This window comes from Porites lutea, chromosome 1 (assembly GCF_958299795.1).
Source record: "Porites lutea chromosome 1, jaPorLute2.1, whole genome shotgun sequence".
NCBI lineage: Eukaryota > Metazoa > Cnidaria > Anthozoa > Scleractinia > Poritidae > Porites > Porites lutea.
The window spans coordinates 25,615,797-25,687,885 of NC_133201.1; the positions used below are offsets into that span (position 1 = coordinate 25,615,797).

Here is a 72,089-nt window from a genome sequence, read left to right on the forward strand (position 1 = left end):
AAACCCTGGTGAAATTCCCTGTTAGGCCACATCTATAGCAATTAATCGGACTGTAAACATAAAGGCGTTGGCGCCTAAACTAGCGCGTACTGTTACGACCTTGAAGGCCTTGAATGGCTGCGTAATAGTCCGCCTTTTCGTGGGTAGATGACCTGGCTGCTCGACCGAGGGCCTCGACGTAAGCAGAAGCCTCCTTAGGTCATATACAGTTTCCGGCTTCTGAAGAGCGTTGCGAACAGAAGTAAGAGCAGCGGTGACAACGTCAACGCCTTGTTTCTCCTTCAAAGCTAAATGGTCCCGGACCGTATATGACCAAAACCGGCTCCCGGAGCTGAACGGTCTCAGACCGCAAACACAATAATATTTCGTTCCAAAGAAAAGAAAACCGGCTCCTGGAGCCGAACCAACAAAAATTCGTCCCAAACAAAGGACAGGCCCCCAAACGGTCCCGGGCGTATACACTAATGCTTGGTTTTAAACAAAAACCCGGGTCCCAGAGCCGAACGGTCTTGGACCGTATACCCCAAACTATTTTCTCCGAAACAAAACCGGCTCCCGGAGACGAGCGGTCCCGGACCGCAGACACAAACAAAAATATTTCCTTCCAGACAAAATCGGCTCCCAGAGCCGAATGGAACAAAAACAAGGCAAAACAAAAAGGACCAACCAAAATGAACTACGTGTACGAACAACAGTAACAAAAGGAGGCAAATGAAAAACCAAAATTATGCCCTAGGGACACGTGGAACGTTGAATATGCTAAACAAGGTAGTAGAAAAAACTTGCAAGAAAACCAAATAACCCAAACGTTGAAGAAAAGACACGAAACGCATTGTACAATGGTTAACTAAAGCTTAGAACGAGCAAAATGCACCAGAACCTAGAAATTAACTGATTAGCAGCCGCGGGTTGTGCGCCGGTTCTGCGAGAGGTTCTGCTGGACGGTCTGGGTTAGCAGGCGGTTCTGCCGAAACCGGTGGCAAAGGTGGTAATTCTCCCCCTGTTTCCACCATGTAGTCGAGGAAAGACGGTTTGGCGTTAGCTGAAAGTGCAAGGAATCGAAGGTGGGCGAGTTTTGGTTGACAAGCCGTTACAAGCGTACCCGGATAAGTCGTCTCGGCGGTCGGGCTGTGACACAGTGAAATTAAAGCCACGTGGTGCATTCTAATTATAAGGAGAGCCTGCAGTGCACTGATGCGTCCTTAAGCAAGGCGGAGTATTTTACTGGTCGCTTCACGATGCGTTAATTAATTATTGAATGAGAATATTGCAATAAAGGAAGTTCTGTTTGTTGCTACACCTCTCTTTGTCTCTCTCTTGCACCAGTAATACCATATCTTCTAGGTACAAGGCCATCCCCGCAATTTAGTATCTCGCGTTGTTCCAAAAAAGCCTCTCTTGATGTGAATTTATGTAGATTAGTCGAGTCCCCACGGCACTCCCTCTGGAACGCCATACTATCTTCATCCTCCCTTGCCTTGGTTATTTTTGCTATATAGTCCTTTTCATGCAACATATCCCGTTCCGTGACAAGCCTCATAAAAAGCCTCTAAGTCTCTCTAATCTCAGACACAATCAACAGACCCCCTATCACCTGCCTCTTCATTCTTTGCTTCGATAAATAATCTCTACCTCGGAGACCCTTCCATTGCTTGTATTCCACTGGTAATAGTCTTGTCCTAGTCCCAACAACAGTTCCTACTATCGCTTTTACTGTCTTCACCTCATCCACATACCATTTTTCTTTCTCCTTTAACTCCAACCTCTGCCCTTCATCCTTGCACTGTAGAAAGACGAAATTTTAACTCTTTTTGATCAAATTATTTTAAGGTTTAAACTTTATATAAACTTTATGTAGTGTAAAATAATTATAATTTACTTTTACCGGTATCACTTGTAATAACAATAATAATAATAATGATAATAATAATAATTACCTATAATAAAAGGCCTGAACTATGCGGTTTTTTGAACTATTGTTATGGTTATTGAACCACCATATACATGATATAGTCATTGAAGTATTGTAGCTCAGAGACTTTGGAACCTAAGTATTGCAGTTAGTTACTATTGCTTTCTAGCTAAAGCTGAAAAACAAACTGGAAGAACAATCGCAAATTGTTGTCTAGATTGAGCGATTAGGTAATGGTTGCAAAAGACAAATTCATTTGACAACTCAATTTAGTTGGATCGTCCTCTTCTTAAACCTATCTTTATTATTGGTTTAGAGAAACGGGATTTTGATAAATCTGTCACTTTAAAAGCATTTCCTGGTTTTAATTAGTCAGTAAAATAGTACAAACCATGGACTTGTGCTAATTACAAAAATGAACCTTGTTGATCGTTATGTAAATCTAAAATTAAACGTTAGCTTACCGGAGGGTGCGTGAAACTAATGGGAGTAGGTGGGTGCAAAACAGGGACACCCAACGACAATTTTCGGAAAATATCTGTTCGGAAGACGATTTGCGATCTAGAATTTTCGGAACCTTTGTTGTAAAATTACTCCCCTCTCCTAGGATTTTCGAACATCTACAAAATGCTATAATTGCCCATTTTTAACGGATTTTTACCCTTAAAAGGTCACCTAGAATTTTCGGGAGCCTTTTTTCTGGTTGAAATTTTCGAAAAGGTAAGTTTTGATCCCTATAATTTTCGGATCACTAGACTTTCAGCTAGGAAATCCGAACAGATGAAAAATTTCTAGGGGATAAAAATATGCCTATATCTACCGTTTAAATACTAAAATACGTTTAACAATACTATGTTTAAGTGGTTTGAAATGTCTTCTCGTTGGGTGCCCCTGACAAAATAGTGTCTAAAGCATAGTTCCATATTCTAAAGAAAATGACCGTTTTCCATGTACGCATGTAAAGTTACCAGTACATAGAGAGGTCAGTACTATAGCAATAACCTAGTACGATAAGAACTAAAATAGAGAATGATGAGGGTTTTTTTTGACTGATTGTTGTTGTCATGAGATACGAGATAAATTGAACAGCTTCCACCTGGGATATTTTCCAGTCTATCTAAGCTACAACTCTTGTAAGTTTGTGTTTTTTTTGTATTGTCTGCTGTTTATTATTATCAAGACTACAACACTAGTATGCGCAAGCAGCCACGTATATGTTTCCATACGGGTAACCTTCACTTCGCTGCTAGCATACAAGGTACATAAAGCAAGATGGTTATACCAGCTGTGCAACACGAACTGATGTGGATAGTACTCATTAAAAATTCTTTTGTTCTATTATTTACCAATTACGAATAACAAGAGTAGAAATATTACTTTGCTCAGCCTCAAATTAAGCGAAATAGCACAGTTAAACTTTTAGTTGCTTTTAGTTACTACTACACGGTCACGTGAAATATTATGATATTGGAGCAGGAGACTAGAAAGTGCTCATGAATACCGTTAGTGGTAAAGGTTTTGCCTATCATGGTTTGAAAACTAGTATACACGTCTTTTATACTCCACACGAGTAAAAGAGATAGAGACTAACCGAGAAATATCATTCGAGATGAGTTTTAACAAATATTTTGATGGCATTTCAACCTAAGGGATGATTACTTAATTTTTACCTATGCAAACGTACATGTCACTGTGTGACTTGATCCCTTTTACTGGCTACAACAAAACCAGAGAAAATATTAGTGACAGCAAGTTAATTTACAATAAAAATTACCAAGAGAAAGGGATACATTTAAGAGTTTTGCGAACTGCCCCTACGTGCCTAAATCGACTAACACTAGTCCATGTTTAATGAATAGATGATTGTACCTCATAAGTCTACAGAATTTTCCAACATCCCCGCCCTTTTTAACTTGAAAGGCAGCTGCTCTGTTTCCTGACCATATCCAAAAGGTTTTTAACAAAGGATAAGGTCTACACGTAACAGATTAAAACGACAAAGGAGATTCTTTGGAACGGTGGCAACAGTTTTCTTTTCGAAACGAATTAAAACAGTTATTGCAGTTTGAATAACAGCAGAATCAAGTCGACCACATTATGTCGTCTTTACTTGAGGGCTTACGACATTGCACATCACGCGCAATTTGTTCAAACTGTAACCGGCAGCCGCCGGGCACTTTTGCGGGCATGGAAATACTTCACAGTAATCCATGTGTCCAATTGTTATGTTTTTCTTTACGAACGGCAATGGGAAGTTTGTCTTTATCAGTTCGGTTCTTTTCACCGAAGAAGGAGACGAGAATGACACTCAGAGGAAGAAACTCAAAACAGATATAAATGAGAGACAGGTGAACTATAACAGCAAAATGAAAGAGACTAGAAAAAGGGGTCCAAAATTTCATGTTGATGAATATGTGTCGATTAAAATTGATCCAGTGGACAAAATTTCACCCCTTCATCCTAATGTTTGAATTGGCAAAATAACTGAAGTTGAAAAAGACTACGCCAAAATCGTGACCAAGTTTTTAAGGCTGAAAACTTATATTTCAACAAACAGGTTAAATAAATGTACAGCAAAAAACATTCAGCTGGAATTTGGTACAGAAATAACATTTTCTGCTGCATGCAGAAAGGCTGCAGAACAGTATGTTATGACATATAATTACTATGCAAAATTCACCAAAAAATAAATGACTAAAAACTAGTTGTGTTTGTGAAAATTCCTGGTGTCCACAGATTACCTTGAATAAATGCTTACTGTAAGGAGTGATGTTAACTACAAACTAGGTGGTCTATCCAGTGCAATTTCCAAATGTCTTTGAGAAAGAACTGTCAATAAACCTAATCCCCACACAGAGCACTTTTGCTATTGTCTATGAAGATGCAAGCTGTGTTCCTAAATAAGTGCTTAACCCTATTAATCACTAAAATGTGTGCAGTAACCCTAACCTTACATGAAAGCTAACCAATATGCGTAACAAATGCTTAACCCTAATCACTAACCCACGTGTGCTTAACCCAAATCACTAACCCAAGTGCTTAACCCTATAATCACTCAAATGTGTACAAAACCCCTAACTTTGCATGAAAGGTAAACATTTTAAATAAAGACTTGACCTAAAATGTTATTTCGAAAAACATTGAAATTTGAAAAATTGCTTAGGTTTAAAAATAAACTAGTATAAACAAAATTTTAAAAATAAACTAGGTTTAAAAAATAAACTAGGTTAAAAAAAAATAACCTAAAAACAAATTTGACCTGTAACATATACTTTTTATGGGAATACACAACTCTCGGTTTTTTACATAACGTTGTCTAAACGAGGGAGAATACATTTGACTACACATCTAAGGGAGTGACATAAAAAGAAGTTCCATTATATAATATTTCTAGCTGGCAAACATTTAGAAGATAATCACCATTTTCCATGCTCTCTATAGCCATTCTGAAGCAAAGCCCCAGGAACAGCAACTTTTCAGAAAAGAAATGTTGCAAAATCTGTTGGACTTAATATAATGAAATAAAGTTGATTATTCAAAAGTGCCAACAACTTCAATACCAACAAGAACATGTGATTAAACCAGACTTTGCCTTTTTCCCCAATGGATTCCAGTTTTCACACAATAAGATACATAATATTCAAGAACATGTACAGTGTAGCTCCCAAAAACGGATATTTTACTAATATGGTATGTCAATAAAGACCTTTAGGATCAGGTTTTTCATGCATGGGACACTGCAAACAGGTCTCAAATATGAGAACGTCAAGTGGTCTTCTGGTCACGTTTGCAAAATGCAGTTTAAGTTTGAATGGCAGGAAGGGCTTACAGCAGTAGGTCACTTACTGCAATGTTTTTGCCACTAACAATAATATTATTGTTTTGCCTTACATTTAAAAGCACGAAGCAGCTTTCTACACCACCCTCTGATGTGCTAGTTAGAGCTGGTGATAAACAATGAATGTCTGCCTAAAGTTTAAAATCCAGGCAAAGTGAAACTGCAAATGGGTGACTGCAGACTGCAGTTTACAGTTTGCAGTATCCCATGAAAAACTTATGCTAAAGGTATTTTTAATACCTATGGATGTTCTCCAACAGGAAATTATTTTGCTAACAATGAAAGACCTCAAGATTAAAGGATATTCAAAACAAGATTTAAATTTCAAGGATTTTCCATTGACTCAACTTAGATTCAAGAGCTTTTAAGAGGGTAGCTAAAATTCAAGAGCTTTTCATATCTTTATGAACTATCCATCATCTGTGGTATCACAAAACAATGTGAAAATGACATGATGACCTTCCTAACCTTTCTATAAAAAGAGTTGTTAGTTTAGTTCTATTAAACAATATTTAAGTAGGTGGCAATATTAGTTTCAAGTACTGTAGTGTTGAGATGTATGATAATATAAAAAAATACACTACTAAAAAAAGCAAAATATAAAACTAACTTGAGCATGCCTGTCATGGGAAGTAGCCTTTGAATATACATGTAACTGACGCTCTAATGAGTGTGCTGCCTCAAAGCCTTGATTTGAATACTCCCTCAAGCTGAGGTGCAGGTTTCTAAACAGCATGCTGGTATGTTCAATGGTGATGTGGCCATAATCACTAGTGCCCAGGTTACAAATAAACACTTCCCTTAAAAGGAATCCCAATTCTTTGCCCAAAAAGAAAAAAAAGGCATATTTCCATGGGTGTTAAACTGTCAAAATCAACATTGAAGACTGTGCAGTAACTGACGGCGGGTCTAAAATACAGGTAACTTTTCCACACGTCAGAGTACAGTTCACCATGATACAGACAAATGAATAGCATTAAAAGTGTTTGCAAGGCCTAAACTCTTAACAAAATGCTCTATTAGATAGAGGGGAATCTGTGTGGTTTGGCAATTCATCTATGAGGCAGTGACATGTACTTCTTACGTGTGGAATGTGACCTGTACTTTGTGAATATCTTAAACATTTTAGTAGAAATAAACATTTTACTTTTAAAATAATAATGTATGTACCTTACTCTATAATCAAACTTTAAGTATTGTTTAAAAGACCAGCATGAGTGTATTTCCAGGTTCTGATTATACATGACTGCAAATTTTCTGAACGGCTTCAATTAATCTCTGACATAGATCTTGTACTAATACTTAGATCTGTCTTTTTTTTAAATCTAAAAAATCGGATGTAAGGTTTAGCCGTACCTTAATCAGATAGACACTCATTAAGCATTCCTTTCTTTTGTTTTTTGTTTATGGATTATTAAAGAGTTTTTGAATGTCAGTTAAAGTGACTGGAAATTATTGTTGAATTTCTCGTCATGCAATGGCTTTCAATTGTTGGTGTCTGGTGAAAGATTTACAAGAAATGCCACTACAGAGCTCTGTATTAAACTTCTTGTCTAAATTTGTTATTGTAATAGTTTTAGACATTATGCATATTTTCCATTAAGAGGACTTCATTTTCAAATGGTACTTTACACTCTTACAAAAAGTGAATTACCTGACACATACTTGTATGTCAAAAATGTCAATTAAGTCTTGCTAATCTTCCTCAAAGACACTACTTCTAATAACTTCAGAAATGCCTTTCCAGTCAGTGTAAACCTGAAATCAAAATGAATAATTATACGAAAAGCCCAAATTACAATCTGAAATGAGGTGTTTTAAGTTAAGGGGAAACAGCATGCCTATCTCAGTTTTTTTATAAGAGCATGCAGTGACCTTCCCTTGTGACCTGTGTTTTGTAACTGCATGCACTTGTTAAAGTTAAGAATTTTGTTCAAAAAAAGCAAAATCAGCTTGACTATTTAAAAATGTGTCTGGATTTTGCCCCATATCTTATTTCTCAAAAAACTGTCCAATGTGTCTTCCAATTAAGTAAAAAAAGACTTGATTATTTGATTACCTTTAAAAATAATTAGTAGAACACTTCTGCTGCACAATCAGATAGCTGAAAAAAAAATCAGCATTGTCCACCTTCTGCCTTTTCTTTCCTCATTTCCCTTTAGCAACCAACCCACTTCTCTGACAGCTCCACATATCTTTCCTCGATTTCACGTAGCCTGTCCTGCCAGAATTCCAGTCTTCTTTGAACTTCTTTTCCAGTTGTAAGGAAAACAGGTTAGGTAGTCACATCACGAAGTGTAAGGGGGTATTCTTTTTTAAGGGAGGACTATTATGCAAGAACACAAACCACTGGGTTTGCTGTACATGCTAAGGAACATTCACTCAGTTGGGATGCAGTAATCTGATGCAATAATGATGTACCCTTGATACACAATGGTCACGTCATGGGGTTGTATTAATACTAACAGACTGCTAGCTAAGCCTATCACAACTTCCAGTGTAGATGGATGTAAATGCAGTCATTAATTCAAACTGTCTGGTTTATCACAGTGAAAGGGAAAGAAAGGTTTTAAATAACAGTATAATGACTGTAACATGTACCTGAACCTGTGAGGGTAATAGTCTCCTGCTTTGAACCAAAGTCTCTGGTGAATGTGTCTGAAATAGCCATGTCCTGATACTACTAGAACAAATTATTAAAAATTCATTGAATAAACAGAAACCATTTTTTTCAGTGTATGTTTCTACATACTACATAAAAAAATATTATTGTGTGTTGCACTGGTTTAAGTGAAACATTCAAATCATGTAATATCCTGAGCCATACCTTGATTCTATCATTACAAAATGTGACTTTATTCAGGAGCGCCTCTTTAGCACTTTGTGGATCAGCAAAATATGACTTCAATTTGTCATGGGGCAAGCAGTTCCTGACAATCGTTTCAATGTTTGTGAGGAACTCACGTTCAGTAGAACCTTCAGGAAAAAAAGTACAGAAAGAAACAAACAGGATTTAAAAATTCACAACTTAATGATATCTCCATTACAAACCAGTATTACAGTTTTCATATTAAGGATCAAGGTATTGTACAAAAGTGAAACTCATGCAGCTGCTACAGCACAGAAGTAAAAGCCCTGAAGTGGATAAAGCGAATGAAAGCAATCATGACAAAAATGAAACAAGATAGAAGGTACCTGAAAATGAAGACACCTGGGTGTTGTGCTTTTCAACAGCAGTTTCTTGGCCCTACTTCATCTTCACAGTTATTCTGCGGCAAAAATTCTCAGGGCCATAATTTGCCAATTCGGCATTACATTCATCAAGTGATAACCCACTTTGTATGAAAACAAACCCAATGATGACAACAGCTGTTTAGTGTTTCTTTAAAAGTTCGCAGTGAAGGGCGTTGCAGAGATTAATAGATGATAAAATCTTCAAGAAGGAACTCTAAGTCATTAGGATGCCTTTGAAACTAGAAAAAAGAAGATTCATTATTTTGTTAGTTGTGGGGGATATCTTCTCTGAAGTGGTACTTAACAGTTTTATAGATTTCAAACTCAAGCATTTTACATGACATGTTTTCAGTCGACTTTTATGACAGTGCCTCTACAACACACCTACAGTAAAGGAAGACCTGGATATATTATTATCAAATGGGAAAATAATATGTGCTCTCTAGGAAAACAAGACAAGGATAATTGGCAACATTTTATAGACAGGGGCATTAAACACCATGTTTGTCTGAAAAAAGCTTTTTGTTTTCTTTTCCATGCAGTGAAACTTCCCCTTTTATAAAAGGCAAAGGCTTAATTTACAAAATATTATTGCTAAAATGAGGTCTATATAAAAAGTTAGTGTTTTATAGAAAACATACTTATCAAGCTATAAATTCTGGGATGAAGAGATTCACTCACTATACCAGGGAATTTAATTTTTTGAATAGAGGTTAACTGTATTGAGATAACCTTGTTTTGAATGCCTTTTATAATTAAGTTACTGTGAATTCAAAATGACAACTACAGTACGAATGCTGAAATTCATGAGTAATCAAGGGCTCTGCATGCCTCAACAAGTATCATCAGAGAATTCTTAGTAAACCAAAACTATAACTAAATTACCCTCCAATATATTGGCCTTGCTGGACATGCTAAAGTGTTCCAAACAAACTGTATGCAGACCAAGATCGCAATTACATCCCTAATAAAGCAACGATAATAATAGCCATTATTCATAGCTAGTTTTTACTAAGAAATTTTACCTAGCGAAACTGAAAATCTAATAGTACTATATTGGTAAGTTGGTCATTGTTAAGGTCAAAACCAGTGCATAGTAGAATTTTTTGACTCAGAGATTTTGAATATATCCACATACCCTCAATGCTTTGCAGATAATGCAACACTCTTACTTCAGTTCCTCGTTTCCCAAGGTGAAAGTTCGCTTTCCCTGTTTGTTCCAGCAAAAGATAGAGGGCCTTCAGGTCAAGTATAATTGTAGATATAATTTTTAAAAAAAAGGTCAAAAATTAATGTACATGCAGGCATTGGATTGAAAATATGGTACTAAAAAATGCCATATTAATTATTATCTGTAACTTACCTTTAAATCTCACAGCCTAATGCACTCCATCCACTGTGATTCCATTCTTCTTTAGTGCATCCTTTTGTCTGTTGATATTAACAATCAGCTTTTTTATTTTTTCCCTAATAATAATAAAAAGTAATGTTACCGGTAAACTGAAGTTATTACTAAAATGAAAAAAAAAAGGAAAATGAAATACTACTGCTAGTCTCGTCTGCGGCAGATAGTTCTTAAGACTTGAAAACATAAGGTCGGGTTTGAGTGGCCCACTAATAAATTAAGACCTTTGTGGTAAAATTTTCAAAAATGATCGTTTACTGGGGCCTTTAGGCCTCATATAATAAATTTGTTGTAAATCCACAAATTATTTCAGCTTGCATGTATAACTGGTCAACAACCAAAAATTACACAGTCAAAAAGGTACAATAAAATTTTCACTAACAAAACTAGTTATTTTGGAAACAAATAACTATTTAAAGGTCAAATGAACCAAAAAATTGACATATTTTCTTTTGTCGCTTTACCTTCACCAAACACTAAAAAGAACCATCCTAAGTGAGATTTGGGTAAAGATTTTTCTTCCCAAGCCTTTAAAGGAAGATAAAAGATCAAAATCCGAGCATTTCCGAAGACTTCACGAAAACGTTTCTGAAATGGCCACGTGATAGACTGGAGACTATGACGTCAATGTTGGTCTTTCAGGGCAGAAAAACGTTCTGCGCATCCCTTATCGCCTGTTTGTTTGTCTCGTTCTGTGAGAGTTCTGACTGAGACTGAATGAAATACACGAGGTGTGAACGTTTGCTCCTTGTAAAGGCTTTTTGTTTTTGTTGTCGTTGTTGTTTTTTTGTCACTTGAAAATTACTTTGGATTCAGAACAACCAATGTTAGAGTAAAAACAGATCATTCCGTCAGTCTGAGGAGGAATAAAACGTTTTGAACATTTCCAAAGAGGTTTGTATTTTTCTGACAATTGCGCATTCGATTTGTGAATTGATTTTGTGTCTAGTGCTTCGCCTTCTTTCGCCGGGTTGAATTAAAACCCGCTTGTATTCTGTTATTAGTTGTTACGGTTAGTTTTTTACATGCCCAGATTCATTTACCTTTGCAGAACCAGCTTTATCCTTGTCTAATGTCAAAGAACCGTAATGCTAACGCTTGCGAGTGAATAAACTTGAGCGCTTAAAACTTCCTCGGAACTATAGAAGGCTAGCAAGCTTATTCGACAAGAACAGACTACTTCGATCACTTTTCCGTTGCTCAAGTAATAATAGTCAGAGTATTTTGTTTTCTTTTTCATTTTTAGGTACGTAGTTTTGTTTTCTTTCTGTACGCAAATTTTCCTTTTCACTCGCTATGAAGTAGCTGAGAACGTCAACTGCCGGCAGTGGCTTCAAAACAGTTGACTCTTTGCCCGTAAACAATTGCTGGAGCTGGATTTGACTGAAGCGAGCAAAACAAACCCTTATGTGCAGTTTTCTGTACTTTCTAATGATTCAATTTGCTGAGTTTAATTTGCTTGAATGAAGACCCTCGCATGGACCAGTTTTTAAAAATAGCTAAATGGTGAATCATGGCTTGGGTGCGAAGCTTGCAACTGATCTTTTGAAATAAGATCTTTAGGTAGGTTATTTCGCACAGAAAATTCACTTCTTCATTGTCAGCAGGTATACGAGCCTTAAGCCTTATGTTTTTGGAGTGGAAATTTGTTGTTTTGCAACCTTATTGAAGCTTTTTTTAGTTCACTTAAGCTGAATTTTATGCATGATGGAATTGTTCTTTACTTGTCGCCTCTCTTTGCGAGCTTAAAGCGGCGTCTACGGTCCTTAAAGTGACCTCAGTCAGTAATTAAATCATATACATAACTGGAGAGAAGTCAACTTTGTTTGAAGGAAATCTTACTTGGTTTTTGAGAAGTGTTATGCATGTTCAACGTGACAACACAAAGCAAACTTTATCTGCGCGAAACGATCAAGTTTAAAAAAATGTAGTTGCTTTGAAACCAATTTTGGGGAAGATTTTGCTAGATAAAGATTAACTCTTTTTGTGCCCACATATCAACGCCAGAACTTCTACATTGAGGATTTTGTTTATAATTTAGTGTTCTGCGAAGCACAAGTGTCCGATCGAGCGTGGGTTTTAAAATATCAGCTCGAGTGCGACAAAGTTCAATGACTACACATTGTGGGCAAACGTGAATTTCTTTGGGCAAATCATTATACAAAGATATTTTGTTTTTGTGTCCACAGTGGAGCTCCGGACCTTATATATCCAGAAACTTCTCTATGTGAACACATTTTGTGAATACATCTTGAAAAAAATCGGACCTAGGCACGCACATTTCCAGTACAGCGCAAGGAAATTAATGCTGTCGTTTAAGGCCGTTTAACTATGATGTATTCTTCGAGAAAATTAAATAATAAGGTAATAACCACAGCTTGCAAGTTTTGAAGACAAATTGCTTGTTCTTTCCAGGTTTATGGCCGCACAAACCACCACAATTTGTGCGCCAAGTCGACTCGAAAAACACTGTTTTGAATTTCCCGCTTTTTTTCACCTGACCAACATTGACGTCACAAGCTGTTTTTACCGACAATTTTTCCGACCGCTCTACGAAGATAAGGGCCAAAAAATAACAATTTTTAATTGCGAATATCTCTGAGATGCTTGCTTCAATTGAGCTGAAACTTCATAGTATGTTTATTCGGTTCATATTAAACATATTTCACTAGAATTGAACTAAAATAAAAAATGTCGAATCTTTGGTTCATTTGACCTTTAACTAATGAATCAAAATAATTTAAATACAACATACCTGTATTCCTTACAATTAGCAATAGGTAAAGGGCACTGCAGTGATTTGCAGCTCTGATTAGACAGGAAAATAGAGATTACTTCATGGTTGGTGAGTGCGTACGATTTTTATTCACGAGTTGTGAAGAATCGAAAACGAACGAGTGAGCGCAGCGAACGAGTGAGTTTGCGATTCTTCACAACGAGTGAATAAAAATCGTACAAGCGAACCAACCATGAGGTAATTTGTTTATTATATATGTACTGAGATATTACAAAATAATGTTAACAACTATCAATTGCGCGGTGAAATCAACACAAAGACCACAACGAGTTGCGAATGATTTTATTCGAGCAAACTGAACGTACAAAACTTCCTACAACATTAAAGTTATTCAATGACTCTGAAGAAAGTGGAACAAAGTCTACTTTTAAACGATTCTTTAACTTTAAATAACAATGAAAATTTTCAGCTTTAAATATCGCCGTTCAAAACCGTACCTAAGATATAAAATTTGAAAAAGTTGACTGTTTTGTAAATCTAATTATAGTAATGCATGCATTCTAATCAGAGTCAGAGTCCAGTACTTTTAGCCTTTTGTACCTCTTTGGAGAAGACTTTACCTCAACTTCTTGGATTGCCAACTTCGGGGATTGATTGAGGCTGTTAATAGAAATGCTGAATTGACCTCCATGAATAACAGCGCCCGTGAAAAGCGACATCGCTTGTTGGTGATGATCTGCCGCCGAGCGACCCGCCGAGCTAGCTGAAGGATCAGTGGAGCATTCTCCAACTTGAGATGAATTAGTTTTCTCTAAGCTATGCACATTCCCGGACATCAGTTCACTTAAAGTACGAGACATTTTAACTTGCTGTTTTTCAGAAACTACAGAATAATTTGTCACACTTTGAAGATTTTTATGTCCCGACAGTTGAATAATATCTGTCGCTGGGATGTCGTTGTTTGTTAAAGTTTGGATCATTGTTTGGCGACCGCTATGGTTCTTTACATTGGGCCCCAGCCTGGCTTTTTCTGCCATTTTTTTCATTAACGAATTCAGCTTGTTCACGCCAACGGCTGACTTTTTAAACCATGGTTTAGAAGAATCTTGTTTTTTACAGTTATTTACTGCTAGATAAAATGGCGCGTTGTTGTCGTTTATTTCCGACAGTCTTTTCTCCGCGTAGAATTTGTAAACAGTGACGGGATCTCTTTCACTTCCCTGAACCGAAAACATTTTCGGTTTTATTTGCCTGACATCTCTGGGATTTTCTCCGGTTCGAGTCTTAGTTTGTCTCTCAGTATACTCTAAAAATTCCTCGCCATTTGTAGTTTGGCGTAGTTGCACATCGCCCCAACACATGTCTCTGTGTTCCTTACAACCACGGAGACCGAAATAGACTGTGTTGTTGAACCAAACTGTATTCAGTAGAGCCTCAGGAGTTGACTTTCCTAACAATCCTTTGTCATACAGCAGTTTTATGTCGTCTTCTGTGAGGGGAACTGAAGCGTTTGGTTTATCGCCTTTGCCTTTCTTCTTGAGATCTCTTTGTTTTGATTTTAATGCCGTTCGTGCTTTTTCAAACTCGACGTCTCTCATAATGCTGTAGCCGTAATTCTTCTTCTTTAAATACCGTTCAAAACTGGCCATCATAGCACGCAAGGAAGTGGGTTCGTAATCTTCGTTGTTTTCTTTCTTTCTTACTGTTATGATAAATTCGCTGATGAATGAACTCAGTTCGTGTGGGGGAATTTCTTCTACAGGCCTTGACTCATCTTTTAGCCTCAAAAACTCCTTAAGCAAAGCAACATTCTGTTCAGTTTTCTTCCTGGTGTTTTCGTTTTCTTGTCCTTCAATAAATTCCTCTACTGAAGTTATATCTGCAAACCTTGAATTGCTCGAAGAAGACGCCATGGTTTTCCTTTTGCCTAGTGACGCCGTCAGTGAAAGGCGGGAAAATCGATACGATTTTTGTCACTAGTGAAAACTTTCGTCTGCGGGTTGTGATTGGTCATACGGTATTTTTCACTAGTGAGAAAAATCGTACAACCAATCAGATTGCGTGTACTCTGCAACGCATCATTTTTATTTGACATATTCATTTTGCAGTAAATCTCAGTACATATATAATAAAACTAATTACCGCATTGAGCGGACATTGAGCGCCTGACCGCAATACAAAGCTCGTTCGTTACCATGGAAAAGGGGTCTCCTGGTGTGAGCAATAAAATCGGACCTCTAGCTTATGGTGAAAGTAAACTCGCTTGGTTGTTTACTTAGTTCGTGACAGATATCACGCAACGTAATTTTTGATAGCAAATAAACACATATACATATTAGCAACACTTTCAAACCAAAAATGACCCGGTACAATTCTCTAGAAGTCAGCGAAAAACTGTTTTGCAACGAAACCTGAGACGTATTATGAAACAACCGCTTTTTATCTTACATCACAATTGCATTTACAGCTCCTGTCGCATTTTTGTGTTGTATAAATGACAGGGACGGCTATTCACGTGGCTTACATTACAACTTCACGCCGATTTAAGTGTGTACCCCAAATTTTGGGGTTATTAAGTATTCATATATTCAGGCTATTGTTCTTGTCATTGTCGATTACCTTCCGAAGAAACCACGAGCGGAACTCCTTTGAGTTAGGTGCGATATCTTTCTTTTGTTTCAAATTTTGTTGCTTGATTAACTTTTTAATCCCCATTGTCATTTGATGAGTATTAAATTTCTCCATTAAATACTCGGACTTGCCTGTTAAAATTTGCGGCCTTTGCGGGAATGCTTACAGGTCTTAGAAAGCGAGGCGGCAAGTCTGGTTGCGGTAACATATTTTAGGTCACGCACCCTGTTACAAAGTTAACAAGCCTGATAAATTTGAAGTCGATTAAAGCTTATAAATACCTGATCTCCAGTGTTATTTATTTATTCAGTTCTACCTTGCCTCGAAAATAGTTTCGCGTTTAACGCATTTCTGCGGAAGGTATTTATTATACGCTGTGGCCTTATGGCCGGTAATCGGTCAAGGTGTTGAAAAAACTAAATGGCCGGCAGTCGTATATTATATTCTCGATAAATTTCACAAAATCGAAAGATTCTAGCTAATCTAAACTATCATATGTCGATTAAGACAAGTCAACATTAGCTGGAATTTTTCGCTTTTGTGAAATTTACTGAGAATATAGAACTGCCGGCCATTTAGTGTTTTGAAAACCTTGACCGGCAGTCGAGCAGAAACAAAACACAAAACACGGTTTCGTCTTCTGTGCCCAGCGTAAACCAAACACTAGACTTGAGATGTATAAAGCATTTCAGGATCGCTTGACTTGTCATAATCGACATATGATAGTTTAGATTAGCTAGAATCTTTCGACTTTGTGAAATTTACCGAGAATATGGGACTGCCGGCCATTTAGTGTTTCGGTATTATCAAACACTGCGCTCTGCAATCAAGAGCGAACGACTCAAACAAAGCAAGCGGTGAATGTATTTAAAGAATGACACAGATTTATAAGAGTGTATTTTCACTTTTTTTACGTTTTCGCTTGAGTTTCAGTTTAATTGTTAAAGACCTTAAACGAAACCTCGCGTTTTGGTTACGTGACTCCCGGGCCCGAAATATACAGCGCACAGCGAAACCTCATTCATTGGTCGGTTCACCGCAATATCTGCATGACAACTCGCGAGACCGGAAATATCTCAAATCAAACAAGAGCTGAAATCGATAGATCAAAACTTGCAGAGTTTATCATTCCTTGAAATAATTTTGTAGAAACGCTTGCATAGTTTGATTGCTCTGAAGAAACGAATAACTGTTATGATTGAATGAATGGATAACTCTTGGCCGGAAAACTTTAAGCCGATCCTAATAGGCGAGAAAAAATTCTTCAAGATCGACGAGTCGCTGCTCTTTGTTCTGGGAGTAAAGGTACACGTGAAAAAACAAGGATACAAAGATCTGGATCAGCTGCTTCAAAAGCACGGTAAGTCATAAGCTAAGATTTTTCAAAAAAATGTCTACAGCGATAAATAGAGCTGATGGGGTAAATCATAACAACTGAAATTGAAGTGTTTCCTACCGAGAAACGGATGCTTCACTATGAAATCTATATTAAATCTATAAATAAACAGCGATAGGTGAGAGACGAAAAAAAGTATACTGCTGCCATTCATCGTTATTTCATTGCTTATCCACTTAAGGGTATTTCAAACGTCTTCTGAAATTCGCCATTGTCAAAAAAAATATTTTTGTGACACCAAAATAATGCATGTATCCGAGGGTGAGGGGAGGGGATGAATATCTGTTCAAAAGTGGATCAAAATTTGGCACCCACATATCTTGCAAAGCTGCAATGTTGGCACTATTCACTTGCGTAAGTTCAAGGCAAGGAGAGGATGTCACAGCTGCAAGAAACCTGCGGTGTCTGTTAATAGACATACTGGTTAATTTTGCCACTACTGCACCTGAACTCCCAGAACCTGACCCACTTGCTTCATGTGATGAAAATCATTCAAGAACTACTGCAGTGTCAAGCACTCCAACATCCAGTCAATCCCCACCAGAACCTGCAATAACATCTAAGTCCAAAGGTATCTCAACTGAAACCCTTCTCCAAATACAGGAAAGCATTCAAAAACAACAAGAATCAAAAGGGCGGATGTATAAGTCAAGAGCTGTAGTTCGAAGGTTGAGCCAGCAGAAAGAAGAACTTGTACAGTTAGCAAAAACTATACATCATGGCAGCAAGCAGGATTTTCTCTCCGCACTTGCACACTCAGTGACTACATCTACATGTAGCTCTTCAAATTCACTGATACAAGATGAAGACTGGGATGGCTCACTTACACCGCAGGACATTTTAGCCTTAGCAAAGAAAGCACATGATCCTCAAAAACGAATGACTGTTTATGATACAATCATTGTGGAGTCTGCACCTTATCACTACCACTTGAGTGCGTCTGACGTGTTAGACATTCAGGACACTTCTAGTGCGACAGAAATTGTACGTGCATTGAGGAGAAAGTTACCAGGGTTTTGGATTCTGAAAGAAAGGTGAATGGAGTCAAAGCCAAGTACATGAAAGAATTTGAAATTCTTTGGAAACCTGAAAGGACTCATTCTGGATGGCAAATTAATCCTCAACGACTGCGAGAAACTTTACAGTATCTGTACTGGTGGCTACCTGAAAGTGAATGGTGGAAAATTTATGGCGATGGACGAAATTCTGGTGGCAAAGACTCTGTTGCACTGACACTTAACACTGTTAATGATGAGGCTATGTTTAATAGAGTAGCATACCACAGTCCTGAGGAGTATTGGCCAATCACCATCTTTTATGGGAAAGACACAAGACTGAATCTTGAACTAAACCTAGGAGATCCACACAGAGAAGGAAGTTTAAATAAGTGGATTCAAACAATGCAGGAGAATGGACACAAAATCTACCTGTCTTCTGTCCTAATAATTCTTTTTCACGGCCGTTCTATCTTTTGGAAGACGTTATTTTCTCTACCAAGCCTACTGGATTTTTGACGTTCGTGCTCATATTGAGTACTGGCCTGACTGGCGACTGTAGAAGAAGATAGGGGTCTACAGACGGACAAAAATGAGGGGACAACTGAGGGGCAACAAAGGGGTAACAAATTGTGGCGAACGTAAATGGGGCGAATTGCCTAAACCAACAAATTGAGTAAAGTGTTTAGACCGCCATAATTAGGGCGAATTGTCTTACTCTAACAAGTCGAGGGTAGTGCTTAGGGTTAAATCATTCGAGGGTAGTGCTTAGGGTTAAATCAGTCGAGCGGAGTGCTTAGGGTTAAATCAATCGAGGGCAGTGCTTAGGGTTAACTCCATTGAGGGCGGTGATTAGGGTTAAATAGAGTGGTCGCGCAAAAAGTAGTAGGGTGAATTGTACGTTAGGTTTCAATGTAGATGGATTAATCCCTCGAGTCGATTGTCTAGGTCATGACAGTGAGCACGTTTTCGCCCATTGATTTGCTGACTCAGCAGAATTTGTTTCTATTTTTAGATGATGACGTCATCTTTTAGATTAATCCCTCGAATCGAATGTCTTGGTCATGACAGTGAGCACGTTTTCACACATTGATTTTCTGACTCAGCAGAATTTGTTTCTATTTTAGTTGATGGCGTCATCTTTTTAGATTACAATAGCGTATAAAAAGGGGACAACTCTGGGATAATTCATTTTGATTACGATACGTTGTGCTGATCACAGCTATCACCATGCCGATTACTTATCCGAGACCGTGTCCAAAGTGTGGCAAGAAGTATAAGAACAGATTTGACTTTTGTCGTCATAAGAAATATTGTGGAACTAATTTGAAAGTTGCATGTTTACACTGTGACAAGTTGTTTTCGAGGAAGGACAAACTGACTGCCCACGTTAAAAAATTCCATTCTGAAGCAGCAAAACGGAAAGGTACCTCGATTAGGTAATGAGGAACAGACAGGCGGGGCTGTGACTACTCGTGGAATGACACACGAGACTGATGAAGGGGATCACACATCTGGTGTAAAAGTTACTAAAGGTAAAAAACGTGGGGCTGATCAAGGAGATAACAAATCTGATGTAAAAGTTTCTAAGGAAGAGGTAGCTGATAAATCAGAAGACTCCACTGACACATACGGTGGTGGTCCAGATCCACTCTATGTAGCTGAATTCAAGAAATTGGGTCCAGCCAAACGTTGGAAGAAAAATACCGTGGTGAACCAGAAGTTCATTCTCACGTTAGATCAAAAACGCGGACTTAAAGAAAATGAAGATTTGAATATTGGAGCAACACATGCCATAGCAGTTGGAATTGACAAGCTGGTCGAAGACCTCAAAATCCCAGATAACCATTGGATGACATTGCAAATAGGAAGCCGTGAACACAGAAAAGAGGGTTTAACTGGAGAGAGTTGGGGCGTACCAGTGGGTGATTTCACAGGGAGAGCCGCGTATGCACAAGCTTTGTTGCAGAAACTTTTCAATGTTTTAAACAGTGCGCAGTTCATTACTAATAATATAGGGTTTTCAGCCTCAGTCTTATTCACCCGACCTGAGATGAAAGGAGGTAAACGAGCAGGCGGTGGTCCAGGTCAGAAAATTTGGAGTCACTTAGTGAAAGAATCTAGATGTGTCTGTGAAATCAAAAACAAAGATTCCCTCTGTTGTGCAAGAGCCATTGTAGTGATGCGTGAATATGCCAAACGTCAAGCTGGTGAACACAACACTTTTGAAAATATTCATAAAGATCGTGGAAAAAATTCACAACAACTCAAAGAAGCTAAGAGGTTACATGACGAAGCAGGTGTAGCTGAAGGTCTTTGTGGTTTGGAGGAAATAGACAAATTCCAAGACTACCTTGGTCCGCAAGGCTACAGAATAATTGTGGTAGACGCTTGTAGAGGTGGCGTGATTTTTAAAGGTGACGCATTTAAAGAAACTAAGAAGATCATTGCTATAGTGAAATCTGTGCATGAAGATGAAAAAAGAGATTTGAAAGCTCACTATGATGGTCTGTATTCAATCCCAGGCTTCATGAATCGCAGCTACTTTTGTTATCGCTGCTGTAAGGGATACAATACAGAAAATAGCGCCCATCATAATTGTGAAGCGCGGAATTGCCCTGGTTGTTTAAGAAGAAAGACGGATGACGACGAAGGCTGTATAGATTTTACCTTTGGGGTAAAACCAGATAGAAGTTGTATCATTTGTAGACGTGAGTTTTATGGTGAAGTCTGTTTTCAAAATCACCTGATCAAAGAAGTTTATAAAGACCCATCTTTAAAAAGGATGACACAATTAATTGAAGATGAGTTGAACGAGGATCTTTCAGACAGAGTGAAAATGATAAGTGTTTGTGATCAATATCGTAAATGCAAAGATTGTGGTGTGACATATAAAGTAAAAGAAGACACATCCCACAAATGTCTTCATGCTATGTGTAAACATTGCTTAGAGTATGTCAACATTTACGAACATAAATGTTTCATCACATCTGAGGAGGAAAAATGTTTTAAACGCACCTTAAAAGAATTTCAAAAGCAGAAAAGAGAGAAAGAAAAACTCTACAGAATTGTATGGAGAAGAGGATGCAAAGGATGAGTTTAAACAGAAAGTAATTGATGATTTGATGAAACAACGTAAAAGAAAGGTTGACGAATTGAATGCTATCAACAATGGTAGTCCTATGGAAGAAATAATGGGAAGAAGAGAACAGCAACGATTAGACGATTTATGTGAAAGAGCGATACAGCAATTGCAAGAAAGGGGTGTAGCCTTGGAGGCTATTACACAGGACGTGGTAGATCGTGAAGTGAGAAGAAACCAAAAACAAGAAGAAGATTTAACGTCACAACGGGAGCCAAGCACAATCATGATCTTTGCTGATGTGGAATGTTTACTGGATAGCAGCAACACATTCGTACCTATTTTGATCTGTTATGCAAGACATGACGATGACACTATTTATCATCATTGGGGTACCAAGTGTATCCAAGCTTTCATTGAAACCATGATCGATTGGTCTAATCAAGATAAGAAGGAAGAAGACACCAAAGAGCTATGTATTTTCTTTCACAATTTGAAAGGTTTTGATGGCTGTTTTATGATAGATGCGCTTTACAAGATGAACTTGAAAGTGACTGAAATCATGGCAACGGGCACCAAAGCTTTACATTTCAAGCACAGAAATCTTGTGTTTAAAGACTCTCTCTCCTTCCTGAATATGCCGCTGACCAATTTCACAAAGACCTTTGGACTAACAGAGTTGAAAAAAGGCTGGTTTCCTCACAAGTTTTCCAAGTTGGAGAATTTAGAGTATGAAGGCACGATTCCAGACCTTAGTTATTACGACACCAAACATATGAAGGTAGACAAGAAAAAAGAATGTGAAACTTGGCATGCAAACGAAGTATTGAGAGGAGAGGTTTGGAACTTTCGCAATGAATTACTATCGTATTGCAAAAGCGATGTCCAACTCATGAAAGAAGGCTGTCTCAAATTTGCAGAGGACACCAAACGTGATGCTGGGTTCAACCCTCTTTTACAGTGTATCACAATTGCCTCCACGTGTCACTACTTTTGGCGAAATCATCAAATGCAACCCAAAACCATTGCCGTAGAACCTTTACATGGTTGGGGAGGTCTGAAAACGAGTCAGAGTAAAGTCGCATTTCAATGGCTGTATTACCAAGACAAACAACTGGGTGGAAATCGTATCAAACACGCACGCAATGGTGGAGAACAAGTGATCCAAGTAAAGAGGGGGAAAGTGAAAGTGGATGGTTATGATCCCATCACCAAAACCGTCTATGAATTTCACAGCTGTGAATTTCATGGCTGCAAGAGATGTAAGCCAAACGGTCGCCACAAAAAGACCTTTCATCACCCGGATCGCACCGTGGAGGAAATGTATCAAGCAACACTTAGAAAAACTGACTTGTTACACGCAGCAGGTTACACGGTGATAGAAATCTGGGAGTGCGACTTTAGAAAAGCAGTCAACAACAACAATGACCTGAAAGAGCTGATAAAGACCATGACGTGGGTTTCGCCACTTGATCCACGTGATGCATTTTATGGGGGTAGAACAGGGTTGGTAAAATGTTATCACAAAGCTGAGGACAACGAGCAGATTCTATATGAAGATTTCACGAGTTTGTATCCAACAATCAACAAGTATGGAACGTATCCTACTGGCCATCCTACTATTATAGTAAACCCTGAGAGTAACAACATTCACAATTACTTTGGTCTAGCTAAAGTTGACGTAATTGCCCCAGAAAAACTGCTACACCCAGTACTTCCAGTGAAGCTGAATGGTAAACTCATGTTTCCCTTGTGTGCGAAATGTGTAGAGGATCAATTGGATCGTCCCTGGTTTGAGCGGACCAATATGTGTGCTCACACAGACAAAGAGCGAACAATGACAGGTACATGGTGTACCCCGGAGTTGCAGAAAGCAGTGGAGAAGGGATATCGTATCCGAAAAATTCATGAAGTCTGGCATTTTCCTGAAGATCAACAAAAAGAGGGGTTATTTACTCCTTATGTCAACACCTGGTTAAAGTACAAGACAGAGGCGAGCGGTTGGCCAAGTCATTGTGATACAGAAGAGAAAAAAGACGAGTATGTGAGCGATTTTCAAGTAAGAGAAGGCATCAAGTTAGACAACGTAGCCAAAAACCCAGGACGAAAACAGCTGTCGAAACTTATGCTGAACAGGTAGTTATAAAATAAAAATGAGGACTAAGAATAACAATTAAAAAGACGTTTGATTGTTTCCCTCTTTGTATTTCCAGCTTCTGGGGCAAATTTGGTGAAAACGAACGTCGAACTCAAACCATTGCCATCCAAGACATTGACACTTGGTTCCGTGTGTTAAATGATGATACACTTATTGTGAAAGAAACTCGTATTTTCAATGATGATGTGATGGAAGTAAGCGTGATGAAGAAAGAAGATGCCTGTGAAAGCGGAGGGAAAACAAATATTTTCATAGCTAGTTTCACAACCGCTTTAGCTCGCTTGAAGCTGTATGACGAATTAGAAAAGTTAGGGGAACAAGTCTTGTATTATGATACCGACTCGATCATTTACACCTGGAAAGAAGGTCAGCCATTTGTGCCTACAGGCATTTTCTTAGGGCAAATGACAGACGAATTAGAAGGAGACACCATTGTAGAGTTTGGATCAGCAGGTCCAAAATCGTATAGTTATCAAATTGCAGGTGGAAAGTCAGAATGTAAGAATAAAGGTACAAAGAGTTCTTATGCAATCAACCAGGTATTGAACTGTGATTCCATGTTACATCACATCAAGCAGGAATTATGCAATCCATTAAGAATGAGAAGAGCTATGGCGATTGAAATCAAAGACCACTTTGTAAGAGATAATACGCACAAAACAGTAGGATTAACAGATTTAGTCAAAGTGTTTGGTGTAAACTGGGATAAGCGTGTAGTGGACAAATCAACAGGAAAATCATATCCCTTTGGATATGTGCGCATAGAAATGTAAGAAATAATGTAAATTAAGACAAGCATTTTTTTGATTCAATAAAAGCGTGTGTGAAGAAATTGTGTGGCTGATTACCTAACCCTTTACACAGACCTTCCATTCTAACAGTTTACACAGACCTTCCATTCTAGCCGTTTACCCAGTCCCTTGCCCCTATGCTCAGTCTCCACTCTAACCCTATCCCAAGGGAATAGGGTTTTGTAATGAATAAAAGTGTGGAACGATTGAGCGAGGTGATCACATCAGTCACGATGCAGTCAGTGTCCATGCAAGATTTAGAGCAATTTTCGTACTGGCAAGACAAACGTTTGTCCAGTTATCATTGCTATGATATTTACAACCCGGTTATCTTTGTAGACTTGACGGAATTAGCGGATCGTGTGGTAGGTAACAACGATTCTGTGGAGGAAATTCAATTGGATTTACGTATTCAACAACTACGTGCCGCTGCCTGGCGTGAAAGTTTGTTGATGTCTATGAGTGATGCTTTATTGCGAGCACTTCAACGTTGGATTACAAATCATGGGTACCCGATGAGATCACGTTGTTATATTTCATTGCAAGCAGTAGTTCCACTACCTCTACCTTTAACAAGATGTCTAGGGGTGCTCACAAATATTCCCATCTTTGCTTTCTTTCCATGGACTGTGTCATTATCACGATCATTTTCAGCCATGCTGGATTGGTTAAGCTATAAATGGCTGATGACCCAAATACAATCACGGTGCATGGAATTTAAATTAGTTATCACACTCATGCACGAGAACAATGGCCCTTGACGTCATGACGTCGATAGAGGTAACAACAATAGCGATTGACGTCATCAGACTAATCTCTGCACACAATAGTGGTTGACGTCATTGGGAGCGAACAAAAGACTTGCTCAAGCCTGCCTGACAACGTCATAGTGAAAGAATTCCATGCTTAAGTATACAGACAATCTCTGGGGATCACTTTGAGTATAAATCTTAGACAGTTTCTCTTTTTCCAATCATTGCATCTTGGCATCAACCTGTGTAACGTAGTCATAGCTTGAGAGTTAATATGGAAAGACAAGATCAAATGCGAGAGCAGAACGTGAATTTGCATCTGCATTTGCAACATTTAAGTGAGGGTGACGACTTCCTGAATGAGTGGATTTTTGTGGAATCAAGACCAATTGCACCAGGGGAGTATAATGTTTGCCCATGTGGTCAGATGGGACTAAAGGAACATTTTATGATAGAAAACAAGATCAACGGCAATCGCACGTTTGTAGGTTCGGAATGCATCGACAACATTGATCCCAAGGCAAAAGAAGTGAATTATTATATTCGTCGTCTTTTATAGCAGGGCTTGCAGGGGACCTACAGAGGCATGACGAGGAATGGTCTAGTGTTATTTTCAGTCGATTCATCCTCAGGATTTGTAAAGTATCTACCTACAGTCAAGCATTTAAATCCACCAGTAACAAGAAACATGGAGGGTCGATGGTACATCTCTATCTACTTTCCTAAAGAAAACACTATGGTTTATGGCAAAAAATACAAGATTCACTTGAAGACCGAGTATAAAGGAGGACGTTTACGTTTTACTGCTGTATAAATTTTCGCACCTATTGTAACCAGCTAGTGAGCAAGATCAATAAAAAACAAGTCATGATTTGATTTCACGGTGTGTTTTATTCACTGACTGTTTTCTAATTTACTACAAAGTTGGGTATATTTTGACTGCAAGTCTGCGAGCTCTTGCTGGAGTTGAGCCACTGTAGGTTTCTTGGGTTTTTTAGGGGCCTTGAGCTGCTGACGATCACCTTCCTGTTGCTTCCTCATAGTTTGATAACTGTCTTGATCTTGAGAGAGTTTCTTCTCTTCTTCTTGAATCATTTGATCCAAAATGACACTTTGCACTTGATCACAGGCAGCATTGACGATAGCTTGAGCTTCGGGGGAACTCATTTTTGGGTATGGTTTTATAGATTTCATTCTTTGCGGAAACGTACCATTCTTGAGATGTTTTTTGAACCCTTTGAGGGTATGCTCTCGATACTTGATTCTAGCTTTGATCGTCATCAGTTTTTGTCGATAACCCTTCAACCTGGTCTTGGCAGGCATAGTTTTTTCGGTGGGTTCATTACCAGTCTTGGTAGAAAGTGCTTCTACAGAACCACCCATAACAGACATGTTACCTCCAGGCAATCGAACGTACAACTGATAATGATAGACACAAATCCATTCTATTTAAAGCCTGAGGTGAGGTATAAGACAAAGGGGTGTGCTATTCTATCTATCATTTATCTCAAATCATCATGTGGATAGGAGGGTATGACGATTGGACTCCCGCATAACAGCGAGATTGGGATAGAGATCTAGAGGAAATGCAAGCTGAACGTGAGCAGAGAGAACGCCAGGCTAAGAACGAGGATAGACTCTCCTGGATGGAATTGGCTCTAGATTATCCAAAGTTTAAAGCCACTTATACCAAAATTGGAGACACAGATTTGTATGTGGTGGATCTAAAGCGACAGACACCTAGCAAACAAGGGGACCGCAACTTAGTGTTTGAAGTCGTCTACCCATTGTATCAAGGCCTGAATGCCATCCTTGAGAAGAGAAAAACACCCAAGACCTCTCTCATCAAAATAGAGACCTCCTCCAGGGAACACAGCAAAGTGAGCTATACGTGTGAATGTACCCCAGATCAATGGTCTTATAACACTATGGACAAAATCAGTGAAGAATTGGCGGACCAGTTAACCATGAAACAAAACCTGGATCAAGGACTGCTAATGAAGATTTCTTTCTATGAGGAGTAAAAAAGAATGCAGTAAAACTCTGCCAGTTAATTTCATTACGCGTTGAAAAAGTCTGCAACATATTTTGTAACGTGCGGAAAAAGTCTGCAGATAAAATTGGAATAAAATGTGTGTCACTATCGTAAAGTTCTAAGCAGTTTAAAGTCATCGTGGTTTCATCGGCCTACATCGACCTACATCGGCCTACACCGGCCTATACCGGCCTACATCGTCCTTTATCGGCCTACATCGTCCTATACCGGCCTACATCGACCTACATCGACCCGAATACTATAAATAGACAACGAGCACTCTTGTGTTACGATCATTGTGTGTTAAGTTTTCATTGCGTTAACATGCCCTACAAGTTCAGACGCATGTGTCCTATTTTTTATAGACAGGATTTGCTTTACTTAGCAGATCATTTACGTCAAGTGCATAAGTTATCGAGTGAGGAACGACAACCGCTATTAAAGGCAGCGTTATTTTCTCGTCAATTGCCTCCCTCCTTTTCACCAAGAGTTCATCCTCAAGGGCTGTATACACATCCAATTTTACAAGGACTGCCACAATATCCTATGAGCATGAACCCACAATTACAGCAACCCAGTGGGCATCAAGGTACTAAACAGCAACCACGAAAAGTAGCCAAGATCGAAGCAAGGCCGTGTTTACAGATGACACCCTATCCGGACTTTAAGTTTAATCACATGTTCTCGATGCTGGTAGTAGGCCCGAATCAATGCGGGAAAACATATTTTGTTGAACAGCTGCTAACAAAGAATTGTATCAAGTACCCTAGCAAGAAATCTACGCGTATTTACTGGTTTTATAACCAATGGCAACGTTGCTATGCAACTTTGCAAAGAACGCTGGGTGATGAGATAGAGTTTGCCCAAGGTTTACCAGACCTGAGCGAAGGTCTAAGGGAAATTGACCCCAAGTTTAACAACGTGTTGGTGTTTGATGACCTCATGAGCCAGGCCACAGATAGTCCACTACTTTCGCTGTTATTCACTCAAGGGAGACATCGCAATGCGAGTGTGATATTATTGCTGCAAAATATGTTTCCCAAAGGAAAATTCAACACTGATATCAGCAGGAATGCTCAGTATTTGGTCCTCTTTCGTAGCCCTAGTGATCGTAAGCAGATGGATATAATAGCAGAACGGATTTTTGCAAAAGACAAATCGAACTTTATGAGTGCCTATGTGAATGCAACCGAAAAGCCTTATGGGTATCTGTTGATAGACAATCAACCCAAAACTCCTTCAGACAAACAGGTAGTCGCAGAGGTGTTTGAAAACTGTCACAGTTATCCCAAGATAACCACGGGTACTACACCCGCAAAGAACAAACCGCAGTTAGAGGCGACAATTCAAAATCCAAGCGAATCTCCTCTACAATCTAAACATTCACGAAAGCGCAAAGTAGAGCGGCAGACACAAGGGGCTAAACGCAACAGACCAACAAAAATACAGAAGAAACATCCTGTGGCAAAACAAGTTAAAGAAACACAGCGAAAACAACAGGGAAAGACAGGCTATACATCTACATTAAAACTCTCACCGGACAGAGACAGCGGAAATGAGAAACGTGTGAACTTTAATGAGGAACCCATTCATTTAACGCAACGTCAGCTAAATGCGATGGCTAGAAGAGGAAGCAGCTTTGGTCCTAAGATGGTGTACGACTAACACTGCTTGCGAGAGTTTACTTGACAGTCACAGTGTTTTAACTTTTAAATGCTATTTTTCACTAAAGCTGTAGTAGGTTAGAGGACTTGTGTAATAAAGAGTTTTCAAAACGCAGCTACGTGTTCTGTCTTGATTTATTTTGCGCATTTAATAGGATTGGAATCTCTTATAGTTTTTGACTTCACAGAGGGTCACGCGCAGTTACAGCGAGTCCAAACTTTGCAATTTCAAACACACAAGGATTTATTAGCAGTTTAAAGGCTAGCTTTTTAAACGACACGTTTATTTTACAATGATTCACTCACAGGGCTACGTTATCGCTAATAACACCTTTTTATAGCACTATGGAGAACGAACATCGATCGTGAAACTATAATAGTTTTTGACTTCACAGGAGGTCACGCGCAATTACAGCGAGTCCAAACTTTGCAATTTTAAACACATAAGGATTTATTAGCAATCTAAAGGAAAGCTTTTTTAAAACGATACGTTTATTTTACAATGATTCACTCACAGAGGTTATTACCGGGCCTACGTTATGGCTGATAACACTTTTTATAGACAGCGAACATCGATCGTGAAATCAAGAATTGCGTGACGACAGTCTCTTACAGTATATCACACGTTGTTACAGTCAGTAGCATTTTTTCAGTATTTTAAAGTCTTTGGAACTAACTTCCAAACTACACACATTGCCTTGACAGAGACAACTTCCAGAATTAGCCGTCGATCTGTATTCTAACCTCTCAGATTTCAGTTTTATAGCGAAGGCTTATTTCGCTACATATTCCAGACTTTTCGTCACAGGATTTAAGTTCAATTTTACTCTAGTTTTCACTACAGGCAATGTGGCGAAGTGGTTATTGCATTGGGCTCTTAAGTCAAAGGAACGAGGATCAAAACCTCGCAATTGCGATTCTAAGTTCAACGGCATGATAGAGTATTTTCGCTACTACAGACAGTTAGCTTTTTATTTCAATTTAACTACATTTAAACATGATTACAATCACCAGGTAGCAAAGATTATTCGATCGAACTGCAACGCAGTTCTGATCTGAACACTTTACTAAACGATCGATCGATACAATGCAGGTTTGAAGGAAACCGTGTTGACTCACACGTTTGTGGAAATCTACTCACAGGGATCACTACAGTATATTTTTCTCGTGTTTTTTAGTTCAATTCGTTGAGGTTCACGCACCGGTAAACTTTTCATTTGAAGTCGAAAGTTGAATACTAATCAGTTTTACGGTTTAACTCAGAAAAATATGATGTAGTGGTCCCTGTGAGTAGATCTGTCCCTTTTTAATCATAAAATCATGGACAAAAGTCTTGGGACACTTTTGCATTTCTGGGGAGTTTTCCAAGTTACACAGGTCCAACCCCTCCCCTCACCCTGCAAACCATGTTGGACTCGTGTATCCAGAATTTTTTCCCGTTTTCAACTTTGTATCGGGTGGGGGAGGGAGAACTGCAAGAAAATTTCGAAAACGCTGCACTGTTTTAAAGAGGGAACCGAAAAATAGCAGAAAAATATGAATATTTCAGTACTGTCCCAAGGACTTTTGTCCAGGATTGTAGCAATGAACTCCGGGCAGGTGCGGGAAGGGAAAAGCAATACGGCCGGATCACCTTTCCTCCCAAGAAGAAAAGAATCTACTGCCAAAGCTTGGAGTATTGCTCACCGATAACGATGCCGTTGTAAAAGAGGGACAATGACGGTAAAAGCGAAACACTCGGGCGTTGATCAAAAAAGTACCGCAACAAAGGTCTCACAAAAACGAAAGGTGGAAAGACATAGACGTTATGTTCCATCTGTATCGTTTGTGCGAAAACATTAACTCCTGAAGAATACGGAGTAGGCTAAGGCGAGTAATGAGACAACAGGCTTCTATCCATTCCTCTGCGACAGTTGCTGTCAAAAGACATCAAGTTAAAAATCTGTGGTCCAAACCTCGCTTGAAACTCGGGCCTACGCCTCCTTCGACAATAAACAATCAATGGGAGGGCGCGTCAGCAATGTTTTCAATCGATGGGACATATTGCAAATGCAGAAGGACTCTGAAACGCTGACAAACGTCAACAAATAGCTAAAAATATAATTCCTATATGTTTGCATTGCTCGAAATCGCGCGTATTTACACGGCCCTAAAGCTTTTTGCTGACTTGCAAGGACCCATTTGATATGAAGATCTCCAAAAAAAGGGGATAAATCTCATAGTTTATTAGATATAATCGTGTAAAGTTCGCTCATCATTTTCACATAAATTATGACCTTTATACTTCTACATGAGAAATTTCTGCAATTTGATTGGCTTAGAGCAGTGTTATTTCAGCTTAATTTGAAATACCTACATGTGGAAATTACAAACCTTCTGTGGCTAGTAGTATAAACAAATAATAGCATGATTTGTACGTGATATTAGGCATAAATACTACTTGTGATATTTCAAAATTGTCTCAAATTTCGTATAACAATTTTGAAATATCACTCGTGGTATTTATGCCAAATATCACTACAAATCATGCTATTGCCTATACAAATTTAAAAACCGCTGAATTTCTCGCATCGGGTCTTTGCTATTTTGGTGAAACTCTGTTCAACGCAAGGCACTAATGCGCCCTATATGTAACCGATAGATTTTGACGACAAAAATGCCGGCAACAGCAGAATTTCGACTCAGACCCCAAAGAGGCGTGGCACTATAACCACGTGACATTTACTCCGATCGCCAAAAATTTTATGCTGTGTTGTAGATTGATGTATATGTTATGCATGCTATATGTTAGGATCAGAGTAAAGGTGGAGATACTAGAGAGCTTCAAAGTAGGATGGTACCCAAACAAAAAAACTGGGTCGAATCACCTTGGAAGTAATCTGGGTGTCTAAGCAGAAGCCTCCTAAGGTCATACACAGTTTCCGGCTTCTGAAGAACGTTGCGAACAGAAGTAAGAGCAGCGGTGACAACGTCAACGCCTCGTTTTTCCTTCAAAGCTAAACAGTCCCGGACCGTACATGACCAAAACCGGCTCCCGGAGCCGAACGGTCTCAGACCGCAAACACAATAATATTTCGTTCCAAAGAAAAGAAAACCGACTCCTGGAGGAGAACCAACAAAAATTCGACCCAAACAAAGAACAGGCCCCCAGAGCCAAACGGTCCCGGACGCATACACTAATACTTGGTTTTAAACAAAAACCCGGGTCCCGGAGCCGAAAGGTCCTGGACCGTATACCCCAAACAATTTTTTCCGAAAGAAAACCGCCTCCCGGAGAGGAGCGGTCCCGGCCCCTTTGGTGTATTCTAATTATAAGGAAAGCCTGCAGTGCACTGATGCGTCCCTAAGCATGGCGGAGTATTTTACTGGTCGCTTCACGATGCGTTAATTAATTATTTAATGAGAATATTGCAATAAAGGAAGTTCTGTTTGATGCTACACCTCTCTTTGTCTCTCTCTTGCACCAGTAATACCATATCTTCTAGGTACAAGGCCATCCCCGCAATTTAGTACCTCGCGTTGTTCCAAAGAAACCTCTCTTGATGTGAAATTATGTAGATTAGTCGAGTCCCACGGCACTTCCTCTGGAACGCCATACTATCTTCATCCTCCCTTGCCTTGGGTATTTTGGCTATCTAGTCCTTTTCGTGCAACATATCCCGTTCCGTCACAAGCCCCGCGTGAAAAGCCTCAAAGTCTCTCTAATCTCAGACACAATCAACAGGCCGCCTCTAACCTGCCTCTTCATTCTTTGCTTCTATAAATAATCTCTACCTCGAAGACTCTTCCATTGCTTGTATTCCACTTTTAATTATCTTGTCCTAGTCCAAACAACAGTTCCTACTATCGCTTTTACCCTCTTCACCTCATCCACATACCATGTTTCTTTCTCCTTAAACTCCAACCTCTGCCCCTTCATCCTTGCAGGCCACACAAGTGCCACATAATTCAAACCAGTCCTCTTTTTTCAAATCGCACAATTCATATCTTAACTTAGATATCCTAGCATCTAGTCAATCTCTCTGTAATAAATCCTTTCTTAAGGCAGAGGTAATCAATCGTTTTCGGTACACTTTTTCCAGCCACATTTGTGCAGAGCCGAAAAGGTATTTTGGGCGTTAGTCACTCAATGCTGACTTGCGTTAGCAAAGCTCGTGGAAAGAACGCTTTCCTAACGTTACTTTTTTTAAATAAAGATCTAGCGCAATCAAACAATCGCGTTGCCAACTTTGCAACGTTAGCAGTTCAAGTAACAAAGGAAAGAAGAGGTAAAAAATCTGCTTCCAATACAAGGCAATGTAATATAATTTCCATATTTTCATGGAAACCGTGTATCCAAGTGTACTTACTCAATGCTTTGAAGTGTGAAATTCAAAATGGCTAGCCCCTACAGAACTCCTGTGACAGAAAGCGTTATGGTCCCAAAGTGTAAGGTACCAGATTATTGTAGTAAGAAAAAAGCACCTTCAAACAACATAATGACACGTACAGCTCATCCAAATAGTACAATAATGGCGTCGACACGAGTGTGGAAATAGACTTCTGTCTCCGAAGCCCGCCGGCTATATATTTTGTGCTTTTGACTTCCCCTCCCTTGACCTATTTCCTTGATTGCCTTCTGAGCTTCTGATGAGACAAGGCTTTCAACATTTTGTTAACTTAAGGCGCTGATGAGCTCATCATATCTTATTATCTTAGAGTCCAAGATATGTTAATAGTAGTAGATATATAAAATGGTTGGGGTCCTGTATTTTACAGTTGTCCGCAGAGGATGAAACAGAGAATAAAGGTGCTCTGGCTGCAATGGAAATAGAAGAAAGAAGATGTAAGATACAAAAAGAACAGCAGGATTTGACACGATGTTAAGACAAATCACGAAGTCTGTTCTGATTAGTAAAATTAGGGAAGTTAATCTAATGAATTCAAAAAGTGAATGGGACTACTTCTGCATCCGAAGGACTGTTGTTACCCAATAGCCTCATTAATACTTGAGGTTATTTTTCATGCATTGCTAAGTAGTTTATGTTATTTTGAATACTGTGACGATCAACTGAAGAGGTCGTTATACGGAACTAGTTTTGTGAATCGCCATATAAATGTAATTGTGTGTTGAAACGTGGAAACAAATTAAGTTTTGTTTCTCTTGTTTACTAAAACGCTTCAAAGAGAAGGCCCAAAAAAATTAAAGATGCAGTCATCGAGGCCAAGCGGGTGGCTGCTCAGCTATAACTTATTATGACTGGGCAGCTAGACCGCTTGGCCAACCATAATTTGGCTGAAGCTAATGGGTAGCATGGAAACCATCCAGGCAAATAAAAATAAAACATAGAATTTGTTAATAATTTGTATACATGTACTTTCAATGAAAAGGAAAAGTTTATTTTTTAAGAAAATGTAATAAAAAATAACATGTTTATTAAACAGAAAAGAGTACAAAGCAGTTGCAACCTGGTTTTTAAAAAAATATTTATATACAGTCTATGAAAAAAATATACTTATACAGTCGATGGAAAAAAAATTAATTCTTCAGAAATTTTTCGTATTGGGTACAGTCTCTTGTAGCTCCATATCATCCTATCCATCTCCATCACCCTCCACTTCTTGAACTGACTTTCTTCACGTTGACTAGGTCAAAGTAGCATTCTTTCTCTAAGCAGCACTTCCTGCATCATGCACTGTATAAATTTTCACATCATCTTTCATGGACTTCTAAAGAAGGAAGCACCTACATTTAAGTCAATCAATAATATAAATAAATGTATTAAATATCCCTTTGCCATTACCCTTAAATATAAAATAAAAAATAATTCCTAAAAGAAAGAAAATGGAGTCGAAGCACTCTTTCAAATTAAATCACACAATGCATTGCTAACCTTAAAATCTAAGGCTGAAGAGCACCCACTTGCCTATTTTTAAACATATTATAACAATTACAAGGCTGCAATCAGTAGATGGATGAAGACATTTGAATAACAGGGCTTAAAGAAACAAGACCAACCATAAGCATAGAAAAGCAGAAGCATATGTCCTCACTGAGCTGCACCTACCGGAAAATTACCACAGAACCGCACGAAAAGGAAAATGAAACGGGACTAGCATGCGAAGCATGATGGATTTGAACAGTGATACTGAATATGACTAACAGTAACATAGAGACAGGGTGTAAGTAAAATAGAATACAGAGATGGAGATGATTTGGGCAGACACCTCCCTTCACTCCTACTCTCCACTCCCTTAGTACATAAACCTAATAAACACGAGCACCGATACTGTTGTTTTCTGAACTCATATTATAGTTATCCTTGAACTATGGTGTCTTCTTTCAACTACACTAAGAGCTTCCGACTTTCAGGAAGAAGTGAACTTTTCGAAATGAAAGAGGAAATGCTCCAACGTACGTGCTTTATGTCTTTTTCAGCGCGGTTTCTATAATGCATCCATAAGCAAATGCTATCATTTCAGATCTTAAACTATACTTTTTTGCTATATAACATGTAAAGGTATATCTTTTCCAAATGAGAAAATAATTTATGCCGTACTGACCTTTAAGCGTAGTAACGACATGGAACAAAAACTGAGATCTCGCAGTTTTTGTCGTACAACGAAAAAATAAGCTCGTAAAGACATTTTACAGAACGCCAAACTTTTTACACTATAATTAAGGAGAGGATAAAATGGAACCAAGCAATTCGCGTAAGTGTCAACTTACCTATGTTCGCTGAATCCCTCCCTTCCTCCACAAACCCTTACAAAACACAACTGACTTTGTTTTTCTGGTTCCGTACCACTCTACTTATTACGTAATTTAGTCTTGGAAATCTTTCTTGGATCGTGCATAGTCTACTTTTAAAAAGTCACCATCCCGTGTATTATGCTACTGGTGTTGTAGTTTTAAGGTGCCTCTGCATTAACCCTAAAAGGGTCCCTTCATCGTGCTTAAATAATTGCTAAAAGACAAGGACAATGGTGGAAATAACAATTAAAGTACAAAACTCTAGCCTTAATGTACTGTTACAAATATGGAACGCGCATGAACAATATGTGCACTTAAAAATTACCTTTTAACGAGGAAAATTCAGAAGAAACTTTGTTCATGGTCGTCAAGGGAGGCTGTGATGGTGTATAAATCTTTGAATTGCCTTGCACCTGATTACATGTCTTCAAAATTCATTCTACACAACGATTTATTTAATTCTTATAACCTTACAGATTCTGAAAACAAGCTTGCAGTTCCCTTGCCACGAACCAATTACTATAGATATAGCTTTTGCTACAGCGGGGATGTTCTGTGGAACAATTTGTCCACTGATGTAAGACAAGCAAAATCTTTGACTGTCTTTCGGAAACTGTTAACTTCTAGCTCGAACATGGCATTAAGGAAAACAGACTTTAATTTTGTAAATTAATCTTATTTAGTTAGTTATTTCAAAATTCATCTTTGAAATGCTATTACCGTTAATTCTATAGTTTGTAAACATTTTTGGGATATTGTATATTGTATATTTAGCCTGATTGTTCTTACCGTGTATAAATAAAAGTGATGATGATGATGATGACTAACCTAGCTGCCACTAAACTGGTTGACTGATTGTTGTTGTCATGAGATACGCAGTTAAAATAATTAACCTTATTCTTGCAGAAGGCTGTCCGGCAACAAAATTAAACAGCTTCCACCTGGGATATTTTCCAATCTATCTGAGCTACAATACCTGTAAGCTTGTGTTTTTTTGTGTTGTCTGCTGTCCATTATCAAGACTACAACACTAGTATGCGCAAGCAGCCACGAAAAGGTTTCCGTACGGGTAACCTTCACTTGGCGGCAGATGTGGGTAGTACACCTTACCAAGTCTTTTCTTCTATTATTTACCAATTACGAATAACAAGAGTAGAAATATTATTTTGCGAAGACTCAAACTGAGCGAAATAGCACAGTTGAACTTTTAGTTGCTTTTATTTCCTTCTACTCGGCCACATGTAAAATACCCTTCTTCGTTGCTGCTGAAATATTAGGCTGATTTAGCAACAGAACGGGAACGTCATTTGACGACGGGAAAGCGCGGGGAAAGGACTAAATTCGACTTCCGGTGCGCAATTTGCAGCTCTGCCATTGGTCAAGCCAGTTGTTTGATTTGCGCGCGCAGTCGTCAATTGACGTTCCCGTTCTGTTGCTAAATCAGCCTATTAGAATATTGGAGCAGGAGACTAGAAAGTGCTCATGAATCCTGTTAGTGGTAAACGGATTTTGCCTATTATAGTTTGAACACAAGTATAAACGTCTTTTACACTCCACACCGATAAAACAGATTAAGACTAACAGAAAAATATCATTCGAGATGAATTTTAACAAGTATTTTGATGGCGTTTCAACCTAAGGGATGATGACTTAATTTTAGCCGATGCAAACGTATATGTCGCTCGTGTGATTCCTTCTACTGGCTACAACAAAACCAGAGAAAATATTAGTGACTGCAATGCTAATTTACAATAAAAATTACCAAGAAAATGGGATACATGTGAGACTTTTGCGAAATGACCTACGTGCCTAAATCGACTAACACCAGTCCATGTTTAATGAATAGATAATTGTACCTCATAAGTCCAAAAACTTCCAACATCCCCACCTGTTTTAACTTGAAAGTCAGCTGCCCTGTTTCCTGTCCATATCGAAAAGGTTTTAACAAAGGATAAGGTCTACACGTAACAGATTAAAACAACAAAGGAGATGCTTTGGAGCGATATCAACAGTTTTTTTTTCGAAACGAATTAAAAAAGTTACAAATTGGTCGAGCTTATTGCAGTTTGAATAACAGCAGAATCAGGACGACAGCATTATGTCGTCTTTACTTGAGGGCTTACGACATTGCACATCACGCGCAATTTGTTCAAACTGTAACCGGCAGCCGCCGGACACTTTGGATTTATTTTACCAAACTAAAACTAATCAATTAGAATATCTTGCCATTCTTCTTGTGACAGCCTCCTTGTACAAAGCAAATTCTTGAATTTTGTGTTTACTTTCCATAAAGTAAAAAACGGAGATAAATAAAGACAACCCTGCCCCTGCTGTCCTTAATACTTTCTGAACAATGTAAACTTCATTATCATCCTTATTGTAAACCATAGGAAATACGAAAAGACCACCTAAATCAATTCGTAGCTTTGGAAAGGAAAAGCGTGCCCAGCAACGGTTCCATCGCCACACTAGCTTTTTCTGTCAATTTATGCACTTTAGGTATCAGATTCCAACCAGGCAATATATAATCATCCAGATTGGCCCCTAAATTAAAGCTAAGGAAATCTTCTGTTGTTAAATGCCGCTTGAACTTTCTAAGGATTAACAAAAAAGGAAGCCTGCATGTTCTCCTTCACTAAATTTACATCCTCTACAGTTTCAAACCTTTGATAAAAATCAGTGGTTTAATGTCTGTAATACTCCTGCTTGTGCCCTGACTTTGTATTCAAAGACCAACCAGGCTTTTTATCGTTCTCTCGTAACACATAATTGTCATCCCTAGACTGTTTTCACTTAATAATTAATTGACGCATCGTGAAACGACTGGTAAAATACCTCTCCGTGCTTAGGGACGCATCACTGCACTGCAGGCTCCCCTTAGAAATATAATACACCACGTAGCTTTGATTTCACTGTGTCACAGCTCCGACCGCCGAGACGACTTATCAAGGTTCGCCCGACCCTCCTCTCCTGGTGTTGGTTGACAACTCCTCACATCTCGCGATCTATACTTGCCGCCTACCTCTATCCGCAACAATCCGCGGATCTCTCTCCCATAACTTAGTTTTACGATGTGTTAAGTGGTAAACAGTGAGGATGTAGTACTATGTTGAGTATTTAGCAGGCAGGAAAAGACCCGAGAAAGACTAAGTTGAGGACAAATGTAAAATTGAAAACTTAACACTTAACACATCGTGAAACTAAGTTATGGGAGAGAGATCCGCCCCTTGCCATTCCCTGAGGCAGTCTGCTATAACCTAAGTCTCCGTCCTTCCCCAAAAAGCACATCGACCTTATAATTTCAATACCCCAACACTCAACACCCGATACTCCATAACTCAATAAAGATTCAGTTATTAACTAACAACAAGTTTATATCCAATAGAACGACATAAATAACCACCGTAGTGTACTAGAATGAATGTCCCTAAGTCATGAAAAATACAATTCAACTATACGAAATTCTCTGCGAATTCTCTTGGTCGGAGAGTTGCAGGTCGGGCGGAGAGCCCGCAGAAGTGAGATTGAGTGTAACCCGTTCTATAAAGAAGTAGAAGCACTGGGGTGGCGCGTGTAATACGAGGCAATTTCTGTGCTCCGCCAAACCACGTACTGGGCAATCTGCTCCGGAGTACAACCCAAACCCTTAAGGGTGAAGGGTTTCTCCGTCATTAATGCTGGCAGCCTTAAGATACTTTTTGAGTCTTGCAGATACGGCTGAACCTCTAACGGACGATGTGACACAAACTTTTTATGTTCCGAGGATGTAAAGAGTTTCTCACTCAGAAGAGGGACACCTAACGCCCCACATGCGGCAATATAATAGTTCTGCCAAAAAACCAGGCAGACAGATACATTTGGTATACTTAACAGAGCAAAAGGGGCGTAACTGACCTGCATACCTCGTTTTACTAAACGTTAAGTTAAGAAGGAATCCCTCCCTATCGTTAAGGCGAGAAAGCTCATCTGCCTTTCAAAGGCCCAAATCGGATGCTCTATCACCGGTGTAAAAGTGTGTAACAAAGAATGTTATATCTCTGACCAGGAGGTATCTATTGAGAGGAGAAAGCACAGAGCCTTCGGTAATAAGCCCGCGAAGATAGGCAATAGAACAAAAGGACAGACAGACAAGGTTACAAAGGTCGCTGAGCTTGCTCCTCTCTTACAAACATAATATATTCTTTAACACAAGGATGTGCCAACGGGTTAGAAAACCCTGTACGGCCTAACCTGTTGAAAATCGATCTAAGCTTCCCTATATGTGAATCGACAGTTCCGGCCGCCAGACGCTTAGGGCAACTACAGGTCTTACTAGAGCATGAGCCTATATGGAGTTTTTGTCTTCCCGCGGCATCCATGCTAATCAAAAACTTACGATGTCTTCCGCGATCGCAGGAGAAAATTTCTTTGGGGGTACAAGAGAGCGTAAGAAACTCGATAGCTGAACTTCTAATGAATAATTTTGCCGTTCATAAGGTTTGTTTCTGAACGATTCTTGGAACTCTGTAAAGCGCTTAAAAGTTGATCAGAAGCATGTCTGCATTTGAACGGGCCCCTTGCGTTGGCTCAGGCGACTTACGTTTACAGCAGGCTTGGCAAAAGTTCGCGTCACTGTCGTTTAGATAAGAGCAGACGGGGCATCTGTAGGCAGGCTCCCATGTGCGTTCGATCTATATACACGGCTTAACAGGAGCAGATACAACGAAAAGCGCACAGATCCCATAGTAAGGCCTACAATCATGGACAAAAGTCTTAGGACACTTTTGCATTTCTGGGGCGTTTTCCAATTCATACAGGTCCAACCCCTCCCCTCACCCCACAAACAATGTTGGACGCGTGTATCCAGAATTTTTTTCTGAGTTTAACCTTTGTATAGGGTGGGGGGAGGGAGAACTGCAAGAAAATTTCGAAAACGCTGCACTGTTTAAAGAGGGAACCGAGAAATAACAGAAAAATATGAATATTGCAGTACTATCCCAAGGACGTTTCTCCAGGATTGTCTGAATCCTTGTTTTTTTAAAAAGTCTGTTTCTTTCACTTTTTCTATGCTTTTTAGGCATTTTGGAGACAAGTAGATGATCACATGAAATAATAATGACCTTTGAAAGTATTTCCTCAACATTACAAGTTTTTACAGGGCAATTCCCTGATTAGCCATATCGGGCCCACTCCCCTAAACTGGAGGCCAGTAGAGCGGAAGTTGGTCAGGCACAATGTTTCGAGCATCGTGCACAGTACCCGGTCGCAAAAGCACCGTGTATTATCGATATTCGCTACAAATTCATTAAGGAAACACGGCTAAGGTATATTTCAACCAAAACGTAATTGGATTTGAAATAATCCGAGTCAAAAAGGCCATCCCGTAAAGTGAATACAATAGTACTCACTTGATCCAGTAAGGAAAAATTAGCTTGTTCTTCTTTCTCTCCATTTCAAAGTGAGTACTGTGACTAAAGAGCTAAAAATTGTGTTTTCGCTGTAAATAAAAGCGTCAAGGATGCATCTACAGATAAATTTTCTGTCACCATCCCCAAGATGTTAAGATTCTATAGGAAAAGCACACTTTATTAAGTTCTTAGAGTGAGTACTGTTGGTGCGTACTCCCCAGCTATGGAAATCAGTTCGAAGTAAACTCGGTTGGTTGTTTACTTAGTTCGTGACAGATATCACGCTATACATACTAGCAACACTTTCAAACCAAAAATGATCCTGTACAATTCTCTACAAGACAGCGAAAAACTGTGTTGCCACGAACTTGAGACGTATTATAAAACAACCGCTTTTTTCTTACATCACAATTGCATGTCGTATTCTTGTTTTGTATAAATGACAGGGACAGCTATTCATATGGCTTAATATTTTTTCACGGGCCGTTCAATCTTTTGGAATACGTTGTTATTTTCTCTACCAAGCCTACTGGATTTTTTGACGTTCGTGCTCATATTGCGTACGAGGTAAATAACCTCGTGCTTTGTCGTATATCCACGACTCTAGCTCCTTGGCCTGCCGAAATTCTTACTGTGTACACCATAATGTTAGTAACTCGATGCTTCCCTTGACCGTTTTCTGAGGTGAATCTTGTTTAAAGTTATGTTATCCTTTAAAATAAAGGACGCGTTATGAGATTCCACAATTTCTGGTATATATCATTCCTGTCGAGCGAATTCTCAAATCACGTTCAGAAAACTCCGAAAAGCTAGGAAAAGATTTGTTCAATTACGATCTTTCATCAGGATCCCGAAAAAACACTTTTACAGGCCTGAAAACCCCTCAAAATTGCCTTTATTCTTCTTCCTATCTCTTTTTCAGATAATCATGGACAAAAGTCTTGGGACACTTTCGCATTTCTGGGTGTTTTCCAATTCACACACAGGTCCAACCCCTCCCCTCACACCACAAACAATGTTGGATGTATGTATCCAGAATTTTTTTCCAAGTTTCAACTTTGTATAGGGTGGGGGGAGGGACAACTGCAAGAAAATTTCGAAAACGCTGCACTGCCACGTCTCTTTGGGGACTGAGTCGAAACTCTGCTGTTGCCGGCATTTTTTCGTGAAAATCTCTCGGCTACATATAATGCACATTAGTGCCTTGCGTTGGACAGAGTTTCACCAAAATCCCTCACGAAGATCTCCAGGAACCCGAGGCCTTGGGCGGGGTCCAACCCTTTGCCCAAGCTCATAAATTGAAAACCCCGCAAGGGCAACGGATTCTCCAATCGGTGTTGAGTTATACCCTCCACAAACCCCGACGGACGCGGTTTCCCACCACCCCCACGTTGGTCTTTGACCGAGACGAACAATGGCAGATGGATTTGGTAGACATGCAAAAACTCAGTCGATGGAACCAAGGCCACAAATATTTGTTGACCGTGATCGACGTCCTGTCCAAGTATGCCTGGGCCGTCCCCATCAAATCCAAAAGCACGCAAGATGATCCGAGGGTTGACACGCATTTACCAGCAAGCCTCACCGCGGCGACCGCTCCGCGTGCAGACGGATCAAGGCAAAGAATTCTACAATCGAGGTGTCCAAGCCTGGTTCAAGAAACAGGGGACGCATCATTTTCCACGTATGGGGATAGCAAGGCCTCCGTGGTGGAACGATGGCATCGCACGTTGAAACAACGCATGTACCGTTATTTCACCGCCCACAATACGTTACGGTACGTGGACGTGTTACAACCCTTGATCCCTTACGTACAATCACACCCATCATCGCAGCATTGGCATGGCCCCGTATCAAGTCACCCCCAAAACGGTACCCGACGTATGGGACAGACTCTACGGGTCGCCTTTGGACCAAACGACCCCACCTCCCAAATGTCGAGTGGGCGATCGTGTGCGTCTCAACAAGAAACATCGTCCCTTCAAAAAAGGGTATTTGCCCGGTTGGACGGAAGAAGTGTTTGTTGTCACGCACGTCCGTCGTCATCCTGTCGTCACCTATCGACTCAGTGAATGGGACGGCACGCCTTTAAAAGGCACGTTTTACGAACCCGATGTTCAAAAAGTGCAAGTGTCGGACGACTCGTTATTTCGGGTCGAAAAAGTGTTGAAACGCAAAGGACGCCAGGTGTTGGTTCGGTGGAAAGGGTGGCCTGCCAAGTACGATAGTTGGATTCCCGCGCAACATGGTACGCGTCAAAATAACACCTCGAAAAAGAAAAAAGCGGGTGCGGTTTTTGGATGAGGTCCAAGCGGATTCCAGCCGACCGCGGGCCAGTTACACACCCTCTCCCACCCGCGACGCGGACATTCTGAAATTCATCCACAAGAAAGCAGCGGAACAACGGCAAACCCGACCCTTGCCGTGGTGGGAAAAGTTGGCCAGTCCCACCAAGCAGCAATGGGCGTACGCCAATGCCTACCATCGAGCCGAAGAGTATGCCAAGAAACGGGGTGCCATGCGTCCCCCACCCAAGAAAAAAGCCCAACAACGCCGACGTGCCGGTTGTCATCCACCCATGCGCAAAAAGAAACCCCCCAAACAAAAGACCTGCATGACCCTGATGGAATTGGCACGGGCCTTTCCCAACATTGCCCAGCAAGTGTGTTTTCATCCCAAACAATCGACCTTCAATTCGCTGGTGGGACGAGTCCCTCGCAGCAAACAGAAAGTGGACCAGTGGCTATAAAAGGACCCTGCCCCGGCTTGGACGTGCCTCTTCCTCCTCATCATGAGCGAGATTAAACGCCTGACGCTCATCAGCGATCCCACCGACGAGTTTCCCAACAATGCCAACAACAGTTTCAAGGTCCGACTGCCCGAACGCCTCTCCTTACCGGGCGCAGGTTGGCATGCCTCGTTGATGTCCCTGACCGTGCCGGATCAAGGACAGAGCAATGCCGTCATCGCCACAGATCCTCATACCCAAGTGGTCCGATTCAAATATCCCCAATTGGTTCGCAAGTTTCAGCTAGGCTCCTATCGACGGGTGGAAACCCCCACGGTGGTCGGCAGAATCGAATTGGAAGATGTCATGAATACGAATCAAATCGTGGCGACGGGGAGTGAGTTTTGGAAACGCGTGATGCAAGAAGTGCATGAAAAAATCATGGACACCCTGATGAAACAAGAAGTCACCTTGCTGGTCTCGATTGGCGACGAAAAACCTATCGTCAGTGTCAAAAAAAGCGCGATGCCCCGACTGACTTGGAAAGAGGATTCCCTGGTGATTCATGGGGTGGCCAAAAAGGATTTGTTGAACGTGAACCAAGTCAACATGGTGGAGTTTTACATCAATTTGGACATTGCGCTCAAGTTTGGGTTGTTGCTCAAAAAGTCTGGGACCTCCGGGACCGGCACGTCCGCGTATACCATAGGGCGTAATCTGCAATATACGATGCCGTCAGAGACCTACGATTCGAGTACCATGCCCAGTGGCAATCAGTTTCGTTCGTTTTACAACTGGGAAGGCGAGCAGTACGTGGGCGTCAATTACACCAGCAATCCCTTTACGATCACGACGATTGAGAATGTGAAGTGGATGAGATTGCACATGGCGATGGAATGGCAGTTGAACAACCTGAATGCCTCGTTTGAAAAGGTGGTGGGGACCCGCAAACGCACCGTCATGGTCTATTCGGATCTAGTGGAATCCACCGTGGTGGGGAGTGGCAAGTTTCCCCTGTTACGAGAGGAACAACTATTGAGAACGGGCGATAGTGAAAGTACGGCGGAACCCCTACACCATCAATGGATCAAAGTGCGAGGACAACAGATGGATATCTTGGAAGTCGAGATTGCCAGTACCAGTGGACCCCTGGCCATCTTACCCCCTGGCAAAACCCTGGTGACCATCGGTCTCAAACAGCTATAAAAAGCCACCCACGCAATGTGCCCTTCCATTTCCAGCAAGAAATGATCGAGTATTGCAAATCGGATGTGGCTCTGTTGAAAGCTGGCTGTGAAGCCTTTCAGCAAGAATTCGAACGGCAGGCTGTTTTCAATCCCATGGCCAGGTGTATCACCATCGCTAGTGCCTGCAATCTGTATTTGCGCAAGCACCATCTAACCCCCGACACCATTGCCGTCGAACCTCTGGGTGGCTGGCGAGGGGCCCAAGTCAACCAATCCCTCAAGGCCCTGCAATGGCTGTATTACCAAGAACACCTCATTCCCAAGCAGGGGGCCTGTGCCGACCGCATTCGACACGTCCGTAACGGGGGCGAACAGTCGGTCCGGACCATCGCCAACAGCTATTTCGTCGATGGGTACGATCCCCTGACCCACACTGTCTACGAGTTTCATGGCTGTCTCTACCATGGTTGTCCCCGCTGCTATCCCAACCGATCCGTCAAGCATTATGCGTTGCCGGACCGAAGCGTGGAGGAACTGTATCAGGCCACGCTCTCCAAACGCATGGCCCTGCTCCGAGCAGGCTACACGGTGATCGAAATGTGGGAGTGTGAATGGGATAACTTGGTGGTCACCGATGAAGCAGTCCAACGTTTCCTGAAGTCGTTCGATCTCCCCCCACCCCTGGAACCTCGCGAGGCCTTTTTTGGGGGTCGCACCGGCGCCGTGGCCCTGCATGCCGTGGCTGGGGAGGGCGAGGAGATACGCTACGTGGATGTGACCTCCCTGTTCCCGTGGGTGAACAAGAACTGCCCTTACCCCATTGGTCATCCACGGATCATCACCCAACCTGCAGACCAGTCCCTGGATTAGTATTTCGGATTGGCCACCGTGGACATTCTTCCCCCTGCTGGCCTATTCCACCCCGTCTTGCCTGTGCGCTGTGGCCAAAAGCTCACCTTTCCTCTCTGCCGTGCCTGTGTCCAGGAGGAGCAAGCCCAACCCATGTTGACCAGAACCCACTATTGCCCTCATTCGGACGCCGATCGCATGCTACGTGGAACCTGGTGCACGCCCGAACTGGTCAAGGCCATCGAAAAGGGGTACACCCTCCTCAAGATCCACGAAGTCTGGCATTTTCCCCCCGAACAACGCCAAACAGGTCTTTTCGCCTATTACGTCAACACCTGGCTAAAGATCAAACAAGAATCAGCGGGGTGGCCCAGCTGGTGTCAGACCCTCGAGCAAAAACGAGAGTACATTCTTCGCTACCAGGAACGGGAGGGCATCCGACTCGATATTGGCAGCATTGCCAAAAATCCCGGTCGCAAGGCCACGGCCAAACTGATGTTGAACAGTTTCTGGGGTAAGTTTGGTGAGCGTATCAACAAACCCACCACCGTCACTGTCCAAACCACCGCCCATTTGTTCAGACTCATCTCCGACGCTGCTCTCGATATCAGCACTCTCCGCCTCTGTACTGACGACATCCTAGAGGCTGTCTACACCAGTGTCCAAGACAATGCCGTCAAAGGCACCAAGACCAACATCTTTGTGGCGGCTTTCACCACGTGCCATGCTCGACTGAAGCTCTACGAGTCGTTGGACACCCTTCAACAGCAAGTTCTTTACTATGATACGGACAGTGTGATCTATCGATGGCGTCCCGATCAACCCTCCATTACCACGGGTGATTTTCTGGGGGACATGACGGATGAACTGGACGGGGACGTCATCACCGAGTTTGTTTCCGGGGGTGCCAAGAATTATGGGTACACGACACGACAGGGCAAAGTGGTGTGCAAGGTACGTGGATTCACCTTGAACGTCCGCGGCTCCGCCATTCTCAATTTTCACACGATGAAAGACAATATTCTCTCGGAATTAGACTCGCCTCAGGACTCTCGCCGAAATTTGAACATAGTCACCCCCTATCATTTTCAAAGGGATCTAGAAAAGAAACAAATTCAAGTGGTTCCGCGCGTGAAGCAGTATGGGTTGGTGTTTGACAAGCGCGTCGTCGATGTGACTACCCGGTCGAGCTATCCCTATGGTTACGAGAGGATTGGGGATGAACTCGATCTCCTATTAGATTTGTAAAAAGGGCGTGACGTCACTCGGACGTCATACACGTCCCGCTTGTAACCAGGCTCCACTCGAGATGTTGATTAAAAAATTCACGGCCAGAACTTATGTGTGTGTTCTTTACCCCATGCCAGTGAGCTGCGCGCTGATTGGTCGAGAGAGGTCACGTGAACAACTTGATGACGTACCCTATGCTAATGAGTCACGTGACCCTCTAAAACAATACTTCTATTGTCTTTCCTGCGCTCTGATTGGTTGATACCTATTGTAGCCTGCATTACTACTACCATATGGTCATTGAACTATTGTAGCTCAGAGACTTTGGAACCTAAGTATTACAGTTAGTTACTATTGCTTTCTAGCTAAAGCTGAAAAACAAACTGGAAAAACAATCACAAATTGTTGTCTAGATTGAGCGATTAGGTAATGGTAGCAAAAGACAAATTCATTTGACAACTCAGTTGAGTTGGATCGTCCTCTTCTTAAACCTTTCTTTATTATTGGTTTCATGAAACGGGATTTTGTTAAATCTGTCCTTTAAATGTATTTCCTGGTTTAATAATGATAATCATAACACTCAGAGGAAGAAACTCAAAACAGATATAAATGAGAGACAGTTGAACTAGTATAACAGTAAAATGAAAGAGACTAGAAGAAGAGTTCCAAAATTTCATGTTGATGAATAATGTGTCAATTGAAATTGATCCAGTGGACAAAATTTCACCCCTTCATCCTAATGTTTTAATTGGCAAAAGAACTGAAGTTGAAAATGACTACGCCAAAATCGTGACAAAGATTTTAAGGCTGAAAACTTATATTTCAACAAACAGGTTAAATAAATGTACAGCAACAAACATTCAGCTGGAATTTTGTACAGAAATAACATTTTCTGCTGCATGCAGAAAGGCTGCAGAACAGTAATGTAATGACATACAATTACTATGCAAAATTCACCAAAAAATAAATGACTAAAAACTAGTTGTATTTGTGAAATTTCCTGGTGTCCACAGATTACCTTGAATAAATGCTTACTTAGGAGTGATGTTAACTACAAACTAAGTAGTCTATCCAGTGCAATTTCCAAATGTCTTTGAGAAAGAACTATCAATAAATCTAATCCCCACACAGAGCACTTTTGCTATTGTCCATGAAGATGCATTAAGCTGTGTTCCTAAATAAGTGCTTAACCCTGTTAATCACTAAAATGTGTGCAGTAACCCTAACCTTACATGAATTTAGCTAACCAATTGTGAAACAAATGCTTAACCCAATCACTAACCCAAGTGCTTAAACCCTATAATCACTCAAATGTGTACAAAAGCCCTACCTTAATTTACATGAAAGGTAAACATTTTAAATAAAGACTTGACCTAAAATGTTATTTCGAAAAACATTGAAATTTGAAAAATTGCTTAGGTTTAAAAATAAACTAGTTTAAACAAAATTTGAAAAATAAACTAGGTTAAAAAAAATAATCTAAAATAAATTTGACCTGTAACATAAGCTTTTTATGGGAATACACAAGTCTCAGTTTTTTACATAACGTTGTCTCAACAAGGGAGAATACATTTGACTACACATCTAAGGGACTGTCATAAAAAGAAGTTCCATTATATAATATTTCTAGCTGGCAAACATTTTAGAAGATAATGACCATTTTCCATGCTCTCTGTAGCCATTCTGAAGCAAAGCTGCAGGAACAGCAACTTTTCAGAAAAGAAATGTTGCAAAATCTGTTGGACTTAATATAATGAAATATAGTTGATTATTCAACAGTGTCAACAACTTCAATACCAACAAGAGCATGTGATTAAACCAGACTTTGCTTTTTCCCCCAATGGATTCTAGCTTTCACAGAATAAGATACATAATATTCAAGAACATGTACCTTAACCTTATTCTTGCAGGTATCTGTACAGCAACAAAATTCAACATCTTTCATTTGGGATATTTTCCAATCTATCTAAGTTACAGAAGTTGTAAGTTTGTATTGTTTTTGTCTGTCGCTTATTTTTCGAGTCTACAACCATTATAACGCACAAGCAACCTTGTATATAAGAGTGTATATATGCAACCTCTGCGGCTTAGCATACACGGGTATATAAAGCCGGAGAGTTAACACAAAAGTGCCATGGACAGATATATCTAATACGCATTTAAAAATGCTTCAGTCTATTCTCAAGTCGCTCACCAGTCAAAATAAAAGACAAGAAAAGGAGGCACCCACAAATCACGCAGCACAGATCAATATTTAATAAGTAACCTAATTTCATATGTACAGGGAGTAGTGTAGTATGGCTATGTCAACCAGTTTTCATTCGAGGCAGTGGATCAGGGAATTACAGTAATAATCTTAGTGCTAAGGGTTTTCTCTTTCTCATGCTCAGTGGGATTTGATACGAAATCTCAGTCTATAGTTTTCCCTGTATGGTGAATTTACAGGTAACCCAGTCTCTGTAATAGTACCACAATACCAATCCAGTAAAATTACAGTGTTTCTATGTGGTAAAGATTACGATCCTAAAATTTGAAAATGCTCGCGAAGAAAAGGACGAGCCAATATGACGGACTTAGGCCTACAAAAACTTTATACAAATGAGCTTACGCTGATTTGAAATCGCCCTTGGCGAATTATTACGTGTAACTAACAAAAACATTTCCCGAAATAAGCGGGATTAAAAGCGTGACCAAAACAACTTATTTAACCGTTCCAAGTTTCCTCGATCGTAAAGTATAGAATTTAAACAATACGAAATATCTTCCTGTTCGTTGATCTTTAGGTAATTACCATTGTCAAAGTCCATATTTTTTGATAAAGAGTGAGTACCAGAATACTAGCGCATTTGATTTTTTTTTCTTCGAAATACTGTCGGCATCGAAAATGTTGCTCTTTCAAGAATTGCGATGCGTTACTACCCTGATTCCGTGACTGTCATTTTGACGGCTCCGTCTCTTCAAACGTACGTCATGTCACGTGCAGTCACGGAACAGATTGTCACCCAGGGTCACCGGCTGGTAAAGTTCAGTAATAGGTCAGATGCAAAATAGTATATAGAGCATCAATAATTTAGGTTTCTTTAATGACCAGTTTGACCATGTTACCAGTACATACAGAGGCCAGCTACAAGCAATGACCAGCGGTCAATTTGAAAAAACGTCTGAAACGATTAGTGTAATTTACAAGTTTAGCTATTGTTTTCAGACTCTAAAACAATGGCTACATTTGTAAATTAAACGTTCTATTAAATTGGACCTAGGTTTAAAATGGATTTTGATGAGGCTGTTTTATCTCATGTATTATTTGTGTCATGAAGATACGCTAACTAACTCATTTTTGCAGGTTGATGCACAAAAACAAAATTGAGCAGCTTTTACCTGGGATCTTCTCCGATCTATCTGAACTAAGAGAGTTGTAAGTTTTTTTTCTCTGTTTGTTGCTCATGTTGACGACTAAAACACTACGCCTGTTTAACCACGTATACACACGATTCCGTAGGAGTAATCTACGCAGCTAGCATACAAGCAACATTAAGATACCAACATCACCCAAAAGCGTTGTAGGATATTACCGTAGCTGACACCTTTGCCAGTAATAGGGTTGGTCCCATCAAAATACTCAAATGTGCTATTTTTAATACAAATTGCGCCATCCCGTGTGACACACGAGCGCAATATAATTTTTGGAAGAACGCCGTGCAAAGAATACACAAACTGGCATCAGAAGTTGCCTTTAAGGGACATAAATAAATTCCCTTTTGTCACCATCGTGCCTTCTTGAAACTGACTATAAATGTGATGACTATGGACGTGATTCCGGTTATTGTAAACATTGTAGTCAAAGTGCTTTTGATAAATCTAATGACGAAGAGACACGGAGATGTCGTCCAAAGAATATCCCGTCCGGGTAAAAAAAAAATCAGGGAAAGGAGGGTGGAAAATTACCGCCGCCAGCGACAAAAAATAATGGCAAATGCAATTAGTTGATGAAGATGTTTCTACATTTTTACTGGCACTAAAGAAAGAGACGAGCCTACAAACAAGTCAGCTCATTTCTGAGTATAATGCCATGCATAAGTATTTTATTCCTATTATTCCTTTTCATGATTTTTTAAGCCACATCAAGAGATGCATCGTGTACATATTTCTATCTAAGGTATTGCCGTTTTTCGTTAGTTTTCGAGATCACGAAAAATTTAAGAAATAACGAAGGAAATGCTTAGATAATACATCCCAAATGAGCTTCGAGGAAATAGTTAAATTAAATAGAAGTGTTTTTCTGTAAATAAAAAAAAGCAACGCTTGAAGCGTAGCAAAGCTGTTGTGGATTTCTCTTCTTATGTGGATGGAGAAATACGGATAATATTAGATATGACATAGGTGTATATTACATATGAGATATGAAGCACTTCTAAAGTTTAAAGATCACTTAATTAAAGTTACAAGAAGATCGCCCATCTCCTGAAACTCCATGCGGGAGCCTGTCAAATTTGCGGGTTCCCGCGCGAGTTAATAACGTTGAGAGGGGCTCAATTCTTCCTTAAAATAGCGCGATTAGCCATGGAACCGCGTGGACTCGGTGCTTGCGATTTCTACTCCGATTATGGCTCCAGTACAAATTAGTAAGGAACAAACAGTTGTGGGTAATACGTATTTTAAAGTCTTCTTTTTATCATTGCCAATTTTAAATCTTATAATTAACAGTATCATTGTGCTAAGCCTCATGTGCTGGAAAAGCCATATGGTTAAATTACAGAATTAAACTGTTACTTCCTTGTACAAAGCCTACGTCAGGCATAACCGTCTTTTAGTCCTAATGGTACATACAGGAGCCGGTGACCAAGCTCCTAATGCTGAAAATGTTTGTTACAGACAAAATGTCCAAGGTTTGCACGCAGTAGCAAAAATTGCGAAAAATTGCAGAAATCGCAGTTTTTGCTAAAATTACTAAATTCAAGTGGTAAAGGAGGTACAAGGGTGTCTAGCAAAAACTGCGATTTTTGCGATTTCTCCAAACATTACGAAAAAGTGGAGAAATTGCAGTTTTTTCTGACATTAATTAAGTCAAGTGTTACAAGAGGTACAAGGGTGTCCAGTAAAAATTGAGATTTCTCCAAAAATTGGGAAAATTGGAGAAATCGCAGTTTTTTGCTAAAATCATAACAAGCTAGAGGGTCGATTTTAATGCGAAAGCGCATTCATGGAATATTTGTGGGGATTATAATTAGGTAAGCTGTCAACTCCTATTGTTTTGGACTAAGGCTCAAGTTTACAAAGAAACCCTGAAACATGTTCATCAGCTGTCGACACTTTCAATTTTAATTAGATTTCTTTCATCCCTCTGTTTAATTCTAAGCGTTAACAAAGTGAGATCAATAGTCCTTGGTCGACTTCTGTCACGTTGGTAGCATAAACATAATCGACAATAGGTATAATGCAATGGTTGGAGACTGGGTCGGGCAAGATATCGGAGTAGACGTGTGCGATTTTGCTCCGCGCTTGGCAATGTTGTATGGCCGAAACTGTTAAACGAAAATCGAGGAAAAGCTCTTCAGCATCTTCCACTGACGATAATCTTTCCCCAGATGGCCAAAAGGTAAGACACGACGCTTCGCTCTCAGATTCCGAACTGTGTGAATCGGACGAAGTGTTATCTATACTGAATATGGCGGGGGAAGTTATCCCGAAACTTGAACAAGTGTTGGAAAACCTTGAGAATTTGGAACGGTATGTAAAAGCAGTTGACGAAAAAGTTAGTAATTTTCAGGCAAAGGTGGATTGTTTCGAGGCTTTCAAAAACAAAACAGAAAAAAAGATAAAAGAACTGGAAGACGGATTGGATTTTGCGAACACGGAACGCGAGTCTTTCAAGGAGAAATTTGACAAGCTGAAATGCGAAATTAATCAGCTCCGGGACGAGAAACTATACATGGAAGTTTATCAGCGGCGGGAAAATCTTTGTTTTTTCGGAATTAAAGAAGAAGCCGATGTGGAGGAGGATGCGAGAGAGGTTTTGGTTGGATTCCTTAAAACAGAGCTTGGTATGGAAAATGCAGACCAAATCGAATTCCAAAGGGTCCATCGTGTTGGAAAGCGTGTTTCTTCCAGTGGTAAGCCTCGACAAATAATCGCACGTTTTTTGAAATATCCTCAACGTGAAGAAGTTATGTCCAATGCTAGAAAGCTAAAAGGAAAAAACTTTGGAATTTCGCCGGACCTTCCAAGTGAAATTTTGGAAAGAAGAAAGGAGAAGATGAAGCAATTTAAACAAGCGAAAAAGGACGGTAAGGCCGCTTTTTTCAGTAGAGCGGAGCCAGATAAATTGTTTATTGACGGTGTTGAGATGTAAGAACATTCGAAAAATCATTTAGGCCGCATATATTTTCTAGTTGTGTTTTTATTATTTTGCCAAGAACTGTGGAGCAAAAACCAGAATGTTATTAATTAAGATCAAGATTGCAAGGTGTCAGTCAGAGGTGGCACTAACAGCTTTGGCTGGCCGCTATTTTATTTCTATTTGTATGTATAGTGTTTGTTCTTTGTGGCCATTGTTAGTTTTTGTCATTGTTTTTCGTGTTATTTTCGTATTGTATTGTTCTCTAGTTGTTATTGTAATATTTATCTTGCTTTATTTAGATCTAGGTTTACTTTTTGTTTTACGTTTTATTGCCTTCGTTTGTTATTTTCTTATTGTTCTGTTTTCTTTTGTTATTTGCGTGGTTAGTTAAAATTAGCAGGCATCTTTATTATTTTCGTCGTTGTTGTAATAGATACATATATTTTTCGTTGTTATTGTTATCCTTTTTCCTTTTTAAGTAGAATTGTATTTAATGTTTATTCTTAAGTAACATTGTAAAACTTGTCTTTAATTCAATAAAAACTGTTAAAAAAAAAATATTGCAATGGTTTAGTCTGACTGTCGAAAACCGGAGAAATGTAACAAAATTTCAAAAAGCGCTCAGTTTCCTTGCAGAAATGCGTGAATATCATCACACATATATCTATAAACAAGTTAAGTCAACAAACTTCGCTGGTTATGCACATAATTTCTGTAGCAAAGGCGTTAAAAAATATATCACATATTTACATAAGTTACACAGTTCCTAAAAAGTACAAAAGAAGGATGCACGAAAAGTTTCCCTCCTTGCACAGGGGAAGTTATAAGGCTAACCTACTAAAAATGGCCGAATTAGACGGCGAAAGAAATTTCTTTCAAGGCTGAAGTTTAATGAAGTAACCCATTTTTGACGTTAAGTTTCCGCAATGATTTGAAAGGTGGTTTCTCCTTGTATTGAAGAGAGTAGATTTTGGTGTGATCATAATGAGGCTTGTGCAAGAAAAAAAGATGCCCGTTTAACCACCTCAATAAGAAAGCGTTCGATTGATCGAATTCCAGAATAATGACACGCAGAAATTTGAAAAAAATCTCCTCGACCGAAAATTATGCACCACTTGGATGAAACATTGGCCTCAAGCATAAATTCTCAACACATTCTGGATTGTAAATGAAAGCCAATAATTAGTGATTTTCAGCGTTTTTTCAGTAAGTCTATTTCCAATTGACGTATTACAAAAGGTTGAAAGACACCGGACAACTTATTCCTGAACACGGTCAATCGAGCGCTCACTAGAATCGTTGCTGCGGAGCGACCGTCGGGAGCGAGCAGCAACATAATCAGGATTTAAGGGAAATATATAAGGGGCGACGAATTCTCGAATTCATCACTTTTTACCACAATGCATTGCATTTAACCAGAGTGCATTGCGCCACGAACAAGTCAAATAAAAACACGGGGAAGTTCGCATCGTTCGCTGCCCAGACTCAGAGTTTTCTTTGTAGCAAATTTTCTACAGCACGGTTAGAGGTCTTACCAAATTTAAGACACGCAGGAGTCTTTCAGATGAGTACGATGGTTAACTTGGGGATTGGATTTCAATTCAAGAGCCTTTCACTCGTCCAGGTGTTAAACCTGACGAGAAGATGAGTATTTGCTCTTCGACTCCACAACACGGTGGATATACAAATTCCAGCTTGCTAGAAGGTGATGTGAAAGTGAGAAAATGTCATGCCATGCTATTCTTAAGAACCTGTATGAGCCGAAAATGGATGTGATTTTGACCATTCGCTTCAAAATAACAGCGGAAATCGAGATAACAAAACATATGTTTTGTGTCCTACGTTGTAGACGAGGACGTATAATAGCTCGATTAATGCGGCTGGCGATCATCTTGCCGGCGGAAGTTTCACGGAAAAGGAATTAAATTAAAGATTTTTCCCAACACGACGTATTCAGTCTCTGTGGTGTAGTGGTGAGGTGCAGTTGCGTCGAGCCGATGGTGTCGGGTTCGAGTCGTACTGAACTCTTTTTTTCCTTCTTTCTTTTTTTATCTGTTTTTTGTGTTGTTGTTTTCTATAAATATATAGCTAAATAACTGTTACTTAATAAAGTGCAATAAACGGGAAGAAAAGTATCATGTTTCCAGAGAAAAGACAGTACACTCTATATTAAATATATGGATAAACAATCTGAATTTCTATCATTTCCTACAATTTACTGTGGGAAAACCAGAGTTGATAACCACTTGATCATTTTTTAAACAACGTTCCCACGAGTTCTTTATATAGACTGATGGTAATTATTCTAGTACTTTCCAACATGTAAATAGGACATTCAATGTCATTTTCGATTCTTTTAAGTCCCACTGCCTAACTAATGCCAGTATCAACAGAATGTGCCGCAGCATTACTATCTTTTAGATACCCTAGTTTAATATATAGACTTAGCCAGGGCTAAAAGCCAAGCCTCCGTTTCTTTACTTATGGTAAAACAATCAAATTAAAGTAATAACAGGAACTCTAAGCCAAAAAAGAGAAATATTCACATCCCTAAAAAAGAACCTTTCGCATAAGCCACGTTTAGAGGGAGGGGCTAAACGATTAAGAACAAATATCCCGCAAACAAACCTGAATATTGAAAAAATTGTTAAATTGTAGGTCCCTTAAGTAGGAACAATTTACAGGTTACGATTTCTAGGGTTAATTGGTGTTCTGTGTTTAAGGGAAGACCTAAAAGAAAAATCAGGCCGACTTAAGGACTTTTGTCTTCCCGTAAGCCCATTACATTTTCTTTTCTTTTTTTTTTTTGTTTTTTAAACGGGCGTGGACGAACAATTATGTATAGCCTTTACATTTATACCTCACAATATCTGAAAGAAAATTTTACCGTAAGGTGTATAATATTTTCTCTGGGGACAGACATAGGAAAGCAAACGATAAACCTTTTTCGCTACTAATAACAACAATCCAATCTTTCACTACAAATATAAACGTTAATACAGTAACTTACAACATTTTTATTTAAAAAAAAAAGACAAACTCGGGCACGAAAAGCCTGCGAGTCTGTCCGTTTTAGAATAGAGGAGAACTCTTTCATTTTTTAGATACGCTCACTTTTTCAGTGAGAATATAAAGCCGTAAACAAACAACCGAAAACAAACGCAAACACAAAATTCAAGCACACTGCAGCACACTGCACACTGCAAAACTGGAGAAATCCTTGAATTCTACTCGCTGCAAAATTCTTGAATGGCAAGTGATGAATGAGAAAACGAATAGCAATTCAATGCGGAACATGTACAAAAACAACACTTCATTTTTAATTCAAGAAAGGGCCCGTCTGAATGTTTCTAAAAATCTTACGATCCGTAGTTTCATGGTCGTTTTTTGAGCTAATGTTATGAATGAACAATGACAGTTAATAACTTAATTTCTTGAAACTTTTTATTCAAAAACACATACGTTAATCCTAAAAAGCAATTCATGTAAGACAAGTTAAGTCGTTGCGTTCGGTCGAGCACATGGTAAAAAAATCAATTTCAAATGCACATTTTGTGGTTTTTCTTTCACGCCGATGTCAACATGTAGAAAACGTCCATGAAACCTTTATAAATACAAAACTTCCTTTTTGAAAACGAATTTTTCTTTGATCATAGAGTACGGAATGTACCTCAAGTGTATTTAGAAACCTCGCTACCTTGGTTGGTTCAAAACTAGCCTGTTCCAGGCTCCGAGATAGTGGTGAAAAGTCGTTCAGTAAAAAGAAATGCGAAAAACGCGCAGGGGGCTGGGGAGAGACAGGGCAGCGGAGCCTCTACGCATTTTTAACGGCCTGTTCCGGTATATCAGCTCCTGATATACCCTCTGATTGGTCAATTATGACAGTTAACATCATCACCTAGTAGCGTGGTTATCAGTTTGTCATCACCAAGATGGCCAAGGCGAATCGTGCGTGTAATCTTGATGAATCCGCGTTGTCTTGTGCTTTGAACAAGTGTTAACCTGAGATCAGGCGTTATTATTATTTTTTTTTTGGCATGATCTCAGGCTAGACGAGTGTCTGCGACTTGGCTCACGGTAAAGATGTTTTCGCTATTATGCCCACCGGTTTCGGCAAAAGTTTAATCTTTCAGCTATTCCCATGCTTGGCTAAAGCTGCTCTAACCTTAGAAAACTCTACGATAATAGTCGTTTCGCCGCTGATATCTATAATGCGAGACCAAGTGGAACACTGAATTTAAAAAGCTTGGACTTTCGGCCGCAGCTATTGGCATCGGTGAAGAGGGAGAGGAGGACGAGAAGAAAGCGAGAGAAGGAACGTGCGAAATTGTTTTCGGTAGTCCGGAGTCCTGGCTGTTCACAAAGTGGCAATAACAAAACAGTCCAAAGACTGTTAAGCTTTAAAAAGCTATTACCAAGGGAGAAACTACGCGTTCCTGGCAAAAGACTCACGCTATTAAAAGAGTTGCTGCTCAGGTTTTATAGATTCTACGTTCTTCGGCATATTCGTTTGCGGTCCTGTGCAGTCCCTTGTGGTTAATGCTTGTACTTTATGATCCGATATGCTGTAATCCTTGCATGGTTTTGTCCATGTTATTTAAGTTGGTTTTGGCCAATTCTTTATTTTCTCTTCGAGACATCAACTTGACACTTGGACTCTTGCCCCCAAGAAGACACGTGGTATGGCGTGATTCTGTGGGTATTAAGAGTTTTGGGTCAGGGGTAAAATCAGAGTGCGCCGATATTTTTCATCAGAGCCCGATCTCTGGTTGTTACGCCATACTGCCGAGCCCCAAAGAGGGCGAAACGGCTGTCTATGGCTACAATCCCGCTCTGTTTTGAGTTCTTTCGGTGTCGTGTTGATGTCATGCAGAGTTAAATTTCACGTAGTACGATCAGCATTGCAGTATTCTCCTTCCAGAATTTAATGTCTACATTATTGTTTTTGCTGATCAGGTCTTTATAGATCCTACGTTCTTCGGCATATTCGTTTGCGGTCCTGGGCAGTCCCTTGTGGTTAATGTTTGTTCCTTAGTTGATGTAGCTTAAGTTTAAGCTGCACTTCATTCTTATAATTCTGGTTATGTAAATCACTATCCGTGATAATTTAACATTCTGCAAAGAAAACCAACGAGCTTGGCCCAGCGTGATACAACATTGCAGGAAAACATTACATTTTACGGACTAAAGAAAATCACTTAGTTATTCAGATCGAGAAGGCACTTTGCAGAAAATTAAAACCCTTATTCACCCTTAAAAAGCTTTACGTTCAAAAGAGGTCAAAGAAAAGGCTCTCTCATCAGAGGGCAAATCCTGCCGACCAGAAACAAAAGCCACATTAAATCGATATGTGTGCCATGACCTATCCGGTGTGAAACAAGCGGCTAAAATCACATTTGCTCAGTGAAAATGCAGAACCTTCCAGAGCATAACCTACCCAACAGAGGAAAAAACTTACCGCCCCCTTTTATTACTATAAAACCTGCAGCACTTTGAATGATCGAGTGCGAGATTCGCAGTCGCCGTTGACGAATTCGTAGCCTGCGAACAGCAGATGTATTTCTGGTCGTCGCTTCGGCGGGTGAAACTAGAAACTAGAGCCGAAAAAACCGGATGCTCTCACAGGATAACGAATTCGAAAACATAAATTTCCACATATTCGCACAAGGAGTTCGCGTCACGCGAAATGCTCGCGCGAGAAACTTGAGAATGATTGTAGCTAACTGAAGTGTTAACAGTTTTGACAGCCGAATCCAGATGTGACTAAAATGGGCAGAAGAGGGTCGTTAAAGAAATGCTAACAGGCTCTCTCTCCCATTTTTCTCGCCGCCACCGCCCCCTTTCCCAAGTCGCGCGCGTCTTATTTTCGCTTTGCTCGTTTTAATACGTCCGCACTATACTATCTGAGAGCCTAGCACAGGCTAGTTCAAAACAAGTCAAGAGTTCCGATCCGCGGTGTAAGGTTGAATTCCTCGAGAGACAATTTCATAGCGAAAAGCTTTCGTTTGTAAAAAAGGAAATTGAGCATTCTTTTGAACTTTTTCTTTCCATTTGTGTCTTTTATCGGCGTATTTTCAATTTTGAAACGCAAAACTTTAGTCTTGAAAACCACCACATCATGATGCGCGAGCCATTTTGTTTATACAGAGGTGTCAAACCCGTTTCTCCCTCACCCCCTAAATGGTTGACATGACCATTGGACGTTTGTGGGGGAGTGGGGTATGGGTGATTTTACTGATTTGGTTTGTATTGGAAGAGTTTTTTCCCAAACCTCTATGGAGTTAGAAATTTTTCCCCCGACATATAACGGTGTTAAGACTTTTTTTTTTCAGCATTAAATTGTACGTCATGAGCGATATTTTTTTCAGCACAGGATATTTTTCTCCCAGGAATTTATTTGCATGCTTTTTTCCTCTGGAAATCAGTCTGGAGGACATTTTCTCTGAAATCACCCATAACCCCCCTCAAAAGTCAAATGGTCGGCCCCTAAAATCCAGCAAACGTTTTGTCAGTTGACAGATTCTGATTTGGCAATCATTTCTAAATGCTTTTGAAACAATAGGGGACAAGGGGAAGAATTCGTTTCTACTTACCCCTACCCGGAAAGTTCGTAAGGACGCACGGACGTACGGTGACGTCATAACGAAATTTTCTCGGATGGATAGTTTACCAAATTTTATTACCCATGGTGCTCCGCTGCGCGCGCTTCGCGCGCGGAGGCTACGCTATGATAATTTAGTCAGGATGGTGAAAAAGTCGACCAGTTCAGGACGTTTTCCTGGGATTGACCTCTGGCATTTCTTCAGTGATTGCCGATGCTTCTCGCCACACTTCCTCTCTTTTCTTCTTTGGGGATTCAATTATTTTCATTTCTTTAGCAACAACGCGGTATTCATTGCGGTATAGGGCGATGTAGCAGTTCGCGAAGGTTCCGTTTCTAATTTTTTGGCTGTTATCTACTTTCAGCAAAGACCTATTGATCTCCTTAAACGCAAGAGCATCTGCGTTCTTGCCAATGCTATTTTTTCTGGAGCTAACTTCGATTTGTTTCCGTGAAATTTTTTGCGGCCGGCACGTATTTCTCTTCGGTATGACCTTTCCGTTTTAACTTCGAATGTGATAAATTGACCTCTGGAAAAAGTATTTGCCTCTGGAGATAGTTTGTTGGCCTCGATCCGTTTCTTTTTTGCGGGCAGTGGTTCTGCCACCTTCTCAATTTCTGATTCGCGAACCTCTTCATTCTACTCTCCCTCTTCTGGCATCTTCTGTAGTTCTGGTCCACAAGTCTTCTCATCATTCTTCTCCTGTTGTGGCAACTCCTCTCTTTCTGGTGCACGAAAGTTCTCATTCTTCAATCTTTCCTCCCATTTTCTCCTCTCCCATGCCTTATTTTGCTTTCTTTTCTCTCTTTTTGAATGCGCTCTTGAACGATACTTTCCATCCCTAACTCGGAATACTCGTTCTCCTTTTTTGCATAACTCCTCTCGCTCGTTTGGGTCCATGTTTTCATTCACGGGAAAAGACCTCCGTTACGGAAGGTAGCACATGGTACGTGAGAATTGTCTCTAAACAGAATCCATTGTTTCAAGAACACCCGTACTTAACCCACATATCAAAAGTAAATTCCTGTCCTCACACATTTCCCTCTTAAATGGTTGGGAGAAGTTATTTTATATCAAGCGCTGAGTGATCACGTCCTTTATTCTCATAACCTATGTGACTGACAAGAAATGTTACTTGACAAATTTGTAGTTTGCTACAGGAAAATCGACGGCGAGATGTTAACGAATCCGTTATAGCTGACAACATGGTTCTGCGCTTTACGTTTTCACAGAAATGTTGTTTATGTACTGGACAGTTTAAAACTCTTAGCGCAATTCAAAAGCACGCGGAACGAAAACACACGGTGGAAGGTGATCGAGCCTTAAATGTGGTGTTTTTGGACAACGGGGAGAACGAGGCTACAGTGCCCGACATTGGATTTCTTAACAGGAGATCGCAAGATTTCAAAATAGGATATTTATCGTGGCTGGCAGGGCTTACGGAGCAGATAAACGCTTCCCTTAATCCTAGTTTCCTTGGTATGTGGCGAATTTAAACGGCACAAAGCCTAATACCGCCTAAGTATTTTGCATCGCTTTTAATTTATATCTACGCACTTGAATATTCCTTGTTAAAAGCCACCTAAGGTACTACCCAATCATCTTTTCCGTTGTACGTACAGTCTTTACCATCAAAATTTGCTATTTTCTTTAGCATTTAGTTTCTCAGTTTAGTAGCAAAGTACTTGTCCGTCATTTAGTCGATTCTCTCACTGGCACGAGCGCGCGTTACTCGAGTTTCGCTCGTCACACAATGATCCCGGCTACGTGAGAAGAGCATTACGTGACGAAACAGAACGACTGTGTGCGAATGAATGAATAAAATCTTTAGTTTACTTAGAATGTCAGATGATCTCAGAAAGCTTAAACTTACACTTCTCCTGTCAAAAAAAATGTGCTGAAGACCAATTTAATTGTAGCTGGTTTTGTCTACTTTCATTTCTAGGCGGTTGGGTGACTTTACAATTCCCGCAAGTACCTGAAAGGTACTTTGGGCACTTAGCTTGTCAAATGGGATGCAGGGTGCATAGCATGAGGCAGGTACCTCATAAGAAGCCTCCATTTTACTGCCCATCAACAAGGCGAGTTTCCTATAAAGTGTATAGCCCCACTTCATTTACTGATGCATTGCATGAACAAACCCTCCTTAAACTAAACGATACGGCCTAGTACAGTGACCTACAGGAAGTGGAGAAAAGATCTGACCTTAGCCCTCAGGAGGAGCTCCAGGCTGCCAAGAACCCTAGCTTTTGGGGCACTGTCAGAAAGGATCTATTAACCAAACATTTAACGGCCAAAGCAAGTTTGGAGGTAGGTCCAAGACACGGACGGACCACTAGGGAGGTAGAGGTAATCTGGTGGCCAGATCTATACTCCACCACAAGGAATGGAAAACTTTCAAAAAGATTCTATATCAAAAAAGTAACTGTTTGAAACTTCTTTTTACGAACAGTTTTTTTTTGCAGTCTATTCAATATCGATCAAACATTGTGATAAACATTCGTCCTATGGTCAATTACTATCTATGGCCGGGCTATCTACTCTACACAACCGGCGACTACAGGACATAGCTTTTCTCATGTATAAAGTTAAAAACAACATGTGCCCAACTTACATTAGCACTCTCCTTGAACAGCCTGCAATTAAGTATAAACTGCGCAATCATGACTTCACTATACCCAGATTCAACACAGTCTCCTTGCTCAGGTATATGGGCCCAAAGGCATGGAGCTCTGTTCCCAGTAACGTGAAAAAAGCTCCCACGTTGTCCTCCTTCAAGTATAACATCAGAAAAGTGGATCCTAGTATGCTATTAGATGACAATAACTGCTCTAACTGCTCTCTTTGCATTTCTTATTTTTTATAAGGTAATAGATACATTTGTACATTTTGTATATAGTTTTCCCCAAATTCTTATTTGCTTATACTGTACATAGTTTTTCTTAATTTCTTAATTCTTATATTGTTTTTTTTTGTTTTCATTTTTCATTAATTAATTTATTGATTTATTCTTCTTTAACTTCTTTTAGTGTCCCCACTTAGTGGTTATACAACGCTTTTACAGTTTTGACACTTTAATAAAGGTATCATCATCATCATTATTATCAATGACTTCAAAGTGGACTTCACTTCCCTGAAATATCTAGGAAGTTGTTTCTCTTCCATTTTTCACCTGCAAAGAGTAGTGTTAATTGTCAAACTTCCTTGTTTGACCTGTACAGAGGTTAATTCTGCTTTTTTTAATTTTTCTCTGCCTCTTTGAAATGTAAGCTTCACATTGATATCATATTATTCACTAAAGTGTAAGTTGGAAAGAGCATAAAACAGTAACCTTCGAAGACAATAGTATCTATGGAAAGGTGTAATCATTGTTGAAAATAGGACATCAAATTTTTATACCAAAACAATACAACTTCTTCATGCAACTTTAGTAAAACCACAAAAGCAAATTTTACCTTATATAGACACAAACTAAACAGACATGCGATTTAAATCTACTAAATAATGTTTTTACCTGTTAAAGGAAATTGAAAAGCCTATATGAATATTATATGTATTTCAGTGATTCTGTGCTTAATTTGTAGCAAGTTAATGTTAGTTAACAAATCAGTAGCTTCTTTTACCAACAAAAAATCAGTTTGTGCTTAACACAAATGCTTTTAAATCTGTTCAATCTTTGCTGAAAGTAGGACATAAAGATTAAAATGATACAGTTTAATGAACTCTTACTGGTCTATTCTGTGATTGGTCATTATCTTTTAATACATATGGTGGCTCCTAAAAGAGCCGTTTGTTTTTTGTCAACTGCAGTCAGTGCAATGTCAAACTCCCTGGTTTGACCTGCAGGATTTTTTTTTCATTCGGTTCTTCGTTGGAATTTTAGCTGGACATCAATGCCATGTCTTTTGCCTGAAGACTTAAAAAAGAGCAAACAACATTACTTTTGAGACAATAACTTATGTGAAGGTGTTTTCCTTGGTAAAATTGAAAAAAGTTAGAATTCAGTCTCATTCTTCCTATCATAAGCATCTTATTGAAAGCTTTGAAACAATTAATTCAGTCAAAACTGGGTTTCATCTCCTCCTCAGTATGGACGTGCCGCCTGTGAACCTTAAGAGGGAAAGGAAACCCTTACAATAATATTGTCAAAAGAGTTTCCATTCTTATAACAACTATCTTATTAAAAGCTTTGAAAAAAATTAATTCAGCGAAAACTAGGTTCCATCACCTCCGCAGTTTGGGCGTGCCGCCTGTAAACCTTAAGAGGGAGAGGAAACCCTTACAATAATATTGTCAACAGCATTTCCATTCTAATAACAACTACCTCATTGAAAGCTTTGAAAAAATTAATTCAGAACAATAATATTGTCAAAAGAGTTTCCATTCTTATAACAACTATCTTATTAAAAGCTTTGAAAAAAATTAATTCAGCGAAAACTGGGTTCCATCACCTCCGCAGTTTGGGCGTGCCGCCTGTAGACCTTAAGAGGGAGAGGAAACCCTTACAATAATATTGTCAACAGCATTTCCATTCTAATAACAACTACCTCATTGAAAGCTTTGAAAAAATTAATTCAGAACAATAATATTGTCCAAAGAGTTTCCATTCTTATAACAACTATCTTATTAAAAGCTTTGAAAAAAATTAATTCAGCGAAAACTGGGTTCCATCACCTCCGCAGTTTGGGCGTGCCGCCTGTAAACCTTAAGAGGGAGAGGAAACCCTTACAATAATATTGTCAACAGCATTTCCATTCTAATAACAACTACCTCATTGAAAGCTTTGAAAAAATTAATTCAGAACAATAATATTGTCAAAAGAGTTTCCATTCTTATAACAACTATCTTATTAAAAGCTTTGAAAAAAATTAATTCAGCGAAAACTGGGTTCCATCACCTCCGCAGTTTGGGCGTGCCGCCTGTAAACCTTAAGAGGGAGAGGAAACCCTTACAATAATATTGTCAACAGCATTTCCATTCTAATAACAACTACCTCATTGAAAGCTTTGAAAAAATTAATTCAGAACAATAATATTGTCCAAAGAGTTTCCATTCTTATAACAACTATCTTATTAAAAGCTTTGAAAAAAATTAATTCAGCGAAAACTGGGTTCCATCACCTCCGCAGTTTGGGCGTGCCGCCTGTAAACCTTAAGAGGGAGAGGAAACCCTTACAATAATATTGTCAACGGCATTTCCATTCTAATAACAAGTATCTTATTGAAAGATTTGAAAAAATTAATTCAGAACAATAATATTGTCAAAAGCAGTTTCATTCACAGTTCAAGAACAGTATCTCATGGAATATTCACTTAAAATAGGCAGACAATTTACAATGGTGATATTTATATGGATTACTTATTTCCATTGTGTAAAACGATAAAGAAATCTCTGGCGATGACTCCCCATGCCATGAAAACTCCAATGAAAGTGAGGAATTCCATTGTCTGTAGGGTTGTCTATGAAATCAAAGACTGCCAAGATCACACCAATGCCACAACTAGCACAACCTTCCCCAAATAATGGCTGTTTGGGCATTCAAAACCGCTGAATTGGAAAGGCAATATCCCATTGGTTTTCTGATACAGCCTTCAGCCAATTCAATGATGTTGGTAGGAGGACTCTGTTTTAAGCCATCATCATTGAATGCTTGCTGCTGTGCCATATTTAGGCAAAGGAGACCCCAGTGGTTGCCATTTACGTGGATTGGAGTAAGGATCCTTACAACATCACCAGGATCCATTCTTGAAAGGTAGGGATTCAACTTTGTTTGCAGAAATTGCACATTTTTGGTTAAACCCCACGTTTGTGTAAATGACGGTAGATACAAGGAATGGAAATTTTTTCGCATGGGTTCCTCACTGTACGTCAAACATGCATCAATCAAAAAGCCACTAATGTACCTCTCAGCAGCTAAGGTTGAAAGGTCTTCAGTATAAACCATCACATCATCAATTCTAAGGATTTCTTCTTGAAGTTCATTGTCAAAAAGCAAAGCCCTAATTTCATTCATTTGGTGAGGGGTTAATGTGGTGCTTGTAGTTTTCATCCAATTTTCCTCTTCTTGGACTCTAAACTTAATGCAGGAAGCTTTTGATGCTTTCATCCAAATTTCTAGAGCTCTGCTGTCAAAGACCCCAAGATCTCCAAACTTGACTGCAGTGTCGAAATCCTCATCATCACTGTCTTCTCCAGTTGCCGCATCCATCAGTCTATAACCCTTAGTGATTGCTGATTCTGAAGACCTGACTGGGGACTGCAGAGGATTGTTAAGACGCCCAGGAGCAACAACCAGCTCGATGTCATCATCTGGAATTTGAATTACGGGCGGAAGATTAAGGGTAGCAAGTTGGTCTCTGGAACAATCATTTGCAGCACAAATTCGTAAATCATGAATAAACAAAGGTTCTGATGGTTGAGGAACAAAGGCAATTTTAACATCCACTGTGATATTGGACGAAGGACTGCAACTGGAAATGGAAGGGCTAATGGCGGGGCTTGATGAGAGGCTTGTGGAAGAGCTGCAGACTGGGCCAGTGTTGCTGGAAGCTGGGTTGCTAGCTGGGATGGATTATGGACTTTGTTGCTGTTCCAGCAAGGAAGTAAAACTGGTCAAAACTGTAGGAAAGAGCTGCTCCCACAGTGCATGATCATATTGATAGATAAGTAAACAGTCGGGTGATATTACCACTCGTTTTAAACCTTTGTCAAATTCTTAAGAAAGAGCATCCTTGTCAAACATTTTGTTGAACAAGTCATTCATGGTGAAAATCCAGGCCATGTCATCTTTTGACCATTACACTTCTTTTTTCCTGGACCAACCGCAGCCTCAAAAATGGAATGGTTTACCTGACTTAAAAAAAAAAAAATTGGGAACCAGACAGCTAAAACAAAAAACAACAACAAAAGATTTTAACAGACTGTGTTCAGTAAGCTCAAAGCTTACTGCAAGTTTTTATGTGGTTAGTTTTCTACTGCTCAAGAGGAAGAATGAAAACATGTTTATTTTTTGTCTCACCCCATTCCAGGTAGAAAAAGATAAAGTGCATAGTAATGTTGTCATTGAATATAGTGTATGCGTTTTATGGGAATACACAACTCTCAGTTTTTTACATAACGTTGTCTCAACAAGGAAGAATACATTTGACTACCCATCTAAGGGACTGACATAAAAAGAAGTTCCATTATAGCATTGTTTCTAGCTGGCAAAAATTTTAGAAGATAATCACCATTTTCCATGGTCTCTATAGCCATTCTGAAGCAAAGCCGCAGGAACAGTAACTTTTCACAAAAGAAATGTTGCAAAATCTGTTGGACTTAATATAATGAAATAAAGTTGATTATTAAAAAGTGCCAACAATTTTAATACCAACAACAACATGTGGTTAAACCAGACTTTGCCTTTTTTCCCAATGGATTCTAGTTTTCACACAATAAGATACATAATATGCAAGAACATGTACAGTGTAGCTCCCAAAAAATGATGTTTTACTAATATGGTATGCCTTGAACAATATGTCTTCAATACTAACTTTAAATTGGCATTTTAAATATTTCAATACAGACCTTTAGCATCAGGTTTTTCATGCATGGGACACTGCAAACAGGTCTCAAATATAAGAACATCAAGTGGTCGATCTTCTAGTTGCGTTTGCAGTTTGCAGTTCAAGTTTGAATGGAAGGAAGGGGCTTACAGCAGTAGCAATGTTTCTGCCACTATAACAATAATATTATTGTTCAGCCTTACATTTAAAAGCACGAAGCAGCTTTCTAGACCACCCTCTGATGTGCTAGTTATTAGTTACTGCAGACTGCAGTTTACATTTTTGCAGTATCTCATGAAAAACTGATGTTAAAGGTATTTTTAATACCTATGGATGTTCTCCAACTGGAAATTACTTTGCTAACAATGAAAGATCTTAAGATTAAAGGATATTCAAAACAAGATTTAAGGTTCAAGGATTTTCCATTGACTCAACTTAGATTCAAGAGCTTTTAAGAGGGTAGCTAAAATTCAAGACCTTTTCATATGTTTATGAACTCTATGCATCATCTGTGGTATCACAAAACAATGTGAAAATGACATGATGAGCTTCCTAACCTTTCTATAAAAAGAGTTGTTAGTTTAGTTCTAACAATATTTAAGTAGGTGACAATATAAGTCTCAAGTACTGTAGTGTTCAGATGTATGATAATATAAAAAAAATAAAGTACTAAAAAAGTAAAATATAAAACTAACTTGATGTAGCATGACCATGCCTGTCATGGGGAGTAGCCTTTGAATATAACTGACGCTGTAATGAGTGTGCTGCCTCAAAGCCTTGATTTGAATACTCCCTCAAGCTGAGGTGGTTTCTAAACAGCATGCTGGTATGTTCAATGGTGGTGTGGCCATAATCACCAGTGCCCAGGTTCCAGCCAAACACTTCCCTTAAAAGGAACCCCCATTTTTTGCACTAAAAGAAAAAAGAGACATATTTCCAAAGGTGTTAAACAGTTGTCAAAATCAACATTGCAGACTGTGCAGTAACTGACGGCAGGTCTAAAATAAGGTAACTTTTCCACACTGTCAGAGTACAGCTAGTTCACCATGATACAGACAAATGAATAGCATTAAAGTGTTTGCAAGCCCTAAACTCTTAAAAAAATGTTCTATTAGATAGAGGGGAATCTGTGTGGTCTGGCAATTCATCTATGGAGCAGTGACATGTACTTCTTACCCGTGGAATGTGACCTGTACTTTGTGAATATCTTAAACATTGTGGGACACATAAACATTTTACATTTAAAATAATAATGTATGTGCCTCATTCTATAATCAAACTTTAAGTATTGTTTAAAAGACCAGCCTGAGTGTATTTCCAGGTTCTGAATATACATGACTGCAATTCTTTTGAACGGCTTCAAAATCTCTGATATAGATCTTGTACTAATATTTAGATCTGTTTTTTTTTTTAATACAAAAAATTGGATGTAAAGTTTAGCCGTACCTTTGTCAGATAGACACTCATTAAGCATTTCTTTATTTTGTTTTTTCCTTATGGATTATGAATGAGTTTTTGAATGTCAGTTAAAGTGACTGGAAATTATTTTTGAATTTCTCGTCATGCAATGGCTTTCAATTGTTGGTCTCTGGTGAAAGATTTACAAGACACTCCACTACAGCTGTGTTAACCTTCTTGTCTAACATTTAAAGGCAGGTTAAAGCACCATTCAAAACAGGTTAAAACACCATTAAAAACAAATTAAAACACCATTAAAAACAGGTTAAAACACCTTTAAAAACAGGTTAAAAAACCATTAAAAGCAGGTTAAAACATCTTTAAAAACAGCTTAAAACACCATTAAAAACAGGTTAAAACACCTTTAAAAACAGGTTAAAAAACCATTAAAAGCAGGTTAAAACATCTTTAAAAACAGCTTAAAACACCATTAAAAACAGGTTAAAACACCTTTAAAAACAGGTTAAAAAACCATTAAAAGCAGGTTAAAACATCTTTAAAAACAGCTTAAAACACCATTAAAAGCAAGTTTTCATAGAATAAAATCACCTTTGTTTTGCTAAATCATGTGTTTTTTGTGCTAATCAGAGGCCCGTTTTAGATCAATTTAAAGGTAAGAATCGGTTTATTTCTAAACAACGAAACTGATTTGGCTTCGACAATTCATTTTCACTTACCAAATACAGAATAAGGGCTTCTTGTCAACAATTTGGTTTGCTTATGGCCTGAATTATGCTCAAAATTCCATTTTGCATCGACTTAGAGGGGCATGAAGTGTTTGTTCCAAAAATTCAGTAAACCATAATAAGCGAAATTTTTCTCAACTGATTTTGATAATTGGGTGACTAAAGTAAACAGTGGTATAGGTATAGGAGTTATGCAAGAAGACAGGTGAATATAGTGAAATTTTGACAAATGGCTCTTTTGGGTTGTAATTTTAACATCAATTTTGACCAAACTTTAGCCCCAGGCTCCTCTCTGTACAATGCCTTGAGGACAAAGATACATGCATGAACTCAAAGCTCTATAATAGTAGAGTTCATGGTCAAATTCATTTGGCAGCACAACTTACCAGTGGGGTCTTATCGCTCTTTCAAAATGCCCCCTGGAAGGCTGGATTTTTGGTGCTCAAAGGGCAAAAAATGAGACTCTCCTGTAACTCCAAAACTAAATGTCAGAGAAGAGAGCCAAAGTGGCTTTTGAAATATCTCATCATACCCAACTTCTGTGCCAAGTTTCAGCCAAATCGGTTGACCACAACTTTTGGCCCCTGGAACACTTTCTCAGACAATGCCACCTAATAACGAAGAAATCGACGATACAGATTGGACAGATTGTGAGGAGTCGTCACAGGAACTTGAAGAGGACGTGTCAACATGGTCAAGGGGGGATTTCAAATTTTTGGCGGGCTTTGTCTTCGTGGAGTGGAGCATTTTCACGGGCTTCTCGGAAAGCTCCTTTCTAAAGAAAATTTCTCCCTTTTCGATTCTTGGGGAGTTTCTCCTTCATCACTTTTAGAATCTCTGTCTGTACTAACGCAGCATAAATCCTGAGCGGGCCTGTGATCGATGTCTGATTCTTTCAAAACATGCTCATTGATGGTCTGCTTCAGTGACAAGAAGGCTTCTGTTCGAAGAAATTCCGATTCTGACGGGTTCGTAAGGACTAAATTACAGGCTACTACTGCAAATGTACTTCCAACGTAAACTTGATCAGAAGATTTTTCCCCATTTAGCAAATTGAGCCACTGGCTTGAGACAGGGCAGCCATTTTCATCGTGTGGATCAGCAAAATTAACACGAAGAAATTCATCGTAAAATAGCTGAAAGAAAGAACCCTCGCTGAATTTTCTCGGCTGCTTACAACACAAACGATCATTCAACACGTAGCATGTCTTTTCTTGATCTAACAATCGAGAGAAAACGCGAAATAACATGGTAGTTACGAGGAACACCGCAAGAAGGGCATCGTGAAAGCTTGCCTCCGCAAGTGACTCGATCTTCCTGAGAGTAAGTTTACACAAATCCATATCTGGCGCCAATTCAAGTTCTTACCAAAAAAAGCCTGATCCAGTCTATCTCTGCAACAAATTAACTAAATAAGGCTGCAGCATCAACAAGGAATTGACAGATCCGGATTAATGTACACACTTCACGTGTGCAAAGGAATGTGTGAAAACTAATTACTGCATTGACTACCTGACCACAAAGTTCGTTCGTTACCATGGAAAAAGGGTCTGCTGGTGTGAGCAATAAACTCGGGCCTCTAGCTTATGATAAATTAATTCAAGTGTTACAGGAGGTACAAGGCTGTCCAGCAAAAAATGGGATTTCTGCAATTTCTACGATTCCTCCAAAAATTGTGAAAAATAAGAGAAATCGCAGTTTTTGCCAAAATTAATTAAGTCAAGTATTACAGGAGGCAGAAGGGTGCCTAGCAAAAACTGGGATTTCTGCAATTTCTGGGGTTTTTGAAAAAAATTGCGAAAAATAAGGAATAATTGCAATGATCCATGGTAGGCATTCTGCCTTTTTTGTTATTATCCAAGCACAAAGGTTGACAGGTTTTTGTCAATGAGGTATTAGGGAAATACTTGTTGTGGTATTTTGGGTAGTATCGGTCACGTGATGTAAGGTGATGTTAGAAGATGAAATAAACAGTTGCCAGATATGTTCTTGGTATACGCACGTGTGTTTATTTGTTTCTCATTGTTCCCTTCTAAAATCCTTCAGAATACAAAACTGGTTACTGTATGATTCAACCTTGCATCCTCTATTCATTGTTGACTAATCCTGACTAATCCCATACGAATTCCAGTATCCATTAAAAAAATTTTGCTCTCAAAATCTGCTCTTTAGCATTGTAGACCATTGTTTCCTTCTTCTCCGAGTTCACAATCAGCTTTGCCACTCCTTTTCCTTTACCAACTTGCTTTCTAAACCCACCACATTCTTGGAACTGGTCGAAGAGATAACATAATCTTCTCAGGTTTGAAAATGTTATGGTCACTGAACCTGGTGTATCTATCCCAAATCTTGTCAGACCGAGAATATCCTTGTTCAAGAGATCAAAGACCTCATGAGGCATGGGAAGGTCGAAACAAATCATCCACGGATGTACTATGCTAATTTTTGGACTAAGACGGTGAATAATTGCGGTCTTTGCGCGACCCATGCTTCGTTGAAGCATAGGACATAATCTCGCCGATCCCGTAGAAATTGGTGCGCTCGCGAAGTGCGCCAAAATTCCCTTTCACAACTGACTCAGCCAGCTTATTCAGTTCGTGGAATGTCTTGCCTAAATCCTTTAGGGTATGTGCGTTCCAAATTCCCCGCTAAAATTTTGATTTCTCTCGTTTCAGTGCATCTTTTATGGACATTTAGTTCACCTACGGTAGCTTCACA

General features: G+C 39.5%; 2 protein-coding genes and 1 pseudogene across 2 annotated transcripts; 2 read left to right on the plus strand and 1 right to left on the minus strand.

Annotated features, from left to right (window-relative positions):
• Positions 1-7,445: 7,445 nt before the first annotated feature.
• On the minus strand, positions 7,446-15,252 carry LOC140953452 (uncharacterized protein KIAA1958-like). Its single transcript, XM_073402906.1, has 5 exons — positions 14,134-15,252; positions 13,727-13,995; positions 13,145-13,197; positions 8,578-8,726; positions 7,446-7,508 (listed from the first exon to the last, which is right to left on the minus strand). Exons 1-5 carry the CDS (start codon positions 15,037-15,039, stop codon positions 7,446-7,448), a joined length of 1,440 nt encoding a protein of 479 aa, XP_073259007.1. The 5' UTR covers positions 15,040-15,252.
• Positions 15,253-16,855: 1,603 nt separating this feature from the next.
• LOC140953537 (uncharacterized) lies at positions 16,856-18,667 on the plus strand (annotated as a pseudogene).
• Positions 18,668-52,256: 33,589 nt separating this feature from the next.
• LOC140953639 (uncharacterized) lies at positions 52,257-53,093 on the plus strand. The gene has a single exon (XM_073403059.1). The coding sequence runs from the start codon at positions 52,257-52,259 to the stop codon at positions 53,091-53,093; it is 837 nt and encodes a 278-aa protein (XP_073259160.1).
• The last annotated feature ends 18,996 nt before the right edge of the window (positions 53,094-72,089 follow it).

Bases quoted from the DNA above. Each gene is read 5' to 3' on its own strand.
- LOC140953452 (XM_073402906.1), bottom strand. From the start codon at position 15,039: ATGGCGTCTTCTTCGAGCAATTCAAGGTTTGCAGATATAACTTCAGTA. The intron at 13,996-14,133 runs GTAAAGAACCAT...TCTGAAAAACAG, and splicing joins AAGCCAGGCTGGGGCCCAAT to CAAGTTAAAATGTCTCGTAC. The intron at 8,727-13,144 runs GTATGTTGTATT...TTTTTCCTGAAG, and splicing joins GCTAATTGTAAGGAATACAG to GTTCTACTGAACGTGAGTTC.
- LOC140953639 (XM_073403059.1), top strand. From the start codon at position 52,257: ATGGCCGAAACTGTTAAACGAAAATCGAGGAAAAGCTCTTCAGCATCT.